This window comes from Pteronotus mesoamericanus, unplaced genomic scaffold (assembly GCF_021234165.1).
Source record: "Pteronotus mesoamericanus isolate MK-2021 breed Mesoamerican mustached bat unplaced genomic scaffold, CSHL_Meso_final contig_192, whole genome shotgun sequence".
Lineage (NCBI taxonomy): Eukaryota > Metazoa > Chordata > Mammalia > Chiroptera > Mormoopidae > Pteronotus > Pteronotus mesoamericanus.
In genome coordinates, this window is record NW_026555082.1 from 3,290,930 (window position 1) to 3,357,817 (window position 66,888).

Below are 66,888 nucleotides of genomic sequence, written 5' to 3' on the forward strand. Positions count from 1 at the left end.
GATGGCGTGCCCACCTCAGCCTACTTCTCGGTGAGAGGCCTGGCCAGGCCCGCGGGCGCCCTGCTCCACCCGGGCCTGCCCTGCAGCCCTCGCAGCGCCCGCTGGGTCCTCGGGAGCACAGCCTGGCGGGCCAGCGCCCTGGGCGGCCGGGTCTCAGGGGGAGCGGCAGGCCCAGCCCCAGGACAGGGCGCCGCCGTCACCGCCCGCAGCGGAGACAGGTGGCCCGGGCGGTGCCTGGCGATCTCCAGACGCAGTGCCAGGTGCAGGCAAGGGGCTCCCGCTGGCGCCGGGGCGGCGGGGCAAGGGCCAGTTTGCCCTGCGAGCTTGTCACTCGCTGCGGGGAAGGGAGGGGCCCCAGCAGGTGCCCTTCCCTCGGGGTGCAGCCCTCCAGCCGCGGGGCTGGCCCATGGCAGAGACCCGGTGTCCGGGCAGGGACGAGTCCCCCGGCACGGGGCGGCCCCGAGGGGCGGGCAGCCTTGCCGGCGCAGGGGACCGCCTTTCTCGGGGTGGTCAGGGCCAGCCCCGCCCCTCCCGCCTCCAGGCAGCGCCTCGGTCGTCCTCCTGGATCCCAAAAGCTGGGGGGCAGGCCCACGAGGGTCCCCAGGTCAGGAAGCCGAGAGGCTCAGCGCAGGCACCTCTCTGTGCCCTCAGGCATCGCCGCCTGAGCTCTGCCCCCGTGGCCGCACCCGCGACCTGGATGCGCTGCTGGACGTGATGCGGGAGGCCCGGCAGTTCATCTACGCCTCGGTGATGGACTATTTTCCCACCACGCGCTTCGCCCACCCCGCCAGGTAGGGCTGGGCAGCGGGGGCCCTGGCGGGGGGAGCGGGGCCCCGGGCGACCCCGAGGCCTTGACCCCCCCTCCATGCCGCCAGGTACTGGCCAGTGCTGGACAACGCGCTGCGGCAGGCGGCCTTCAGCTGGGGTGTGCGCGTGCGCCTGCTGGTCAGCTGCTGGCTCCACACGGACCCCAGGATGTTCCCTTACCTGCGGTCCCTGCAGGCCTTCAGCGACCCCGCAGCCGGCATCTCTGTGGACGTGGTGAGCAGCCCCCCGCCCCGGGGCCCAGCTGGGGGGAGGCACTGTCCTCTCCTCCGTGACACGCTCCCTCCTTTCTGTCCCCAAAGAAAGTCTTCATCGTGCCCGTGGGGAATCACTCCAACATCCCGTTCAGCAGGGTGAACCACAGCAAGTTCATGGTCACCGAGAAGGCAGCCTACATCGGTGAGCGGCCGCGGGAGCTCGGCGGCAGGGGCGGGCGGGCGGCCTGCGGGCCCTGGAGCCTCAGAGCAGCACCTGGGGCGGGCAGCGCCGGCCACGCCGGCCCACAGGAGCGGACGAGCCCCGGGCCGTCGCCAGCCGGGCGCCGACGGGAGCGCCGCTCCTGGGCCAGAGGGCGGGGCGCTGCGGCCGGGGCCTCGGCGCTGCCCTGAGGACCGCGGGACCCCCCTGCCGTCGCCGGCACCCACAGGCCCAGGCCAGGCACCCAGCGTCTCTTTCCTGCCCCCCACAGGCACCTCCAACTGGTCGGAGGACTACTTCAGCAGCACCTCGGGCGTGGGCCTGGTGGTCAGCCAGAGGGCCTCTGCCGCCCAGCCTGCGCAGCGCACGGTGCAGGAGCAGCTGCGGCAGCTGTTTGAGCGGGACTGGGGCTCCCGCTACGCCATGGGCCTGGACGGACAAGCCCAGGGCCAGGACTGCGTGTGGCGGGGCTAGGCCCCCGCCCCCGGCCTTCCCAGCCCTTGGTGGGCGCTGCTCCCCACCCGGCCCGCCCCTCCCCGTCGGTCCCCCAGCCTGGGCTCCAAGCAGCTCTGCTCGCGCAAGCCGTGGTCAGGGTCAAGGCTGCGCAAGGCCCAGTGCAGCACTAGAAGCTGTTTGCTGCCCCTGCTCTGTAAATACAGCCCCTTAACGGCCACCACCTCCTCCTGGGAGCCCCCCCGGGGCACCTCTGCATGATTCCCACGGAACTGCAATCCTGGCCTCAAGGGGGGCCTTCGGAGCACGTCTGCCTCCCTGTGTCTCTGTGTGCGTCCGGCCGGGGCTGGAGTCCAAAGCCTGACCCTGCGGGGGCTGTGTCCACAAGGCAGCCGGGCGCGGCGGTGCGCACACGTCCTGGGGGCCTGGGGGCGCCCACGCGTGCCACAGCCATGGGCGGGTGGGGAGCGGGAGCAACGGACTGGCCCCCGTGCCCGTGGGGTGGGTGCTGGGCCGCTGCCGGTGCCGCAGGCAGGCCCAGGACTGTGGGGCAGAGCGGACAGGCCCTGGGGCTGGGCGGGGGCACCCCCCGGGCACCGCCGCAGAGCTGGCCCCAAGCGCTGCCCCTGCCCTTCGGTACGGGCGCTGGCCCTGGCTCAGGCCACGAGCTGACTGGAGCTGGGGGCGGGCCCAGGGGTCCGGGGGGCACGGGCGGCGGGGGGAGCCGAGCGAGTGGGCGGCAGAGCCCTGCTCTCCCGCATCCGGGCGGCCCTTCCCGGCCCCGCCGAGGTTCTCTCTGCACCTGCCAGGGCTGGGGGTTGGTGCTGGGCGCCCCCAGCGTCCTCGTCTGGGACGAAGCTCCCTCAGAGCCAGTCTGCCTCCCCGCCCTAATCCGCAAGGACCCGAGGGGGTGCTGGAGGCCCACGCAGCCCCCCGAGGCATCTGGGACGTCGGAGGCCAGTCTGCGTGTGAGCTGCTCTGGCCCAGCCAGGCTGGTGCCGCCCAGCCCTGCCCTGGACCACACACCCCGCGCCCCGCAGCTTCCTCGGCGGCCCGCAGGCAGGGTGCTCTGAGCGCCTGGCGGCAGCCCCCGGCCCCGCCCACGGCCGACGCCAGGCCCGTGCACGTGGGCTCTGGTGGCCACGCCTCCGCGGCAGCCTCAGGCCTGCCCCAGAGCAGACCCGCCCCCAGGAGGCCCGCAGGAGTGCGCGGGGAGGGACCCCGCGGGCCGTGGTGAGGCCCCTTCGGGGTGTGGTGCCCCCCGGAACCTGCCCTGAGCGAGCCCCGCCCCTCGGGGATGGTGAGGGCGGTCCCTGCCTGTGACGGACAGGGTGCACAGGGAGGGAGGGGACACGAGATGGTGACAGCGAGGAGTGTGCCCCGCTGGCTGCCTGAGGGGCACTGAGTGCTGCCCGGGTGGGACGCGGAGGCCACGTCACCCGGTGTCGCCCACCCTGGGAGCTCGGACCCTGGGAGCTCGGACGCGGCCCCTTCCCTAGTCAGGTCCGGAGAGGGGTCCGCGGTCCTGCGGGCGTCACCTGGGCCCCAGCCCGTGGGACCCCGCGGGGGGCCGGCTGAGCCGTGCTGGGACTCCTCCTGACCCACAGCAACAGGGAGAGCACAAAGGGGTGTCGTTTCAAACCTTAACGTGCGGTGATTTCTTACACGGGGCAGACAACTCGCACCAGGGAGCACAGGCGTGCCGGCCACAGCCCCCCGCGGCCCCTGTGGCGCCGAACCAAGGCCCCAGCGTCGCAGGCCTTCACTCGAGGTTCCCAGGGAGACGGAATCCGAGGCCAGGCAGCCCCCCGACCGGCGTGCTCAGGGGACGCCCAGGTCAGGCAGGGAGACGGGGAACCGTGGCGCTCGCTTGACAGCCGAGGCCCCGCCGACTTCCCCTTCACGCACCAGCCACTCAGGAACCTGGCGTCAGCTCGCTTTCTGGAAGGTTCCATGCCCCCTAACGCGGATGGCCTTCGCAGCCCACAGCGGTGCAGGGAGGGACCCAGCCTTGCTCCGCCCGAGCTCTGGCTCCCGGTGGACTGCGCCCTCCGGCCGACGCAGGGCCCCACCGCTCCCCGCTGCTGGGCCGGGCTCCTCGGAACACATCTGCCCGTGAGCCCAGGGGAGACGTGGCCACTGTAGGAACCCCTTGCGCCCCCCGTGGGCCGCCTGGAGGAGGCCGTGTCCCTGCCACACTGCTGCTGGTCTCCCGCGCGCTGGCTGACAGGGTTCTGGACAGACAAGTGGGCCCAGTGGACAGCCCCCCGAGCCCGCCCTGAGCCCGCCTGCTCCCCAGGGGGCCTGGGACCGGGACTGCGTGTGTGTGTGGGGGGGCGGGGGCGGGGCCAAGCGACGGCGCTTCCCAGAACAAAAGCCCTCGCAGCCTTGCTGTGGGTGCACCGCATCCTTTATTGCCTGTCGGGGACAGTGGGGCGGGGGGAGCACCCAGGGCTGCGTGTGCACTGGGGGGCTGGGGGTGCGCGGGCACGGCGACCCCGGACACAGCCGCCCTGGCCGCCGCCGGCTGCCCCGCCTCCGTGCCTGCCACAGGAAGCCCCCGAAGCTTGGCCTCATGGGCCGGTCAACAGCAGAGCGAGCTGCTCGTGAGCACACAGGCAACGGGGTTCCCAGGAACATGCCGGACTCCGCCTGGAACAGGGAAGCCCCGTCGGCCGGGCAGCAGCAGCAGGGCGGGGACCGCCCCCCACCCTTGCGCCCCATCCTCCAAACAGCAGTCTGTCCGGGCGCGTGAGGGCAGGTCCCCGGAAGCTTATTGGCGAAGCCGCCCCCAGCAGCCCTTGGGGAGCAGGCTGCCCGCGCGGCCCCGGCATCCCTGCCTGCCAGAGGGATGCCTGCGCGGGGGACACCCTCGCTCGCTGGCTTCGTGCCTCTGTCCCCCCTGGAGAGCCACAGCTGCGGCCTCACTTGGTAGCGGGCTCAGCGCTGGCTTTTCGGCCCGGCTTCAGCCTGGCTAAGTTGCTCTCGCCGCGGACCTCCCGGCGCTGGGGGCGGGCCCGGCGCCTGCAGCCTCAGTGGACTCCCCATCCTCCTGCTCCTCCACGGAGAAGCTTTCTCGGGCATCAAAAAAGGTGACCGCTTCTTCCTGGAGCTTCGGCTCCTCCAGACCTGCCTCGTCGTCCCCAGCACTTCCCCCCTTCTTGCTGGGAGAGGAGGAGAACCCTAACTTGGGAAATCGGAACCAGCCGGCCTTCTCGGGCTTCTTCGGAGGCTCCGCGCCGGGGCGGGCCTCGGGCTGCGTCTGGATGGGCGCAGGCGGAGCTGGGGTTGGCGCGGCTTCTGCGGGGCCAGCGCTCGCGTCACCCACAGAGGAAGAAAACCCAATGCTCGGGAGCCAAAACCTGAACCGGCCGGAGGGCCGTTGGCTCCCAGCCTTCTCTGCGGGGGCCCCATCGTCATCTGGGCCGACGTCAGGGGTGAGTTCGAGGATTTCCGCAGGCTCCTCGTCCGAACAGCTGTCTGCAAGCTGGGGGCCCGAGCGCACTTCACACGCCGACGTCGGTGGGCCCGGCACGTGGGCGCTGGAAGAGAGGATCTCAAACGGTTCTCCAGCGTCAGGCGGGAGTGCTCTGCAAATGGGCTCAGCTCCTGGGGCCGCCTGCCTGGCAGCTGCTGGCAAGCCCGCAGGGGCCTGAGCGTCCAGAGAGACCAGGTGCACCTGCGCCTGCAGCGGTACCTCCAGGATCTTGCCCTTCAGCAAAGAGAACCCGTAGGAAGGTGTCTGGATGTGGGAGGCTGGCACCTGCGCCTCACGCACGATCTGAGTGGAAAAAGCCTCCGGGCCCGGCAGGTCGGCGAGATCTGCTGCAACCCCACTGTGTCCGGTGACCTCTTGGCCCTCGACCCCAGCGCCTTGAATGTGCACCCTGACCTTGGAAACGGGGGAAGCATCTGAGGGGAGGTCAAGGGCCACGGGCTGCTGCCCGGGGGCCCCAGCGCTTGCCTTCAGGAAGCTGGTGCTCCCGACGCCGGGGCTGTCCTCACGCAGGGCCAGGCCCCGGCCCCAGCTGCTGTCCCTGCACCACACCTCGCTCGTGGCTGGGACACAGACACCGGCCTCAGGGCCGGGGGCCGGGAAGGTGAACCTGGGCACCTTTAACACGGGGAACTTGACAGTGTGCACAGAGCCCGCCCAGACCTGCCGCACGTCGATGATGGAGACCTGGGCCGGCAGGTCGGTCCTGGAAGCCTTCAGCGTAAGAGGGCCTTCGGGTGGGCAAGGCTGGCGCTCCGCTCTCCCGGCACCCCCGGCAGAGGTCTCGACTGCTTCGCCCGGAGGAGCGTGGGTTTTGGAAGGTCTCCCTCCAGCCACCTGCCGGGGCAGGGAGCCGTCGCGGGGGCCAGGCCTGGCGCGCTCAGCAGCAGGGAGCTCGTCCGAGGACACTGTGGCGGGGGGCAGGCACGGCTGCCAGCCTCTGCTGTCGAGGCTTGGCCTTAACGCCTCTCCCTCTGCCTCTGGGGGCGGTGGGGACGCAGGTGCAGCCACCTCTGACCCAGGGGCACAGACCCCGGGGCTTGTGACTGTAGCTGCTGCCTCTGTGTCGCGCTGAGTGCCGGGCCCGGCAGCGGCACCCCGCTCCTTGGAGGAGCGCCAGAAACTGGGCAGGCGGAGCGAGGGCATCCAGAACCAGCTGTCCTGTGAGCTGGCCGGCTCGGCTCCTGCTGCCGCATCCCTGTCCATGATTCCCACTGCGGGGGCTGCGGGGGCTGCGGGGCTACTGGCTGCCTGGAGGGGGGCTTCTGTGGAGGGGGCTGCCGCCGCCCCCAGAGGCTGGCTGGCTGAGCCAGCCCCAAGCCCATGCCCCTCGCTGCCCTCTCCAGGAGACAGGCCGTGTGCCGGCGGGGGAAGGCCACCTGCAGCCGGGCTCACCGCCACCGGGGCTGGCGGGGGAAGGTCAGGCTCGGCAAAGCCCCCACTGGGGCGGAGGGCCTGCGGCAGGGGGGCATCGGTGCCCGCTCTGTCCAGGGGGCCAGATGCGGGGCCCCTGCCACTGGCAGCGCCCTCGGCGCTGACCCCCGTGACGGCATGAGGGGCCAGCCCTGCGGCGGAGCCAGTGGCGCTGCCAAGGGGAGGCTCCGGGTCCCCGCCCTTGGAAGGCTTCATTTTGGGCAGTACCAGTTTGGGCGCGGCAAAGCCGGACGTCTTCACTCTCCCCTTCTCTCCGTCCATGTCAGGAGGTACATCCCCGGGGGCACTAGGCCCACCTGCTGCAACAGCTGGCCTCTGTCCAGGGTCCGCTTTGGGCACCGCCTCCTTCTTTGGAGACCGCCGGAGGGACGGGAGCCGGAGACGCGGCATTTTTAGGGAGCTGCTTTTCCCATCACGCTCAGTGTCTTCAGCTGGGCCCCTACCTGAGGCCACTGCTGATGGCTTAGCACAACCTGTGGGGTCTTCTGTCCCCTCGGACACAGAGACACTGGCGCATGGTGGCTGCGTGCCTGACCACCAGCTCACAGCGGCTTCCCCGGAGTCTGGTCCCCACACTGGACTAGTGGGAGACAGGGCCCACCCCCCGGCCTGTGGCTTGTCATCGGCCGATGAGGTCTCGGGGCCTGGGAACCTGAACTTGGGTCGATGGAATTTAGGAAAAGTCACCTGGCCACCAGACGTGCCCACCAGCGCATCCACCGGGCCTGGGTGACTGCCCGAGGACAAAGGGACACTCTCCCAGGACGGGGGTTCTTCAGAGCACCCTGTGCTGACGTGCTGAGCTGCCCCCTGGGTCTCAGAAGGGGCTTCCTCAGGAAGCTCCGCAGAGGCAGGGGCTGTGGGGGGGGTCACCTGGTATTTTGTAAGAATGACCCTCTCCCATGAATGGATGGCAGAGGGCTCGGCACGCTGACCACTGATATGGAAGCTGCCGGACGAAGCACTGGGCCAGCCCAGTCGAGACATGCGCACAGAGGGCTCCTGAGGACCCCCAGACGCCCCGACACACGTGCCAACAGCCAGGCGTGTAGTGGCCGCGGCAGACGCAGGGCCAGACTCGGGGCCGCCTTCAGCAGCACTGGGGATCTGAGGCGACTTTTCAGGAGCAGAAACCACCTTGGATTTTCTAAACTGAGGTTTCTTCATTTTGCTCTTTTCTAAAGTTTGGTGGCCTGAACAGGACCCATCAAGATCGACGATGGAAAGAGAATAATCAGCTGGACCCACGGGGTCAAGGGAGTCGACTGGAGCGGAGCCTGGTTCAGCAGGAATTGCGCCACCAGGAATTTCAGACTGCAACACAGCCTTACTAGATGAGGACCTAAAAAAAGGCATGCTGACCTTCGGCAACTTGAACTTGCTACCCTTGACGGCACCTTCCTTGCTGACGAAAATGATGTCCCCCTCCTGCGTGGTACTATGAGCCTGTAGATCCTCCTCAACGCCGGGAACCGACACCCGCACGTCGGGGCCGGTCAGCTCGCCCTTGGCGCCCCTCACGTCCAGCTTGGGCCCCTTGATGTCCACCTGGGGGCCCCTGAAGTCCACTTTCGGCATCTTGATGCTGGGCATCTGCACCTTGGGCAGGTGGCCCTTGAGTCCGGCTCCGGCGGCGGGGCCCTGGAGCTGGCCCTCGGGCAGCTGGCCCGCGGGCAGCCTCACGCCCAGCTCGCCGGCCTTGACGTCCACGTCGGCAGAGGGCAGCTGCACGCTGAGGTCACTGGTCTTCACGTCGGCCTGCAGCGAGGGCAGCGACACGTCCACCGAGGCCTCGAGGGGCTTGCCGGCCGCCGACACGCCGAAGGACGGCATCTTGAACTTGGGCATCTTGAACTTGCTGGCCCCCTCCTTGTCCCCGAGGCCGACGTCGCCCTCCAGCGTGGCGCCGGGCGCCTGGATGTCCAGCTCCACGCCGGGCAGCGACGCCTCCACGTCGGGGCCGGTCACCTCGCCCTTGGCGCCCCTCACGTCCAGCTTGGGCCCCTTGATGTCCACCTGGGGGCCCTTGAAGTCCACATTCGGCATCTTGATGCTGGGCATCTGCCCCTTGGGCAGGTGGCCCTTGAGTCCGGCTCCGGCGGCGGGGCCCTGGAGCTGGCCCTCGGGCAGCTGGCCCGCGGGCAGCCTCACGCCCAGCTCGCCGGCCTTGACGTCCACGTCGGCAGAGGGCAGCTGCACGCTGAGGTCACTGGTCTTCACGTCGGCCTGCAGCGAGGGCAGCGACACGTCCACCGAGGCCTCGAGGGGCTTGCCGGCCGCCGACACGCCGAAGGACGGCATCTTGAACTTGGGCATCTTGAACTTGCTGGCCCCCTCCTTGTCCCCGAGGCCGACGTCGCCCTCCAGCGTGGCGCCGGGCGCCTGGATGTCCAGCTCCACGCCGGGCAGCGACGCCTCCACGTCGGGGCCGGTCAGCTCGCCCTTGGCGCCCCTCACGTCCAGCTTCGGCCCCTTGATGTCCACCTGGGGGCCCTTGATGTCCACCTTGGGCATCTTGATGCTGGGCATCTGCACCTTGGGCAGGTGGCCCTTGAACCGGGCCCCGTCGGCCCTGCCCTTCAGCTCGCCCAGCGCCACCTCTCCCTCGGGCAGGGCCACCTCCAGCTCGGCCCCCGGCAGCTCCAAGTCCGCGGACGGCAGCTGGACGCCGCCCTCCGGGGCGCGCACCTCGCCCGCCACGGCGGGCAGGCTCACCTCCGCCGTGGCCTTGGGCGCCGGCACGTCCACGGACGTCCCCAGCTCCTTGCCGGCCGCCGACACGCCGAAGGACGGCATCTTGAACTTGGGCATCTTGAACTTGCTGGCCCCCTCCTTGTCCCCGAGGCCGACGTCGCCCTCCAGCGTGGCGCCGGGCGCCTGGATGTCCAGCTCCACGCCGGGCAGCGACGCCTCCACGTCGGGGCCGGTCAGCTCGCCCTTGGCGCCCCTCACGTCCAGCTTCGGCCCCTTGATGTCCACCTGGGGGCCCTTGATGTCCACCTTCGGCATCTTGATGCTGGGCATCTGCACCTTGGGCAGGTGGCCCTTGAGTCCGGCTCCGGCGGCGGGGCCCTGCAGCTGGCCCTCGGCGCCAGCTCGCCCGCGGGCAGCCTCACCCCAGCTCGGCCCCGGCCTTGACGTCCAAGTCGGCAGACGGCAGCTGCACGGCTGAGGTCACTGGTCTTCACGTCGGCCTGCAGCGAGGGCAGCGACACGTCCACCGAGGCCTCGAGGGGCTTGCCGGCCGCCGACACGCCGAAGGACGGCATCTTGAACTTGGGCATCTTGAACTTGCTGGCCCCCTCCTTGTCCCCGAGGCCGACGTCGCCCTCCAGCGTGGCGCCGGGCGCCTGGATGTCCAGCTCCACGCCGGGCAGCGACGCCTCCACGTCGGGGCCGGTCACCTCGCCCTTGGCGCCCCTCACGTCCAGCTTGGGCCCCTTGATGTCCACCTGGGGGCCCTTGAAGTCCACTTTCGGCATCTTGATGCTGGGCATCTGCACCTTGGGCAGGTGGCCCTTGAGTCCGGCTCCGGCGGCGGGGCCCTGGAGCTGGCCCTCGGGCAGCTGGCCCGCGGGCAGCCTCACGCCCAGCTCGCCGGCCTTGACGTCCACGTCGGCAGAGGGCAGCTGCACGCTGAGGTCACTGGTCTTCACGTCGGCCTGCAGCGAGGGCAGCGACACGTCCACCGAGGCCTCGAGGGGCTTGCCGGCCGCCGACACGCCGAAGGACGGCATCTTGAACTTGGGCATCTTGAACTTGCTGGCCCCCTCCTTGTCCCCGAGGCCGACGTCGCCCTCCAGCGTGGCGCCGGGCGCCTGGATGTCCAGCTCCACGCCGGGCAGCGACGCCTCCACGTCGGGGCCGGTCAGCTCGCCCTTGGCGCCCCTCACGTCCAGCTTCGGCCCCTTGATGTCCACCTGGGGGCCCTTGATGTCCACCTTCGGCATCTTGATGCTGGGCATCTGCACCTTGGGCAGGTGGCCCTTGAGTCCGGCTCCGTCGGCCGGGCCCTGCAGCTCGCCCAGCGCCACCTCTCCCTCGGGCAGGGCCACCTCCAGCTCGGCCCCCGGCAGCTCCAAGTCCGCGGACGGCAGCTGGACGCCGCGCTCCGGGGCGCGCACTCGGCCGCCACGGCGGGCAGGCTCACCTCCGCCGTGGCCGTGGGCACCGACACGTCCACGGACGTCCCCAGCGCCTTGCCGGCCGCCGACACGCCGAAGGACGGCATCTTGAACTTGGGCATCTTGAACTTGCTGGCCCCCTCCTTGTCCCCGAGGCCGACGTCGCCCTCCAGCGTGGCGCCGGGCGCCTGGATGTCCAGCTCCACGCCGGGCAGCGACGCCTCCACGTCGGGGCCGGTCAGCTCGCCCTTGGCGCCCCTCACGTCCAGCTTGGGCCCCTTGATGTCCACCTGGGGGCCCTTGAAGTCCACTTTCGGCATCTTGATGCTGGGCATCTGCACCTTGGGCAGGTGGCCCTTGAGTCCGGCTCCGGCGGCGGGGCCCTGGAGCTGGCCCTCGGGCAGCTGGCCCGCGGGCAGCCTCACGCCCAGCTCGCCGGCCTTGACGTCCACGTCGGCAGAGGGCAGCTGCACGCTGAGGTCACTGGTCTTCACGTCGGCCTGCAGCGAGGGCAGCGACACGTCCACCGAGGCCTCGAGGGGCTTGCCGGCCGCCGACACGCCGAAGGACGGCATCTTGAACTTGGGCATCTTGAACTTGCTGGCCCCCTCCTTGTCCCCGAGGCCGACGTCGCCCTCCAGCGTGGCGCCGGGCGCCTGGATGTCCAGCTCCACGCCGGGCAGCGACGCCTCCACGTCGGGGCCGGTCAGCTCGCCCTTGGCGCCCCTCACGTCCAGCTTCGGCCCCTTGATGTCCACCTGGGGGCCCTTGATGTCCACCTTGGGCATCTTGATGCTGGGCATCTGCACCTTGGGCAGGTGGCCCTTGAACCGGGCCCCGTCGGCCCTGCCCTTCAGCTCGCCCAGCGCCACCTCTCCCTCGGGCAGGGCCACCTCCAGCTCGGCCCCCGGCAGCTCCAAGTCCGCGGACGGCAGCTGGACGCCGCCCTCCGGGGCGCGCACCTCGCCCGCCACGGCGGGCAGGCTCACCTCCGCCGTGGCCTTGGGCGCCGGCACGTCCACGGACGTCCCCAGCTCCTTGCCGGCCGCCGACACGCCGAAGGACGGCATCTTGAACTTGGGCATCTTGAACTTGCTGGCCCCCTCCTTGTCCCCGAGGCCGACGTCGCCCTCCAGCGTGGCGCCGGGCGCCTGGATGTCCAGCTCCACGCCGGGCAGCGACGCCTCCACGTCGGGGCCGGTCAGCTCGCCCTTGGCGCCCCTCACGTCCAGCTTGGGCCCCTTGATGTCCACCTGGGGGCCCTTGAAGTCCACCTTCGGCATCTTGATGCTGGGCATCTGCACCTTGGGCAGGTGGCCCTTGAGTCCGGCTCCGGCGGCGGGGCCCTGGAGCTGGCCCTCGCGCAGCTGGCCCGCGGGCAGCCTCACGCCCAGCTCGGCCCGGCCTTGACGTCCACGTCGGCAGAGGGCAGCCTCGCACGCCTCGAGGTCACTGGTCTCACGTCGGCCTGCAGCGAGGGCAGCGACACGTCCACCGAGGCCTCGAGGGGCTTGCCGGCCGCCGACACGCCGAAGGACGGCATCTTGAACTTGGGCATCTTGAACTTGCTGGCCCCCTCCTTGTCCCCGAGGCCGACGTCGCCCTCCAGCGTGGCGCCGGGCGCCTGGATGTCCAGCTCCACGCCGGGCAGCGACGCCTCCACGTCGGGGCCGGTCAGCTCGCCCTTGGCGCCCCTCACGTCCAGCTTGGGCCCCTTGATGTCCACCTGGGGGCCCTTGATGTCCACCTTGGGCATCTTGATGCTGGGCATCTGCACCTTGGGCAGGTGGCCCTTGAGTCCGGCTCCGGCGGCGGGGCCCTGGAGCTGGCCCTCGGGCAGCTGGCCCGCGGGCAGCCTCACGCCCAGCTCGCCGGCCTTGACGTCCACGTCGGCAGAGGGCAGCTGCACGCTGAGGTCACTGGTCTTCACGTCGGCCTGCAGCGAGGGCAGCGACACGTCCACCGAGGCCTCGAGGGGCTTGCCGGCCGCCGACACGCCGAAGGACGGCATCTTGAACTTGGGCATCTTGAACTTGCTGGCCCCCTCCTTGTCCCCGTGGCCGACGTCGCCCTCCAGCGTGGCGCCGGGCGCCTGGATGTCCAGCTCCACGCCGGGCAGCGACGCCTCCACGTCGGGGCCGGTCAGCTCGCCCTTGGCGCCCCTCACGTCCAGCTTCGGCCCCTTGATGTCCACCTGGGGGCCCTTGATGTCCACCTTGGGCATCTTGATGCTGGGCATCTGCACCTTGGGCAGGTGGCCCTTGAACCGGGCCCCGTCGGCCCTGCCCTTCAGCTCGCCCAGCGCCACCTCTCCCTCGGGCAGGGCCACCTCCAGCTCGGCCCCCGGCAGCTCCAAGTCCGCGGACGGCAGCTGGACGCCGCCCTCCGGGGCGCGCACCTCGCCCGCCACGGCGGGCAGGCTCACCTCCGCCGTGGCCTTGGGCGCCGGCACGTCCACGGACGTCCCCAGCTCCTTGCCGGCCGCCGACACGCCGAAGGACGGCATCTTGAACTTGGGCATCTTGAACTTGCTGGCCCCCTCCTTGTCCCCGAGGCCGACGTCGCCCTCCAGCGTGGCGCCGGGCGCCTGGATGTCCAGCTCCACGCCGGGCAGCGACGCCTCCACGTCGGGGCCGGTCAGCTCGCCCTTGGCGCCCCTCACGTCCAGCTTGGGCCCCTTGATGTCCACCTGGGGGCCCTTGAAGTCCACTTTCGGCATCTTGATGCTGGGCATCTGCACCTTGGGCAGGTGGCCCTTGAGTCCGGCTCCGGCGGCGGGGCCCTGGAGCTGGCCCTCGGGCAGCTGGCCCGCGGGCAGCCTCACGCCCAGCTCGCCGGCCTTGACGTCCACGTCGGCAGAGGGCAGCTGCACGCTGAGGTCACTGGTCTTCACGTCGGCCTGCAGCGAGGGCAGCGACACGTCCACCGAGGCCTCGAGGGGCTTGCCGGCCGCCGACACGCCGAAGGACGGCATCTTGAACTTGGGCATCTTGAACTTGCTGGCCCCCTCCTTGTCCCCGAGGCCGACGTCGCCCTCCAGCGTGGCGCCGGGCGCCTGGATGTCCAGCTCCACGCCGGGCAGCGACGCCTCCACGTCGGGGCCGGTCAGCTCGCCCTTGGCGCCCCTCACGTCCAGCTTCGGCCCCTTGATGTCCACCTGGGGGCCCTTGATGTCCACTTTGGGCATCTTGATGCTGGGCATCTGCACCTTGGGCAGGTGGCCCTTGAACCGGGCCCCGTCGGCCCTGCCCTTCAGCTCGCCCAGCGCCACCTCTCCCTCGGGCAGGGCCACCTCCAGCTCGGCCCCCGGCAGCTCCAAGTCCGCGGACGGCAGCTGGACGCCGCCCTCCGGGGCGCGCACCTCGCCCGCCACGGCGGGCAGGCTCACCTCCGCCGTGGCCTTGGGCGCCGGCACGTCCACGGACGTCCCCAGCTCCTTGCCGGCCGCCGACACGCCGAAGGACGGCATCTTGAACTTGGGCATCTTGAACTTGCTGGCCCCCTCCTTGTCCCCGAGGCCGACGTCGCCCTCCAGCGTGGCGCCGGGCGCCTGGATGTCCAGCTCCACGCCGGGCAGCGACGCCTCCACGTCGGGGCCGGTCACCTCGCCCTTGGCGCCCCTCACGTCCAGCTTGGGCCCCTTGATGTCCACCTGGGGGCCCTTGAAGTCCACTTTCGGCATCTTGATGCTGGGCATCTGCACCTTGGGCAGGTGGCCCTTGAGTCCGGCTCCGGCGGCGGGGCCCTGGAGCTGGCCCTCGGGCAGCTGGCCCGCGGGCAGCCTCACGCCCAGCTCGCCGGCCTTGACGTCCACGTCGGCAGAGGGCAGCTGCACGCTGAGGTCACTGGTCTTCACGTCGGCCTGCAGCGAGGGCAGCGACACGTCCACCGAGGCCTCGAGGGGCTTGCCGGCCGCCGACACGCCGAAGGACGGCATCTTGAACTTGGGCATCTTGAACTTGCTGGCCCCCTCCTTGTCCCCGAGGCCGACGTCGCCCTCCAGCGTGGCGCCGGGCGCCTGGATGTCCAGCTCCACGCCGGGCAGCGACGCCTCCACGTCGGGGCCGGTCACCTCGCCCTTGGCGCCCCTCACGTCCAGCTTGGGCCCCTTGATGTCCACCTGGGGGCCCTTGAAGTCCACCTTCGGCATCTTGATGCTGGGCATCTGCACCTTGGGCAGGTGGCCCTTGAGTCCGGCCCCGGCGGCCGGGCCCTGCAGCTCGCCCTCGGGCAGCTGGCCCGCGGGCAGGCCTCACGCCCAGCTCGGCCGGCCTTGACGTCCACGTCGGCAGAGGGCAGCTGCACGCTGAGGTCACTGGTCTTCACGTCGGCCTGCAGCGAGGGCAGCGACACGTCCACCGAGGCCTCGAGGGGCTTGCCGGCCGCCGACACGCCGAAGGACGGCATCTTGAACTTGGGCATCTTGAACTTGCTGGCCCCCTCCTTGTCCCCGAGGCCGACGTCGCCCTCCAGCGTGGCGCCGGGCGCCTGGATGTCCAGCTCCACGCCGGGCAGCGACGCCTCCACGTCGGGGCCGGTCAGCTCGCCCTTGGCGCCCCTCACGTCCAGCTTGGGCCCCTTGATGTCCACCTGGGGGCCCTTGAAGTCCACTTTCGGCATCTTGATGCTGGGCATCTGCACCTTGGGCAGGTGGCCCTTGAGTCCGGCTCCGGCGGCGGGGCCCTGGAGCTGGCCCTCGGGCAGCTGGCCCGCGGGCAGCCTCACGCCCAGCTCGCCGGCCTTGACGTCCACGTCGGCAGAGGGCAGCTGCACGCTGAGGTCACTGGTCTTCACGTCGGCCTGCAGCGAGGGCAGCGACACGTCCACCGAGGCCTCGAGGGGCTTGCCGGCCGCCGACACGCCGAAGGACGGCATCTTGAACTTGGGCATCTTGAACTTGCTGGCCCCCTCCTTGTCCCCGAGGCCGACGTCGCCCTCCAGCGTGGCGCCGGGCGCCTGGATGTCCAGCTCCACGCCGGGCAGCGACGCCTCCACGTCGGGGCCGGTCAGCTCGCCCTTGGCGCCCCTCACGTCCAGCTTCGGCCCCTTGATGTCCACCTGGGGGCCCTTGATGTCCACCTTGGGCATCTTGATGCTGGGCATCTGCACCTTGGGCAGGTGGCCCTTGAACCGGGCCCCGTCGGCCCTGCCCTTCAGCTCGCCCAGCGCCACCTCTCCCTCGGGCAGGGCCACCTCCAGCTCGGCCCCCGGCAGCTCCAAGTCCGCGGACGGCAGCTGGACGCCGCCCTCCGGGGCGCGCACCTCGCCCGCCACGGCGGGCAGGCTCACCTCCGCCGTGGCCTTGGGCGCCGGCACGTCCACGGACGTCCCCAGCTCCTTGCCGGCCGCCGACACGCCGAAGGACGGCATCTTGAACTTGGGCATCTTGAACTTGCTGGCCCCCTCCTTGTCCCCGAGGCCGACGTCGCCCTCCAGCGTGGCGCCGGGCGCCTGGATGTCCAGCTCCACGCCGGGCAGCGACGCCTCCACGTCGGGGCCGGTCAGCTCGCCCTTGGCGCCCCTCACGTCCAGCTTGGGCCCCTTGATGTCCACCTGGGGGCCCTTGAAGTCCACTTTCGGCATCTTGATGCTGGGCATCTGCACCTTGGGCAGGTGGCCCTTGAGTCCGGCTCCGGCGGCGGGGCCCTGGAGCTGGCCCTCGGGCAGCTGGCCCGCGGGCAGGCCTCACGCCCAGCTCGCCGGCCTTGACGTCCACGTCGGCAGAGGGCAGCTGCACGCTGAGGTCACTGGTCTTCACGTCGGCCTGCAGCGAGGGCAGCGACACGTCCACCGAGGCCTCGAGGGGCTTGCCGGCCGCCGACACGCCGAAGGACGGCATCTTGAACTTGGGCATCTTGAACTTGCTGGCCCCCTCCTTGTCCCCGAGGCCGACGTCGCCCTCCAGCGTGGCGCCGGGCGCCTGGATGTCCAGCTCCACGCCGGGCAGCGACGCCTCCACGTCGGGGCCGGTCAGCTCGCCCTTGGCGCCCCTCACGTCCAGCTTCGGCCCCTTGATGTCCACCTGGGGGCCCTTGATGTCCACCTTGGGCATCTTGATGCTGGGCATCTGCACCTTGGGCAGGTGGCCCTTGAGTCCGGCTCCGGCGGCGGGGCCCTGGAGCTGGCCCTCGGGCAGCTGGCCCGCGGGCAGCCTCACGCCCAGCTCGCCGGCCTTGACGTCCACGTCGGCAGAGGGCAGCTGCACGCTGAGGTCACTGGTCTTCACGTCGGCCTGCAGCGAGGGCAGCGACACGTCCACCGAGGCCTCGAGGGGCTTGCCGGCCGCCGACACGCCGAAGGACGGCATCTTGAACTTGGGCATCTTGAACTTGCTGGCCCCCTCCTTGTCCCCGAGGCCGACGTCGCCCTCCAGCGTGGCGCCGGGCGCCTGGATGTCCAGCTCCACGCCGGGCAGCGACGCCTCCACGTCGGGGCCGGTCAGCTCGCCCTTGGCGCCCCTCACGTCCAGCTTCGGCCCCTTGATGTCCACCTGGGGGCCCTTGATGTCCACCTTGGGCATCTTGATGCTGGGCATCTGCACCTTGGGCAGGTGGCCCTTGAACCGGGCCCCGTCGGCCCTGCCCTTCAGCTCGCCCAGCGCCACCTCTCCCTCGGGCAGGGCCACCTCCAGCTCGGCCCCCGGCAGCTCCAAGTCCGCGGACGGCAGCTGGACGCCGCCCTCCGGGGCGCGCACCTCGCCCGCCACGGCGGGCAGGCTCACCTCCGCCGTGGCCTTGGGCGCCGGCACGTCCACGGACGTCCCCAGCTCCTTGCCGGCCGCCGACACGCCGAAGGACGGCATCTTGAACTTGGGCATCTTGAACTTGCTGGCCCCCTCCTTGTCCCCGAGGCCGACGTCGCCCTCCAGCGTGGCGCCGGGCGCCTGGATGTCCAGCTCCACGCCGGGCAGCGACGCCTCCACGTCGGGGCCGGTCAGCTCGCCCTTGGCGCCCCTCACGTCCAGCTTGGGCCCCTTGATGTCCACCTGGGGGCCCTTGAAGTCCACTTTCGGCATCTTGATGCTGGGCATCTGCACCTTGGGCAGGTGGCCCTTGAGTCCGGCTCCGGCGGCGGGGCCCTGGAGCTGGCCCTCGGGCAGCTGGCCCGCGGGCAGCCTCACGCCCAGCTCGCCGGCCTTGACGTCCACGTCGGCAGAGGGCAGCTGCACGCTGAGGTCACTGGTCTTCACGTCGGCCTGCAGCGAGGGCAGCGACACGTCCACCGAGGCCTCGAGGGGCTTGCCGGCCGCCGACACGCCGAAGGACGGCATCTTGAACTTGGGCATCTTGAACTTGCTGGCCCCCTCCTTGTCCCCGAGGCCGACGTCGCCCTCCAGCGTGGCGCCGGGCGCCTGGATGTCCAGCTCCACGCCGGGCAGCGACGCCTCCACGTCGGGGCCGGTCACCTCGCCCTTGGCGCCCCTCACGTCCAGCTTGGGCCCCTTGATGTCCACCTGGGGGCCCTTGAAGTCCACTTTCGGCATCTTGATGCTGGGCATCTGCACCTTGGGCAGGTGGCCCTTGAGTCCGGCTCCGGCGGCGGGGCCCTGGAGCTGGCCCTCGGGCAGCTGGCCCGCGGGCAGCCTCACGCCCAGCTCGCCGGCCTTGACGTCCACGTCGGCAGAGGGCAGCTGCACGCTGAGGTCACTGGTCTTCACGTCGGCCTGCAGCGAGGGCAGCGACACGTCCACCGAGGCCTCGAGGGGCTTGCCGGCCGCCGACACGCCGAAGGACGGCATCTTGAACTTGGGCATCTTGAACTTGCTGGCCCCCTCCTTGTCCCCGAGGCCGACGTCGCCCTCCAGCGTGGCGCCGGGCGCCTGGATGTCCAGCTCCACGCCGGGCAGCGACGCCTCCACGTCGGGGCCGGTCACCTCGCCCTTGGCGCCCCTCACGTCCAGCTTGGGCCCCTTGATGTCCACCTGGGGGCCCTTGATGTCCACTTTCGGCATCTTGATGCTGGGCATCTGCACCTTGGGCAGGTGGCCCTTGAGTCCGGCTCCGGCGGCGGGGCCCTGGAGCTGGCCCTCGGGCAGCGGGCCCGCGGGCAGCCTCACGCCCAGCTCGCCGGCCTTGACGTCCACGTCGGCAGAGGGCAGCTGCACGCTGAGGTCACTGGTCTTCACGTCGGCCTGCAGCGAGGGCAGCGACACGTCCACCGAGGCCTCGAGGGGCTTGCCGGCCGCCGACACGCCGAAGGACGGCATCTTGAACTTGGGCATCTTGAACTTGCTGGCCCCCTCCTTGTCCCCGAGGCCGACGTCGCCCTCCAGCGTGGCGCCGGGCGCCTGGATGTCCAGCTCCACGCCGGGCAGCGACGCCTCCACGTCGGGGCCGGTCACCTCGCCCTTGGCGCCCCTCACGTCCAGCTTGGGCCCCTTGATGTCCACCTGGGGGCCCTTGAAGTCCACTTTCGGCATCTTGATGCTGGGCATCTGCACCTTGGGCAGGTGGCCCTTGAGTCCGGCTCCGGCGGCGGGGCCCTGGAGCTGGCCCTCGGGCAGCTGGCCCGCGGGCAGCCTCACGCCCAGCTCGCCGGCCTTGACGTCCACGTCGGCAGAGGGCAGCTGCACGCTGAGGTCACTGGTCTTCACGTCGGCCTGCAGCGAGGGCAGCGACACGTCCACCGAGGCCTCGAGGGGCTTGCCGGCCGCCGACACGCCGAAGGACGGCATCTTGAACTTGGGCATCTTGAACTTGCTGGCCCCCTCCTTGTCCCCGTGGCCAACGTCGCCCTCCAGCGTGGCGCCGGGCGCCTGGATGTCCAGCTCCACGCCGGGCAGCGACGCCTCCACGTCGGGGCCGGTCAGCTCGCCCTTGGCGCCCCTCACGTCCAGCTTCGGCCCCTTGATGTCCACCTGGGGGCCCTTGATGTCCACCTTGGGCATCTTGATGCTGGGCATCTGCACCTTGGGCAGGTGGCCCTTGAACCGGGCCCCGTCGGCCCTGCCCTTCAGCTCGCCCAGCGCCACCTCTCCCTCGGGCAGGGCCACCTCCAGCTCGGCCCCCGGCAGCTCCAAGTCCGCGGACGGCAGCTGGACGCCGCCCTCCGGGGCGCGCACCTCGCCCGCCACGGCGGGCAGGCTCACCTCCGCCGTGGCCTTGGGCGCCGGCACGTCCACGGACGTCCCCAGCTCCTTGCCGGCCGCCGACACGCCGAAGGACGGCATCTTGAACTTGGGCATCTTGAACTTGCTGGCCCCCTCCTTGTCCCCGAGGCCGACGTCGCCCTCCAGCGTGGCGCCGGGCGCCTGGATGTCCAGCTCCACGCCGGGCAGCGACGCCTCCACGTCGGGGCCGGTCAGCTCGCCCTTGGCGCCCCTCACGTCCAGCTTGGGCCCCTTGATGTCCACCTGGGGGCCCTTGAAGTCCACTTTCGGCATCTTGATGCTGGGCATCTGCACCTTGGGCAGGTGGCCCTTGAGTCCGGCTCCGGCGGCGGGGCCCTGGAGCTGGCCCTCGGGCAGCTGGCCCGCGGGCAGCCTCACGCCCAGCTCGCCGGCCTTGACGTCCACGTCGGCAGAGGGCAGCTGCACGCTGAGGTCACTGGTCTTCACGTCGGCCTGCAGCGAGGGCAGCGACACGTCCACCGAGGCCTCGAGGGGCTTGCCGGCCGCCGACACGCCGAAGGACGGCATCTTGAACTTGGGCATCTTGAACTTGCTGGCCCCCTCCTTGTCCCCGAGGCCGACGTCGCCCTCCAGCGTGGCGCCGGGCGCCTGGATGTCCAGCTCCACGCCGGGCAGCGACGCCTCCACGTCGGGGCCGGTCACCTCGCCCTTGGCGCCCCTCACGTCCAGCTTGGGCCCCTTGATGTCCACCTGGGGGCCCTTGAAGTCCACTTTCGGCATCTTGATGCTGGGCATCTGCACCTTGGGCAGGTGGCCCTTGAGTCCGGCTCCGGCGGCGGGGCCCTGGAGCTGGCCCTCGGGCAGCTGGCCCGCGGGCAGCCTCACGCCCAGCTCGCCGGCCTTGACGTCCACGTCGGCAGAGGGCAGCTGCACGCTGAGGTCACTGGTCTTCACGTCGGCCTGCAGCGAGGGCAGCGACACGTCCACCGAGGCCTCGAGGGGCTTGCCGGCCGCCGACACGCCGAAGGACGGCATCTTGAACTTGGGCATCTTGAACTTGCTGGCCCCCTCCTTGTCCCCGAGGCCGACGTCGCCCTCCAGCGTGGCGCCGGGCGCCTGGATGTCCAGCTCCACGCCGGGCAGCGACGCCTCCACGTCGGGGCCGGTCAGCTCGCCCTTGGCGCCCCTCACGTCCAGCTTCGGCCCCTTGATGTCCACCTGGGGGCCCTTGATGTCCACCTTGGGCATCTTGATGCTGGGCATCTGCACCTTGGGCAGGTGGCCCTTGAACCGGGCCCCGTCGGCCCTGCCCTTCAGCTCGCCCAGCGCCACCTCTCCCTCGGGCAGGGCCACCTCCAGCTCGGCCCCCGGCAGCTCCAAGTCCGCGGACGGCAGCTGGACGCCGCCCTCCGGGGCGCGCACCTCGCCCGCCACGGCGGGCAGGCTCACCTCCGCCGTGGCCTTGGGCGCCGGCACGTCCACGGACGTCCCCAGCTCCTTGCCGGCCGCCGACACGCCGAAGGACGGCATCTTGAACTTGGGCATCTTGAACTTGCTGGCCCCCTCCTTGTCCCCGAGGCCGACGTCGCCCTCCAGCGTGGCGCCGGGCGCCTGGATGTCCAGCTCCACGCCGGGCAGCGACGCCTCCACGTCGGGGCCGGTCACCTCGCCCTTGGCGCCCCTCACGTCCAGCTTGGGCCCCTTGATGTCCACCTGGGGGCCCTTGAAGTCCACTTTCGGCATCTTGATGCTGGGCATCTGCACCTTGGGCAGGTGGCCCTTGAGTCCGGCTCCGGCGGCGGGGCCCTGGAGCTGGCCCTCGGGCAGCTGGCCCGCGGGCAGCCTCACGCCCAGCTCGCCGGCCTTGACGTCCACGTCGGCAGAGGGCAGCTGCACGCTGAGGTCACTGGTCTTCACGTCGGCCTGCAGCGAGGGCAGCGACACGTCCACCGAGGCCTCGAGGGGCTTGCCGGCCGCCGACACGCCGAAGGACGGCATCTTGAACTTGGGCATCTTGAACTTGCTGGCCCCCTCCTTGTCCCCGAGGCCGACGTCGCCCTCCAGCGTGGCGCCGGGCGCCTGGATGTCCAGCTCCACGCCGGGCAGCGACGCCTCCACGTCGGGGCCGGTCACCTCGCCCTTGGCGCCCCTCACGTCCAGCTTGGGCCCCTTGATGTCCACCTGGGGGCCCTTGAAGTCCACTTTCGGCATCTTGATGCTGGGCATCTGCACCTTGGGCAGGTGGCCCTTGAGTCCGGCCCCGGCGGCCGGGCCCTGGAGCTGGCCCTCGGGCAGCGGGCCCGCGGGCAGCCTCACGCCCAGCTCGCCGGCCTTGACGTCCACGTCGGCAGAGGGCAGCTGCACGCTGAGGTCACTGGTCTTCACGTCGGCCTGCAGCGAGGGCAGCGACACGTCCACCGAGGCCTCGAGGGGCTTGCCGGCCGCCGACACGCCGAAGGACGGCATCTTGAACTTGGGCATCTTGAACTTGCCGTCCCGGACGCCCACCTCCTTGACCCCCAGGCCTATATCCACCTCCATTTTTTCTTCCTTCTGTCTTCCATTTGGCTTCCTCCGGGTTTGTCTGAATGCTTTCCCGTCGTCTTCATCACTGCCCTCTCCGTCCTTCTGTTTTGACAACAATAAGACATTTTTCCTGTTTTCTCTGAGTCCTCTCCTTTGTCTCCCCCCCCCATCCCCCGTGAGGGAGCGACCCGCTCAGCCTTGGCCTTGGGTCGTCGGACGTTTCCCGTTCCCGTCCCTTCGTCAGGAGCTGTGCCCGCGCTTTTGCTGTCTCCTCTCTCAGTCCTGCCTTCCCGCCTCCTCTCTTGCTTCCTCCCCACGAGTGCACCTTCTGTGGCCCCTGTCCCTCCATGTCCGTGGCCCATGTCCCGTCTCAATGGCTCTGTTGCCTGTCCTTTTTGGCATGTCCCCTGCTCGCCTGCTCTCCTTCATCCTTACACACTAGCAGTTTTTCTTGAGAAAACCTGCATGGGTGTCGGTCTGGTGGGTGCTCAGGCCGGGTCCGACAGCCATGGCCCCATGCGCGGCAGCCTCTGCGGGGGTCGCAGACGCCACCGACAGTCCCGGCCTGGCCCCTCGCTCCCTCCCTGGGGCCCCCCTTGCCCTGCCTGGGATCTGTGCCTTTTTGGGTTTCCCTTGTGGCTTCATCTCCTCTGGACCTTCTCCTCCTTCCCTTTGTTTTGGCGTCTGGGCAGCTGCCTGCCCCACACGCCGGTCTCCATGGCGGGTCGCCGCACTCTGTGGTGGTGCTCATGCAGAGCGGGTGTCCCCTCCCGTGTGTCTGCCCCCGTCCTCTCTCCTGCCGCGTGCTCAGCCATCCTGCCCTGTTGGATGTCATCCCAGGACCCTGCCTCCTCCGGGTCCCTGGCCTGGACAGCCCCGCCTGGGTTCCTCTGCCCAGCGCCCAGCCAGCGACGGCCCGGCCCCTGAGCCCACCTTGAACCGCAGGTTCAGGAACCTCCTCCTCCGCTGGCTGCCGGGCCCTGCCCTCTGCTCCCGCTCCTCTGCCGGGAGCCGGGCCTCTGTGTCTGAGCTCGTGGGGGACACGTCCAGGACTGTGCCCCTCTCGTAGGCCTCCGAGGAGCTGTGTGACCTCCGCGGCCCTCGCTTGCTTCTTATGGCTTGGAACTTGGGCCAGGAGAGCCTCTCCCCCTGCGGCCGCCGGCTCCGGCCCTCCCTGGGTTTGGAGATGAGTCTCTCCTGGTCTCCGTCTCCCTCCACCGTCCTCACTGGGGTGTCTGTGCTCCCGTCAGCAACATCTGCGCCCTGGAACACATGGAGGGGTCTCCTGTGGGGGCAGCTCAAGAGGCCCGAGGCCCGGGCTCAGGGGACACCCAGGCCTGGGTCCGGGGGCCACGGCAGCCGCACCTGCTTCCCCTCGCGCTTTGAGGCGTGCTGAGCTGTGCTGCAGGCCCACTCTTCATCCCCGCCGGGCGGAAGTTTCCGTTTGATCCTGAACTGGACCTTGTACGGCTCTGAGTACTGAAGGATTTTGAGAGCATCCTCATAGCTGATGTTGTCGAAGAAAATGGTGGCGCTAAGCAGCTGGTCCCCTGGAGATAGACAGAGTAGGCCGGCCTCAGCCCTCCCCGGCCCGCCCTTGCACAGGGGAGGGCCCTGAAGGGGGCGTGCGCCTGGCTGCCCGGGGCTTCCCTCCAGGGAGCCGCCCCGCGACAGCGGGCGCACCCAGCAGGGCGGCGCTCATCCTGACCGCCAGGCACGGCCCTGCCGACGGGACCCTGAGGACACGGGGTGGGGTGGCCACGGCACCTTCTCTCAGGCTGAAGAGCCTGGCGGCCGAGGAGCCCTGCAGCACTTGCTTGACAAAGATGCCCTGGTCTCCGCCACCCGTGACGCTATAGCCACTGGCACCAGCCTCTGCCTCGGTCTTCAGCGTCACCTCTGTTGCCTCCTGCAGGGCAGGGCAGAAGCACAGCAGGGCCTTGGTAAGCACAGGCCCGCCCCACTGTGGGCGGCAGCGCTGGGGGCTGCCCCCCGAAGACAGAGACCCCAGATCCCGCCCGTCGTTCGGCGACAGAGAGTGAGGGGAGGGCCCCCGCCAGGCGGGCCTGGGCTGCCGTGTCCGAGCCGTGCAGGGAGCCAGCCGCAGCCGCCTCACGGGTGGATGACCTTTCCCTGTCTCCCCCACCCCTGGCCAGGACTCAGGGGCAGCCTCTCCACAGCCGTCCAGGCCCGGGAGGCTTGGCCAGCAAAGGGGAAAGGCTCCCGCACCATCGCCCCTGCTCGTCCTCCACACTGGAGCTCAGGTCGCCCCCAAGGCAGCTGGCGCTCGAGCCCCGCAGGGTCAGAGATGCTGAGAGAAATACAGGCAGTCGCGCGGCCAGCCTGACCTGGGCGGGGCGGGGGCCTTGGGGTAGCTTGAGAACTGCCAGGGCTGCCGGCGACAGAACAGGCCACCCCGGGGGGCAGTGCCCCCACCTCGCCGGGAGCCCACAGACTCAAGCATCGTCTGGGCCTGTGTGGCAGCCGCGGCCTAGCCTGCGTGCGGCTGAGGTCTGCGCGCCGAGGTCCGCTGGCCAGGAGTCTGGCCCCTCCCCCGCAGGAACCCAGGGCTGTGGGGAGGCCAGGACTGGCCTTCGGGAGCCCGTGCCCAGGCCTGACGAGGGGCGGGGCACGCTGCCAGCCTCCCTGCCCCGCTTCCCCCAGCTCTGGCCGCAGCCCCGAGTCCCCGCCTTACCCACCTCTGTACGACTCATCCTGGAAAACGTCCGGGAGTCCCCAGAATCCCGCTTCCACCAGGACCTCCGTCGCCCTGCGGAGGCTCGTCTGCTCGGCGTGTCTTCCTGCAGCCACAGAGGTCGAGGCTCACCCTCCTGCCCCAGCCCCGGGAATGGGGGTCCCGTCGGAGGCCAGGACCCTGACCTCAAAGGCCCAGGAACCCCCGCACGGGGCTGCGCGCAGAGGACTGAGCTCCTTAGCTGTGGGGACACTGCATGTCTCCTCTCGGGAGATGGCACACACACCCATCTCCTGCGGCCTGCCCCCCACACGCGCGCGCGCGCGCACACACACAAGCTGAGGGTGGGCGGAGGAGGGGAGGAGCCAGAGAGGGCGCCTGATCGCCAGGGCTGTGGCCAACGTGGCCGCACAGACACGCGTGTGAGAGTCGCCCGTTCAGGGCGACGCGGAAGGGGAGGCAGCCCCTCAGGGCCCCGCACCCGAGCCTTCCCCCGCCGGTGGGTGTCTGTCCCATGGGCTCACCGGGATCCCGAAGCCCTCAGTCACGCATTCGTAGACAGGCGAGGACCCCTGTGGCCGCGGCCGGATGATCTCGTCCGCGGGCCCCTCGGTGACCTGGCAGGAGGAGAGAATCGGTTTACCCTTGGCCACGCGGGTCCTGCCCGGCCCAGGGGAGGGGGTTGAGGAGGCAGGCATCTCCCGAGCCTCACGTACAGCGTGGCCCTCGGCGTCTGCGTCTGGCACCCCGGGCTGCAGCTGCCGGCCGGGCCCTGCAGAGAGAAGGGCCGAGTCAGGGCCACCCTGCCGGTCGGGGGGCCTGCGGGTGGGGGCCCAGGGGGGCACTGGGCCGTGGAGGCACAGCCTGGTCCTGGTGCCCAGAGGCTGTGACGTCAGGTCAGAGGGCTGTGAGCCAGGATGGCGGAGCCAGACAAAGTGACAGCCTCCACGGACTTAGTGCAAGACAGTGACCAAACACGCACGTGAACACGGCGCTGCTCACAGCCCGGGGCAGACTCCGCGTCCGGGGTGGCCGCAACGTGTGACCCATAATGTCCAGCACTTGACAAGAGCCCCACGATGTGCAACGGAGCACGAAAGCAGGGCCCGTGCCAAGGAGCAGAGCTGGGGACGGGGCTGTCTCTGAGGGCCCGCGGAGGCGGTGTTCAGCACGGACTGCACCGCAATTACCATAAACTTGTTCAAAAGCTAAAGGAAACCATGGCTCAAGAATCACTGGAAAATATATGGCATCAATGAAGGGTGACAGTCACGGAGAAATAGAAACCGCAGGCATTAAAACCAAGCGACGGCCTGGGAGTTGAGACTTTTCCGCAGGGTTCACGGCAGGACTGAGGCGGGGACAGACGGCATGAGAGGCCTTTCACACGTCTCTGTGGCTGCGCAGCAGCTGAAGTCGCACTCGGTGTCTCCCTGGCACCCAGTGGGACTGGCACGCGTGATGTAAACCGGAAGATGAGGACAGAAAGCCCGGAGCAGGCCCACACTGCGCCAGCCCACTTGGCTCTCACAAAGCAGCCGAGTAATTTAGAAAGAAAACACATTTTTCTGCAACGGTGCCAGGTAGACGAGATATTTCTTTGTGGGCCATGGGGGGGCAGGGGGACCAGAAACTTGCCTCGCATCACAAAGAAAAACAAACTCCAAGGGAATCAGAGCTAAATATGAAACCTAAAGCTATTAAACGAGAAGAAAACATGGGAGAAAGTCTTTGCCACTTGGAGGAGGCAAAGCTTTCTCAGGCAGGATAAAAAGGTGTAACTCATAGAAGAAAATGTGATCAATTATATTTCATCAAAATTAAAAACCTCTGGTCTGGAAAAGCATTCTTTTAAAAACACTTTTGTTTAATTTATCGACCGAATTTAGGGAGGGGTGGGGAGAAGGTGGCTTTGTTGTTCCATTACTGATGCGTCCTTGGTTGGTTTTCGTCTCTGCCCTGACTGGGGTTGAACCTGCAGCCTTGGCGTGTTGGGACGAGACTCCAACCTGCCGAGCCACCCGGCCAGGGCGGAGAGGCGTTATCAAGGAAGTGAAAATGTAACCCCTGTATCTGACGAAGGACTGGCACCCAGAACTACAGCTCAATAGAAAAAGACAGCTGAATAGAAAAAGACAAAACAATTAAAAACAGGGGAAAGATTTGGACAAACACATCCCAAAAGATGGACCCATAAGCAGAAGAAAAGACGTCATCATCTTTAGTCAGAAGGGGAATGCAAACTAAAGCTCAGGGGACAGATCAGAGACCCCAGAAGCACTCAGACAGACGTCAGCTGCAGGAGACGGAGGTCCTTTAGGGAACCGCTGCTGGGACCCCAGTCTCCAACTGAAAATCATTCACGTCGACCCCCGCTCTGCTACAGAGAGGGCGCATTTCCTGTGGGTTGGGCAGCCGAAGTTGATGGCGTAACAATCAAGCTCCCAGAAGGTTCACTTCGTAACACTTCGTAACCAGGACATGAAAAGCCTCCACAAGAAGCTGGCGGAGGGCCTAAAGTGGAGAGGCTGCGCCCACCACGGTCACCCTGAGGGCTGCACCGCCACGCCACCGGCCTGGTGAGGAGACACGAGGCTGTTACCACACGACACCCTATATGAATGCGGAAGAATCCTGCCCACCGAAAGGGAAAGACAAGCAACCCAACAGAAAAACAGGCAAGAAAACATCGGAAAAGCAATGGATCCACAGCGAAGACACCCAGCCAGCCAGCCGACACGGAGAGGTGCGCGGCACCCTCAGTCCGTCCCAGCGCCAGCGGTGCCGCCCCGCTCGGCGCGCTGCAGGCTGGGCGGAACCGGCCCCTGCGCCCTGGAAGGGCCTGGCAGCGTCTCCTGTCACCTCCCGGAGCCCGCCTGAGGCCCCGCAGCTCCACGCCCGGCTCTCCAGAGAGGCAAGCGTACGATCGCCAAGAGACGGGCACAAAAATGTCCTCCTGGAACTATTTCAGTGCCCAGAACCCAGAAAGGCTCAAATGCCCATCGACAGTGGAATGAGGACAACGTGAGTACTTGTCCTGGGGAATCGCACAGGGTGAAGCAAATGGATACAAAGTGCCCACGGGCAGCGCGGGCGGACGGGCAGGCAGCCCCAGCCGGCGTCCAGGGCCTGGCCGTCCGGGTCTGCTTGTCCGTCCGGGTGTTGGTTCCACCAGTGTGCAAGCTTTGGGAAAATGTGGCACAGTGAGGATTTGTACCCTTTTTCAAGGAAAAACTTCAATCCTGCATAAAATTGAAAGAAGGAAATTATAAACACTGAGCCAATGAATCTGAACATCTAGACAGATTGGACACATTCCTAGGGAGACACCCTGTCAGCCCCGCAGGAAAAACAATCAGAGTAGTTCTGTGCGATCCAACAATCAAATCCTTTATCTAAAATCTTCCACACGCCATGCCCAGCCCCGTCCCGCCCCAAAGTGCACCAAACGCTAGAGGCAGCAACACAGCTCTCTCCAGCCCTGCGACCCCCAGTGCTGGCGGTTTCTGGGGTCGGGCATGGGGCCTGCGCACGCCCTGTCCCCGTCCTGGAGGGAGCCCAGGGTTGGCTGCCGCTCTGCAGCCCATTCGCTCTGTGACCCTGGGCAAGCCTGCCCCTCTCTGAGCCTCGATCTCCCCAGATGCCTGAGGGCCACCCTGCCCACCCAGGGAACCAGAGGGGGCCGTGCGAGGGAGCGGGTGGTGCGGGGAAAGGGACAGGGCCGGGGGCGTGGGACGCTGCGCGCTGCACGGGGCAGCTCAGGGGCGCAGAGCGAACCGGGCCCCAGCTCTGGCCGGGGGGGGCGGGGAGGGGTGGAGACCGGAGCCTACTCCTGTGAAGCCCGCCCCACCCTGGCGGCGGACCCCGCTCTCTCCGGCCTTGGTTTCCCTTCCCGTTCCGCCCAGACCCTCACCCTTTCCCCAAAGTGCGTGTGCTGTGGGTAGGCAACGAGGCAACCGAGGCTGGCAGAGGGGAAGCCGCTTGCCCAGAGCGGCCTGGCCAGCAGGCGCGGACCGCGGCCAGGCTGGGCCAGGGCAGTGGAGGGTGCAGGCAGCCCCCGCAGGGGGGTGGGCGGTCTGGAAGCTCCTGGCTATCCAGAAACCCGCCTCCCCTCCCTCAGCCTCCACAGCGAGGCTCTGAGTCAGAGAGCAAAACAAGGGCCAGTGGCCGCCCTCCTGGGCAGACAAGCAGGCAGGCTCCGTTCTGAGGGGGCGGCCGCAGCAGAGCCCAGAGAGGCTCTGCTCCCTGGGAAGGGAGAGGCCGGGCCAACAGGCGAGGTTTCAGGCCAGGTGCTGGGGACGCTGCGTTCCGGGGGCAACGTGGTGGAAGGGCCCCCGAGCCGCGCGCGGCCCCCGGCCCCTGGGAAGCTCGACCTGGGCCTGCTCCTGGGAGTCTCGTGGGCGACAGGGCGGGAGAGAAAGCTGGGGGCACGCCCTGCTGGGAACCTGAGGTGGGGGCAGCTGGCCTGCCCCACGCAGGGCTGGTCCACTGTCACAGCCACCCCCTCGGCTGGCAGCGAGCCTGCCACCGCGGGGGCGAAGGGCGGGCTTGGGGAGGCCATGGTGCTGGGAAGTTGCCCGGCTGTTGTCGTAAGCTCTGGGTCCTTCGGTGCCCCTGGAGGAGAGCCCTGGCCTGGCCCAGGGGCACACAAACAGGAAGGAGGAAATCCCGCCTGCCAGGACCGGGCTGCTGGGCCAGCGGCAACCTGGCCGCTGGAGGGACAAGGAGGCACCGGGGCCCCCGGAACATCACGCTGCCAGTCCCGTCCTCGGGGGCCACCGCAGTCCCAGCGCAGGGAGGCGTCCCGAAGGCCTGCCTGGCCCAGCCCCCGACCATGGCCTCACAGACAGGCTCTGGGGACAGCCTGGCCCACTGGTCACCTCAAACAATGACGGATAATGATAAGGTCCCCAAAGCCCCACTTAGAGGGGGACGTAGGGGTGATGCGCTGAGCCAGGTCCCAAAGGCCCTTTCCCGCTTCCCCAGGGCTCAGGGCCCAGCGTGGCTGGCCTGCGTGGGCCCCCCCGCCTCCCCGCCCCCCGCAGCCTCACACAGCAGCTGGCCAGGCCGGAAACGCTCGGGGAGGAGGACCTGGGGACCTGGGGTGAGAGGGGCTGAGCACCACTTCAGCCAGAACGCTGCACCCCCAGGAACTGGAGTCTCCTGGGGGCGGAGGAGCAGAGCCAAGAGTGCGGGGACCAGGGGACAGGGACACGGAGGGGGCTGTGCCCAGAATGAGTTGCCTATAAGGCTCCAGACCAAGCTGGGGACCCTTCCAGCAGTGCCAACCAAGTGGGCGTTCTGCGGGTGGGGCAGTTTTGCTTAAACAAAACCCAAGATTGCATTTAGCCACCCCTGGGGCCCAGCACCCTCCTCCAAGTGGGTCCAGGTGAGGGGAGCACGTTGCGGTCGAGTGCGTTTGCACGTTACCAGGGCAAAGGCGGGCCTGGGGAGCGGAGACGGTGGAGGAGAGCTGCCTGGAGGGCCCAGGAGGTGGCCTGAGAGGCCGGCGGGGTGTGCGGGGACAGGCGTGGCTGGGCCAGGAACCCGGGCCCCGTGGGCCGGGCGCAGCGCGGGGGGAGCCCCGAGGCAGGCTCACCCTTGGGGACACGGCTCTCAGGCTTGGGGTCCAGGACCCAAGCCTCACCTTGCCCTGGAGCTTGATGAGGAGAGGGCTGGGCCCGGCTGACTCGTCACAAGACCTTGCAGCTTCCAGAAGCGGCAGCCGCCAGCAGCCCGCGAGGGCCCGCCCCGCCCCCTGGATGTGGCTGATGTTTACGGGCAGGGGACTGCCAGGCCCCCGCTGAGCCTCCGGGGCTCCGGGAACCAGCCTGGGTCCCCTAGGCCTGGGGCGAGGGCTCCGCACCCACCTGCAGCCCTGCCACACACCCTCCCCGTGCGCCCCTGTAGAGCCGCTGCTGCTGCCGGCGGTCAGCATGGCTCGGAGCCTCTCCAAGCCTGGCCCGGCCATCGGCAGCCCTCACCCCTGCGGCGCTGCTCCGCCCAACTCTGCACCCCTCACTTGCAGGTTCCTCCGCCAACCCAGCCACCCGGCCCCCGCTTCTGGCCGCTGCCTGCTCCCTGGTCCCCGGAACACGTTGCTCACCCAGCACTCAGGTCTCAGCACACAGCGAGTGCAGAGTACATGGTAGCACGGGAGCAGAGGGGCAGAGGAAGGAAAAGAGCGGGCAGGTCCCCCGTGCAGGCTAGCCTGCCCAGCCTGGGGGGCAGTCCACTTCTGAGCATGGGGCGGGGCGGCACCGGGCCCAGCACCCCTCCTGTGGCAGCCGCGGCACTGAAGCGCAGGGCGCGCCAGCCCACCAACGCCAGGGGGCAGGGGGCGAGGAGTGGCCCCACACTCCCATCCAACCAGAAGGGATTAGCGTGACCCCTGAGGGGGTGGCTGACCACCGCAGGCCCCACGGCCCAGCTGGCACCTGCAGGTGAGCGGGCCTGGACTGCCTGGAATGGCCCTCCACACCCCAGGGTCCCCCCCGCACCAACCAAGGACAGCGGCACCGTCCGAGCAGCTCCGCTCCAGGACGCAGGGTCCAACCCTGAGGATGCCCGCGCCGAGCTGCTGACCTGATACTCCTGCCCCGCCAACATCAGCCCGGGGCTGGGGCTGGGGCAGCGCAGAGGGGCAGGGAGATGCCCAGCCCACCCCTGCCTTCTGGCCCCGAGGCCCCCTCCCAGCCCCCACAGGCCTGCCGGGGCCTAGGGCTGCGCCCGGAAAGGGGTCCGCAGGCAGGGCGCAGGGTGGGCCCAGGAGACAGCTGCAGCTGCTTACCAGGACCGGAGTCCTCCTGACTTGCCCAGAAGTGAAGGTCCCAGGCTCCTGGCTCGCCCAGCTGCCCTCCCGGGTCCCGCCCTCCCTCCACTGCCCCACCCGCCAGCCTCCTCCCAGGCTGGCCCAGGCCCACTGGAGGGAGTGGGCTGCGAGCGGAGCCAGGCCCCTCCCGCTCTGCTTCTAAGAGCTGGGGCCGCCCCTCCCCCAGAGTCCCCCGGCCCGAGCAGCTGACTGCGGGGAGGAAACACCGCCCGGCACGGGGTTGTCTGAGTCACCACCACCCACTGGGCCCCGCCCAGCCCGGTCCTGCCCAGTGCAGTCCGGTCCCGTCCGGTCCCGTCCGGTCCTGCCGTACAGACTGAGAGGTGGGACAGGACCCCCCAGGCAGGCTGCACACAGGCCCCCTGCCTCCGTCCCCCTGTAGCTGCCCTTCCTGCAGGGACCTCACCCACGCACAGACCCCTGCCCAGACTCTGTCTGGGGACTTGGGGCCTGTGCCGAGACCCCTGCCCGGGGCACCGCCAGCCCCTCCCGCAACCGGGGCCACCGAGGCCGGAGCCGGGCGGGGCCGGGCCCACGCACGTGGCCCTGGGGCAGTGGCCTGGGCCACCACCTACTTGCCTGACCCCTGCAGCTCTCTCAGCCCCAACTCAGCCGCCCCAGCCACTTGCAGTGCGGTACCAGCGGAGCCCCAGAACCCACGTGTTAAACAGCGTCGGCTGTGCGTAAGTGGAGGTTGAGGAACACGCCCTTGAGTCTAAAGACCCCACGTCCTGAACCCCCCAAGAGTTCAGCCTGCCTGACCTGCTGCCTCCTGCCGCCCTCCTCTGCCGCCCTCCGGGACTCAACCCCGACCCCAGGCACACAGGCCCCTCCCAGGTCCGGGAGCGCTGGCAGGCCCGGCAGGCCCCGGCAAGACGGCGCAAGCTGCACACTGCACACATCTGCGGGAAACCAGGGTTGCCGCACCCTGCGCCCCACGGCCTTGTGGGCGGGGGCCCCTGGCTGTGGCACTTGCACCCCACGAGCAGGTCGAGGGGCAAGCCGGCACCGCTGAGGGTCCCAGCCAGTGTCAGAGAGCGGTGTGGGGGTGGCCTGGACCACACCTCTGCCCGCCACACCCGGCCAGGGTCAGCACGGTGGCTGCAGGCTGGGGGCTGCTGGGCAGCTGGGGTCAGCAGGTGCCAAAAGGAGTCCCGGGCCAGACGCAAGAAGCCAGGAGCAGAGGGAGGTGGGGGAGGGGCGGGGAAGGACCCCTCGCCACTCAGAGGACTCCCAGCCCGGGGCAGGGAGCACGGGTGGGTGGATGGCATCAGAGGCCCTGCAGCGTGCCAGGGGCCTGGAAGGGGAACTGGCCCAGGCCCCTCCTGGCCGCCTCCACCCCTAAAAACCTAACGGTCACCCACCACTTTACTCACAGTGACACAGGAAAGCCTGCGACGCCTGCTGGCCAGCAGCCTCACCCGCTCCCACGGCCCAGACAGCTCTCACCGGGAAGCCTCGTTCACAGCCTGACACCCCACGGGACCAGCACCTCCCCAGGGCGGGCCCGCAGCTGACTCAGGGAGGAGGGCAGCAGGCAGGGAGCCGTGCCGCCAGGCCTCCCCCTGGGCCCAGGGGCCCCACGCCCCCCTGAGCTGCCCCGTCTCCTGGGCCCCGCGCCCCTGTGGCCGCGGGCCCTGCTCCAGCAGGACAGCCTGGCCAGGCCCCCGCCCCGCGAAGCCAGAGGCAGGCACGTCACCAGCCCCGCAGAGCCCGGTGCTCCAATCCCGCGCGACAGGCCCTCTCCTCACTCGGGTGGCACCCGCGCCCTCGACCTGCCCCACGTGCCCTCCAGCTCCAACCCTGGGCCCGCCTCGGCCCCGGGGGCCGGCACCAGCAGCCCCGGGCAGGCGCTGCGCCCTGCGGCTCCCAGGCTGACGGGAGGTGGGGGGCAGCGCAGTGGGGACGCGCAGACTGGCCAGGAACACTGGGCAGGAAGAGACGGTCAGGCTGGAAGCACAGGGCCCAGGGCCAGGACCACTGGGACCCTGTAAGGGTACCAGCCAGGGGCGCCCTGCCCATCTGGAACCTGAGCTGGTCCCAGTCCTGCAGGCGCACGCCTGGCTCCCCAGCGCAGAAGGGCTGAGAGCAAGGCCCCGCCCACCGGCCTCCGCTCCCAGGGCCTCCATCGCCTGACCCTTGGCTCCACGTGGCCAGGCCTGGGAGGCAGGCAGGTCCTGAGATGCCGGCTGTCCAGCCCGTGCCCACTGTGCTCAGCGCCATACTCCCCTGGGCTCCTGAGCAGAGTCATGGGGCCTCGGCTGCAGGCAAGAGAGGGCAGGGCCCGGGCAGCTGATAGTGAATCAGCTGGCAAGAGGGCCAGACCCAAGCCTGGCATTCTCAGGGGATGTGTCACGCAGGGCCCTCGGGTGCTGGCGCCACCTGGGAGCAAGGCCTGCTGGGAAGGGGGCCGCCGTGAGGGTCCCACAGCCAGGCCCCCGGGGAGGCCGGCCTTCTCCCGCCCTCGAGGGCACCGGCAGGGGCACTGCGCGGGGCGGGCAGAGCACCGGAGCCCACAGTCAGGCCCCGCCACACAGCTCCCCAGCAGACAGTGCGGGGGAGCCAGCCCGTCCGCCCACGGTGCCTGCAGGGAGGCGAGGCCCAGGTGTGGGTTCCGTCCCCAGCCTGCTCCTTCCTGCGCTCGGCGGCAACACCAACATATGGCACTTTGTCCAGGCAGGGGCGAGGCTGGTGGGCCCTCCCCAGGACTGGGCAGCCCTGCCGGGGGCTGTCGTCGTCCCGGGCGATGTGCCTGCCCAGGGTCACCCTTCACAGACACCTGGGGTCAGCCCCCTCTAGCTCTCCCAGGGCAAGAACCAGCCGCAAGGGGGAGGCGGGCGCAGGGGAGGCCCCACCTTCCAGCTCCGGGGCCCAGATCCATTTTTCCGTTTTAAAAAGTGCTTCAGACTATTAAATATTCATCCCAGCCGAGCAGACCTTTGGCTCCCAGCCCTTGTGGCTTCCAAAAACAGAAAAACAAAAGGAAGCCTGGAGGTACAGGCAGGGGCGGGCAGGGCCTGGCAGAGGTGCCCTGAGGCTCTGACTTGACCCCTGGCCAAAATGGGCAGTGGCCTTGGAGTGGGGAGCGGGGTGGGGGTTGGGGAGCAGCCGCTCTCACCGCGCCCACACCCGGTCCCCTCTAGGCCCGCCCCAGCTCCCCATCCTCAGCCCTCTCTTCTCGCCCAGCCTCAGCCCTTCCCACAGGACCTGCCCTGAGACCCTTTGGAGCTTCCTCATGCCCCCAAAACAGCCCTCCCTCCTGAGGGCCTGGCCCCTGCCCTCTCCACTCTCAACCCCCGCGCCGCCCCCAGCCCCAGCTGGTTGAGCCACTTGCTGCCGCCTCCCTCCGGGGGCCTCTCCGGGCCTCTCGGAGCAGACACCCTGTCAGACAGCCCTTCCTCCAGGGAGCCCTCCCTGACGCCTCCACGCGGGCAGCTAAAGCTGACTGAAGCTGATGGGCAGTGGAGAACCCCTGCTCCCTGGGGCACGACGTCCTGAGTCCCGGGCCCTGGGAACGCAGCGGGCGTGTGCGCACGGCCCCCGCGTCAGCAGAGCATGGCGCTTGCCCCTCCCTGGCAGAGGGCCAGGCGGGGAGCTGGGACTTTCACCCCTGGGGCAGTGGCAGGGCCCCTGGCCAGCGCCGCCCGGGCCCCTCCCCGGCACCCCCCACCCCAGGCTGAGCCTGCAGCCCAGAGGCCTTTGGCAGAAGGCCGGCCTGGCGAAGACGGGGAAACGGAGCCCGAGGAGGAGCCGGGGCGGGCCCAGCCCTCAGGGGGCTTCCTGGAAGAGGCTGCCCCCGCCGGGCGGGACAGAAGCGCAGGGGCAGAGGGGGGGAAGGCCGTGAGGGCATTCCTGCCGCCGGCCGCCCCGCAGTCGTCCTGAGTGGAGTGGGCGCACACTGCTCCCGGGCCTGGGGGCAGGGCCTTCGGGCACTGGGCCCACCCATCCACTCTGGGGCCCCGCCCCACCCCTGTTCCCCAGGGCTTGGGGCAGGAGCTAGGCTGTCCAGTCTCCATTTCCCCACCAGGAAAAGACCTGGGGGTGCTGTCAGGAACACAGGTGCCCTCCCAGTGGTGGCTTTGAGAACCAACCTCATTGAAGTGTGGGAAGGGCTGGCACCGGGGCCAGGATGACCTCTGCGGCCGCCCCCTCCCCTCCTCCCCCTGCCAGGGACACTCCCAGGCTGAAGAGGGGCACTCGAGGGAGGGCGTCCCTGCCTGGTGGGCTGGGGCAGAGCTGGCCCTTGTCAGACACCAGGGCTCAAAGCATAGGGCGTGCCACGGGGGACCCCGCGGAGGCCAGGGCCCCCACGCTGCCCCAGGGCCCGGCCTCACTGCGGCTACGCCCAGCAGCCCTGCCTGCAAAGCAGGGGCACAGCCCTGCGTGGCGTGGCCCGGCCGGCACGGAGCCCGCAGGGCCCTGCCCCTCTGCCCGACCTCGGCGGCGGGCAGCGGTGGGCACCCCTATTCAGACGCGCGCTCCGGCCCACGGCCCCTGGCGACCTGGGCCCAGGCTGTGCAGAGGCCACCAGCCCGGTTCAGAGGGCCGGGCCGCCCCGGGGGAGCAGAATATCGCACTGCCCTTGGGAGGGGCCCCCGCCCTCTGACGCCACCCAGACCCCCTCGGCCGCAGCAGCGCTGCCCCTGGAGCCTCCCTGCCCTCGTGGGCATTTCTCAGGGGGGCCAGTGGTCTCGGGTCAAGCCAGGGGCCTGAGTGTAAGACAGGTGTCCGGCCAGAGGTCAGGGGGCTTCCTGTCAGTCTAGTTGTCCAGGCCCCAGCTATGCCTCTGGAAGGAAACAGTGGCCCCTGGGATAGGAAGGGATGTGACAGCTGGGGCCCACCACGGGGTGAAGTAGCTGGTGCCGGCATGGGGGCAGTGCGCCCGGGCAGAGCTCCCTTCCCCCACTGGAGCAGGGGAGGGTCACCCGAGGGGCGGCGGGGGTGGGGGAGGGGTGTGGCGCTGGCACGGGCACTGAGGCTGGGCGGATCCCTGCGCGGCGCGTTCCCTGCACGGCCACCAGGGGGCAGCCTCTGCACGCGGGCCAGACGGACACGGCTGCCTCCCCCGGGCCTTGCGCAAGGCTCTCCATGGGACTTGGAGGCTGTGCAGGGCTGGCGCAGGGGTCAGGCTTGGACTGGGTGGAAAGATAAGGGCCTGCGGTCCCTGCTGGCCTGCTAGGGAAGAGCTTAGGCTGCAGAAGGCCGGGGCCGAACCCCCAGGGGCCCTTATCAGGAACGCATGTTTCGCCTCCTGTGAAGGGGTCAGGAATCCGCAGGCTGGATGAGCCCCTGCTCTTTGCAGCCAGTGTCCTACCACTGCCCCAGGAGAGTCATGGCTGTGGTCCCTGAGAGCTCGTGGTGCTGTAGGCTGGACACAAGAGCCCAGGGGGCCACCGGAGCCCAGCAGAGAATAAGGGCCTCTCATGGGGTGGGGGCCCAGCACAGGCCTCTGGGAGGCCGCACAGGGGGCAAGGTGTACTCTGGAGCCTGCAGCCGGGGGAGCCTCAGGCCCTGCCCCCTCCCTGGGACGTGATGGATCCCAGTGACGTGGGCCAGGGCCGGCCCCCGTCAGGAGGAGGGGCCGGAGGCCCACCGACCCGCAGTGGCCACCATCCTCCCGCCGCTGTCCAGGGAAAGTCAGGGCGCCTTGGCTCCCATGGGGTGAGGGAGGCCCACCCAGGAGGTCGGCGGGGCCTCAGGGCTCCCGGGCAAACGGGGCCAGGAGGGGCGTGTCCAGCTGCGGGGACCCACCCTCTGCATCCGCAGCGCCATTGTCGTCACCGATCTGCTTTCCCCAAGGAGTGGGGTCCGGCCTGTGCCAATGCGGCTTGGCCTCCGCCCCTCGTCGGCAGCTGGCCAGGTGTCCTGGGTGTGGCCAGGCTGCTGCGTTGCTGACCGGCATCACTGGCCCGTGTCGCCGACCCCGTAGGGCCGGGGCCGCCCCTGCCCCACCCTGCCCTCCGAGATGCCGAGACACCGGCCCTGGGACCAGCGGGAGGCACACTGCCCGTGGGCAACACCCACTGTCCGCTGCCCAGCGCTGTGGTCTGAGCTCCGACCTCTCTCCCAGGTCCTCTCCAAGCCTCAGACCTCAGGTCCAGTCCTGCCACCACACACGGTGACCCAGCCACACAGTAGCCACACCGTGGACCCAGGCCAGCCCAGCCTGGCCGTCCCGGACCCAGAGCAACAGCTCTAACTCTGCTCCTCCCCACATGTCAGAGGCCAGGCCGGGCGACCCGCGGCCTTCACACTCCACTCACACACGTGCAGCCCTCCCCAGGCAGCCACCTCGACGGACAAGACAACTTCCCAGCGGCTTAGAGCAGAGGGGCAGTGACAGACAGAGAGGGACAGCCACGGACAGTGAGTGACAGAGAAAGAGGCAGCGAGCGACAGAGTGAGTGGTAGAGATGAATCAGCGACCTGAAGGGACGAAGTGAGGGATGGGAGGCCGAGGGACAGGGACAGGTAGAAGGAGAGACGGAAGAGGAGGGAGGCGGAGACCCAAGCAGCCCTGGAGGCAGACGGACGCGCGCGCGACGCTGCGGGCCGGTGCCCCCACCCAGGCGGGCCCCGCAGCCCGGCGCGCGCCTCTGCGCGAAGCCCACCCGCCCCAGGGGAGCGGGCTGCAGGCGGGAAGGACGCGCACCACTGCCGGGGGCTCCGGGCCAGGTGGGCAGCACCATGTGGAAGCAGTCGCACATCGCGGCGGCCGGGCGGTGCGGGCCGGCAGCGGCCCGTCGCGTCCAGTCGCTGGTCCGGCTCCGGCGCGCGAGCGGCCGGGGGCAGGCGGGCGCCGCGCCCGGCCTCTGGTGTCCTCCGCTGCCGCTGACGGCCGGCCGCGGACTGCGGACAGAGCCCGCGCGCAGAGACCCAGCCACCGCCCGGGCCCCGCCCCGGCCCGCCCAGCCCGCGCCCGGCCACTGCGGTGAGAGCGTGGGCGGTGCCGCCGACCTCAGCCAGCCTATTGGCTGCCGCGTCGCAGGCCCCGCCCCAGCTGGCCCCGCCCAGCGCCACCCTCGCCCCCACCCCCCCGCCCGGCCCTTTCCGGATCCAGAGAGCGGACTCTGGACCCCTGCCAAGGAAGGGTCTGAGGGCGCCGTGCCGGGGCTTTAGGACGCGACCCGCGCCCGAAGTCTGGCCTCCCACTCCGAGGCGGACGTTTTCGTCACCAGGGGGTGCGGGCGCCTTGGGGGGCGGCAGGGAAGGAGGATGTGACCCGTGATGTGACCTCTGACCCCGGCCCTGAGGCTCCGCTCTGCAGGCGCGGTCCCGGGTAGCACGGTACCGCCCCGGGCCGGGGTGGTCCGGGACGGCTCGGGGCCTCAGACCAAGCCCCCGCCGCCGGGGAGCGGGAACGGCGTTCCGGACCGAACCGGGCCGCGGCGACGGAGTAGGGGCCCGAGGCCGGTTCAGCCGCCGCAAAGCCCGTGGGGCCGGAACAGTGGGGGCTGAGGAAGGACCATCGCGCGGCGGGGCAGCCGCCGACAGCCGGGGTCCTCCGGGGCGCGGGGGCCGGGCCCTCACACGCTGGCGGCCGCTGCGGCCCGCCTGCTGGGCCTCACGCACAGGACAGGGACGCGCACGTGCACGCACAGGCGCGCGCCGTCCTGAGCCCCCGGGGCGCACGCGGCCGGCGGCCCAGGTGAGCCTGCGGCTGGATGACTCAGGCTCGGCGCTTCCCGGTAGCCGGGCCGCAGCCAGGCAGCCTTCCAGCCGCCGGCCAGACAGGCGCGCGCACCGCTGCCGGGAAGCGGCGCTGGCCGCCGGCTGCGTCGCAGGCCCGCGGCAGGGGGGCATAGTCCTGGCCTTCAGGTGGGACGCGGCGTGGGCCTCCCGCGTCCTGCCCCGGCGTCTTCTCTTGCGCGGGGCGGCAGGCCCTGGATCCGGAGACCGGTTCCGGCTTCGGCCCCCTCCCCCCCGCCCGGAGACGCGCCCCGGAGGCCTGCGTGCCCTGCCCATCTGAGAGTCGGGTCCAGCGCCCACGGGCCACTCAGGGGTCTCGGCCTGCCCCCCAGCTGTGGGGCCTGGGAACACGGGGCAGTCTTCTGCGGCCTTAGGCACAGCTCTGCGTCCGCTGCCCCATGAGACATGGGACCTTGGAGAAGTCGTGGGGACCCTGGGCCCCCATCCAAGTGAAGGGGCCTCACTCCATGTGACAAAGAGACACCTCCTGACTCTTGAGCATCATGACAGGGGCCGTGATGACCGCCATCGGCTCAGAAGGGAGGGGACGGTGGAGCCCTGGCCGCGGAGAGGCTGAGGCTGCCCCGCTGAGGGGACGGGCCTCACAGGGCCACTGAGGGAGGGCCTAGCCCTGCACTGCTGCCCCTGTGCAGGCAGCCCCTGTGCCCGTGGCCTTGGCGAGGGCTGGGCGGGCTCGCTTGCAGCTGCGGGGCTGACTCAGCACTGGCTCGGGCCCCAGGTTCCGGACAGGGGTGGGCAGGGGCCCCCACCCCCGGGGTTGTCCGTTCCCCTCTCCTGCCGGCTCAGAGGCGGAGGCTCGCATCGGCTGCTCGGCTCACCCCCAATCCCCCATGTACCCCCTGGCGCCTGGGGGCCCGTTTTACCCCTGGGGGGCTCTGGTCCCACAGGCCTGCACCCCAGCATGTGGAGGGAGACTGCCCACAGGTCCACTCTTGCCCCCAGGCCAGCCAGACAGGGCGGCCTCAGCCGCCGCCTGCGGACCCCTCCTACCTCCCGGCTTCTGCCTGCAGGGCCCTGGAAGCCGCAGCCTGGCCCCAGAATCACAGGCCTTGCGGGAGAAAGCAGCCGGGTGGGACCTAGGGAGCCCATCTGTGCCCCCAGCCTGTCCCGACCCCCAGCCGAAGCCTGGCCCTGTGCCTGCCACCAAGCCCTGAGCTGCCAGGAGCTACTGCTGTCACACCCAGCTGCAGCCCCGTCCTGATGCCCCCCCTCTGGGGACAGAAGCCCTGCTTCAGAAGGTCACCGCATCTGGGCACAGGAGCTGCTGTCCCCCCGGGGCACAGAGACAAGGACCGAGTCTCAGCCAGCCCTGCACTTGTGAGGCCCTTGCGGCCTCTGGGCACCGCTCACAGGGTCGGGGACCGCGGCGGTTGTGCAGCGCTCTCCGCCTGCAGAGAGGCTCAGCCTCCTCCCCAGGACCATCACGCCAGGGACTCGGGGACCACACCCGGCACTGGCCCTGGCCGCCGGCCCGAGCCCCAGTCTTGCCTGCAGCCTCCCGAGGCTGGGATGCAGGGCAGTGCTGGAGCCAGGGCGAGGGGAGGAGCCGGGGCTGCCCGCCATGTTTCTGCAGGCCTGGCTTCTGGGCAGAGCCGTCGCCCCTCCCCCACCTGCCTGGACGGGGCTCACTACCTCCCCTCCCCCGCCCTCCCCGCAGCGTGGATGCCCAGAGCATCAATGATTGATGTTTCTTTGCGGCAGCCGCAGCAGCATAAGCAAAAATAGCTCTTACCATTGTCCCTGCTGAGCCTCGCCCAGCCGGAGGGGCACGGGGGGGGGCGGGCACCTGGGTCTCCTCAGCTACCGTGTGCCCTCGCACCCAGTCCTCCGCATGCCAGCGTTGGGGAGGGCTCCAGGGCTGCAGCCCCTGGGCTCTGCCTCACTCATCCCTGAGCTGAGTGCCCACCCTCCGCCTGGAGACAGGCACCCTCCTCCACCCACCCCAAGGCCTGGGGTCTGAGACCCCAGAGGGGCAGGGCGCCCAGTGCTTCCTGGGGCAGGGACCCCTCCCCACGACGCATCAAGGATGCCGGGAGGCTCCAGGGTGCTGTGGGGCCCCTTCCCCCTGAGGCTGGGACACCGAAGGCTCAACTCCGCAGCTGCCCCCACCCCATTCAGCAGGCCTGGGGCTCAGGGATGGACCGAGGTGTCCCTCCCACGAAGGGCCTGGGAGGGCCACACGGGCTTTCTCCTGAGCACACTGCCCCCACCCCCTCCACAGCGGCTTGTGTCTCTGTACGCCAGCTTTAATGGGGCTGCCCCTCTGCCCAGTCTCCCCCAGCCGGCGAAGCCTTTTAACCTTGAACAGCCGCCTGCGCTGCCCCGCGCATGGAGGCCAGGCCTTCAGCTGGTGCCCCGTGTCATGCCCGGTCTGTCTGTCCAGATGCTGACCTGAGGGGCCAGGGCCCCCTAGCAGCTACCTGGGCAGCAGCTGGGGCTGGGCACCCAGCGTCAGGGTCACCTCTGCCACTTCCTCTCAGAGCACCTCTTCAGTGGGGTTGCCCCACGTATGAGTGTCCTGTGGCCGCTGCGACAAATAACCACACAGGCAGTGGCTTAACCCAACACACATCCATCTCTTACAGTTCCAGGTGGGCGGGGGGGCGGGGGGCTGTGTTCCTTCTGGGGGCTTCAGGGGAGTCCGCTTCCTCACCTTTTTCGGCTTCTTGGGGCCACCTGCAGCCCTTGGCCCCTGGCCCGCGTTGCCCCAACCTCTGCTCCCCTCTCCCCACCCTCTCAGACCCTGACCCTCCTGCCTCCCTCCTCCTTTTCAGTTACATTTGCTGGGATGGCACTGGTTAATGAAATTATACAGGGTTCAGGCGTACCGTCCTTTAACGCCTTCTCCGCATGTTGTACCGTGTGTTCACCACCCCAAGTCAAGTCTCCTTCCATCACCACTCCCCCACCCCCCCGCCTCCCTCTCGTAAGGGTGCTTGTGATTACACTGGGCTCAAAAGCATAACCTGGGACCATCGTCCTGCCTCAGGAGCCTTAACTTGATCCCGTCTGTGAAGTCTCTTTTACCTTGCAGGGTGCTGTACTCACAGGGGTCTGGGGGTCGGGACGGGGACTTGCCTGGGACACCAGGGAATGGTGTGTGCCTAGTCACGCCACCCTGCACCCGAGGGTCACAGTGCTGTGCTCTCTCCAGTGGGGCCCAGGCAGGGCGTGGGGAGCTTCAGAAGAGCTGGGTCCAGCCCCAGCGACACTTCCCAGGCAGGCCTTTGGGCCTGGGCCTCAGCTTCCCCGCCTGCACGTGAGGACACCCTTCCTCCAACCCGTTCCAGCTCCCTGGACTGTGAGGACAGCAAGGACAGTGGACGAAGGGTCCCAGCAGCGGGTGGCAGCAGGGTCACCTGGGGCTGGTCCTGTCCCCAGGTGACTCCCTGCGGCAGGGTCACGCCGCTGTCTGCCCGGTGCTCGCGCGGTCTGACGGCATCGCTCGCACACCGCAGTGCTGGCTGCTGTGCCCTCGGGAAGCAGGCGCCGGGGCAGGAGGCCGCGGTCCAGGGTTCTGAGAATGATCTCATCTGGCCATTTTTTTAATTAATACTTTCAGTAGCTTGGCTGAGAAGGACCAGGGAGAGTGCGGGTGACTCATGCGGACAGGACAGGGCCCAGGAAGAGCTCAAGGAGGTCTGGGGCAGGGGGTAGCAGCCCGAGCACGCAGGTAGACTCGGGGCCAGCTCCCTCCCCAAGGCCGATTTCGGGGGAACTGCGCGTGGGGGCTGATGAGAAGCTTGGATGGCCTGGGAGAGGGCAGACAGGAGGGCGAGGCTGCCCCGCTGGTGCCTTGTGCCCGGGGGTGGTGATAGCAGCAGGTGCTGGTGACCTGGTAGAATCGGGACGCTACGGGCGGGGGCGGGCCCGAGCTCGGGCGGCGCCCCTTCTCCGCCCTCAGGCAGCAGACACTTACCGCCTTCCCTTTGGGAAGGACTAGGTTGGGGAGTTGGCAAGGCAGACGGCTGCCGCTCCCCGCCCCCCGCGCCTGCGGAGAACACATCACACAGCTACACCGACAGCACGGTGGGCCGCGTGGGCTGCGGGGCCGGGGCTCGCACAGCGGAACACGAGCCTCCTTCTCCGCCGGACCTGGGCGCGGGTCGCGGTGCTCCGCAGGTGCAGGGGGCGGGGCCTGGGGCTGTCACGCCCCGCGCAACGCCAGAGCTTGACGTCTCTTGGAGACGCCGGAAGAGGGGCTGGTGCGCTCCGTTGCCGGGCAACTGGCCGGAGCCGTTCGCGGGTACTGTGAACTGCGGGCGGCGCTCGTGTGCGGAGGGGCGACGCAGCCAAGGCGGGTGCCAGCCGGAGCCCGGCCTCGGCAGCCGCAGACCGGACCCACCGGGGGCCTCAGTGGCCGACCGCGACCTCCGGCTGCCTTCCGCTCCGCCAGGGGACCACCCAAGCCCCGACTCCACTCTCTGGGACTCAGCGCGCCGCCCTCCCTGGGCGCCTGGCCTGCGGGCCTCACCGACCCCCGCCCACCCGGCCCAGGCCGTCCCCACAGTGCCTCGTTGCCCCTGGGGCACGCCCCTGTGCCGGGTGCGTGGAGGAGGAAGCAGCAGCGCCCCAGTCCCTTTCCCGGGTGGCCAGGCTGTGTACGTGGTTTACGTCCGTTCCGCAGCAACACTGGAACCACACCAGGCCATCCGCACTCCCGAGGAAGCCACCAGCGGCTCCCGGGTAGTGGGCGAGCAGACAGCCCCCAGGCCCAGTCCAGTCCTGGGCCATCCCAGCAGAGCTGTGCTTGTGTCTCCTGAGCATCCTCCCATCCGGGGCACGGCGGTGGGGTGGGGGGGGGGCGCGGGCTGGCGACACCAACATGCAGGGCCCGTGGGAGCTGGGGCGAGAGCCTGGCCAGAGAGTCTCTCTGAGCGAGTCTCCGGTGACCTCACAGGGGAAACAGGCCAGGGCTCCCTCCACCAGGCCCCTGAAGACAGCTGTGGAAGCCAGGCACCTGCGGGACAGGGGTGCCGGTGCACAGCGGGTGAGGACCTGCTGCCACCTTCCCCACCGGGTGGAGAAGCCTGGATCTCCGAGCCCAGTGTGGGTTTTCCTCCTGCCCCACTGGTGGTCTGGACTTGGGGAACACAGGGTACCTGGGGGCAGCTTGAAGGCCCTTGGAAATCTTCAGCCAAGTCTGAGCAGTTCTCCCCGCCCTTTGAACTCCCAGAGGGGCCCCGCGCACTTCAGCGGCCGGGAACAGCTTCTGCCCAGGAGCGCGGCTCCCACCAGCCTCGGGAGGGTGGACCCTGGGTGATGGGACCCGCCATCGCCTCCCCTTCCGAGGTTTTGCTCAAGTGCACAGAAGTGTTTTGTGCACTGGGAGGCTGCAGGCTGCAGGCTGTTGTGGGCTGGCCGGGGAGCGGGTCTGCTTCTGTCTGGCCTCTGGCCCCACCCTGAGGCTGCCTGCCCCACCTTCTGGGGCCAGGGAAGAAGTTAGTGCTCCTCCTGGCTCTGGCCACACCTACCAGGCTGTGCCTTCCTGGCCCCAGTTCAGGGCAAAGCCTCAGCGAGAGTCCCACTTCAGTCTGTGTGTCGTGACAGGCGCTGGCGCTGTCCCCGAGGGCCCAGGCCTCACACCGACGCCTGGCTCTGCCGTCCTGACGTGACCATCGTGGTTGCCTGTTTTGTGACTTCCTGGGGCCCTTTCTCTGCCATCTCTTCCCAGATGGTTTACCCCAAGCATCATGAGGACAAAACAAGGGAAAGGAAGAAGGGAGCAGAGAAGAGGTTGGGCTGGTTCTAGGGATGGACTGTCTGTGCTCCAAACCAGCCGGCGCTTCCCTGGGCCTCCGCCGACCTCCGTTCTCCGCACGGCAGCTCTGCTCTCACTCCAGCTTTGAAAACAGGACTTGCCTTCCGGCTCCACTGATGCACCGAAGGACTTGAGCGCAACACGGACTCGGCGAGAAGTGCCGGGCGGAGCCTGGGCGCCGCGCCCCGCGGCACCGAGGCGCGTGGGACCCGCCGCCCTCCGGCAGCCTTCCCCATTTCCCACACCCGCCGCCGCCGGGCACGGCCACAGCGGGCACCGCGGGTCCTCTGCAGAGGGGCGCCCCGCTTGTGGTACGGATGGACCTCACAGCCAGCCGACATGGGGGACACGGCGGCGATTCCGCGGCCCAGTGATGTTTGGCGACGGACGCGTCAGGTGACAGTGGGGACTGCGTTTCGTTTGCACGGAATTGTTTGGAAAGGACGACGTTCCACGTGTATCCCTCCTGAGTTAGGTGTGCCTTGCTTTTCTTTCTCAGCCCATTCTCAGCTATGGGGACGTTTCTAGGTTTGCTTTTCGGGAAGTACCGGTCCAGCAGGCGACCGAAGACGCCTCCGCCTCAGACCTCTTCTCAGAGACCAGCGGCGAGGAGCAGCTGGGCCTCGGACCTTTGCGTGAACGCTGCTGAGGAGCCGAGGTTGGGACGGATATTCTTACAGTGACTCCCCATTTCCATACTCTTGTTTGACAAAAGGGACACGTGTGGCATTTCGGTTTTACCCTGAACAAGTTTTGTCTCTCCTGAGCCCCCGCAGAAGACCAGGTGGCGCGGGTCGGGTTCCGCCCAAGGCCCCTCCCCTGGAGCTGTGTTCAGTCCCCGGGGCCCTGCTCGAGCTCCCCTGGAGCGAAGCGCGCTGGGGGCCCCAGCCTCTTGGGTCTCCGTGGAGGTGCGGGGGGTGCGGAGGGATGGGGGGGGCCTGGGCGGCGGTCCTGGGGCGGGGAGAACACCCCCGTGCCCTGGAGGGACAGTCTCAGCCCGCAGGGTCAGCCCGCCTGTGCCCCCCGGGGCCGCCACCTGGGGGACGGCACAAACCCGGCCGAGGGCAGGGGGCTGTTTTCTGAGCAGGCCTTGCACGGCGCGCTGGGAGTGTGACGGGCATGGGGTCGGGGGCCGGTCTGCGTGACCGGGCTTCCTGGTCCCTCCACGCTCTGCGGAGCAGGCTGGGGCTTGGTCAGGGAGCTCTGCGGGCGGGCCCCTCGGGGCCGTCCAGCTGCTGCCGTGGCCTGAGCCAGCACCCAGCCTCGGGCGCCCCTGGCGGAGGCCTGGAGCCGCAGGGGCCGCGAGGGGTGCCTCTCGCTCCTGTGGGGGGGCGCAGGGACCGGCAGCGTGGGCTGTGGCCGCCGGGAGCAGGCCCCCGCCCTGCAGGTGCCGGGGGGCCGGGGAGAGGAGCGAGGACCCTTCCTTCCCCTCCTGCTCTGCGTCCCCAGAGCCCTTCTGGGGCCGGGGCCCGTTGGGGAAGGTTCTGAGCTCAAAGGGCCTGCAGGAGCCCGGTGCGCGGTTCCGCCAGCCCGGCTGCAGAGCCCTGAGCCAGACGAGGGGGAGCCGCCCGGGGCCCTGCTGGCCGCCTTGGTCCCCATGTTCAGGTCGCTTACCTTTTCCTGCGGCAAAATGCACGTTCCCACTGTCCAGGGCTGAGGGCCCCTGGGGACAGACGTATCACAGGCCCGGTCCCGGCCCAGGCCTGCGGGGAAGGGAGGGGCAGCTCCCTGGCCTGCCTGCCAGCTGTTCTCCGTGGTCCGAAGGTCCCGCCCCAGCTGCATTGGCCTGTCCCGTCTTAGAGGCTCAGAGCAGGAGAGGGCTTCTCAGAGAGGCCCTCTTATTAGGGGTGCCCCACGCCCCGAGCGCAGGGATGAGCAGGCCGGAGGGGGCCCTCTGCAGGGCGCCCAGCAGGTGGCAGCCCTCGCTCTGGGAAACCGCCCAGGGCAGGAGGCAGGGCAGAAGCCACCTCAGAGCAATGAGGCACATGTCCCCAGCGCCACCAGGGGGGCGCGGGCGCGGGAGCCTGAGGCGGGGGTGTCCTCCACAGAGGCCAGACACAGCCCGAGCCCAGAGGCCTGGTTGCAGTCTGCTCTGGGAGACGCCCAGGCTGCCCACTGGGCCCTGGGCGCCGCTCTGGGCACGCGGCAGGGCAGGTCTCAGGCACAGGGGAGCAACGCCAGCCCCCTCCGCCCCTGAGGGCGCACCCGGGCGGGCGAGGCAGTGGACGGGCCGCGGCCTTTCCTGTCGCGTGTGCTCGAACCTGACTGTGTCCGTCAGCTCTTGGGGACGCCAGGCGGCAGGCAGGGCACCTGGCCACACGCAGCCTGTCCCGGCAGAGCCCCCCCAGGGACGGGCAGGACACCCCAGCGCCGCAGAGGAAGAACGTTCTCCATCCCCGTGACCCGAAAATGACACTGGTTCCCAGGCACGCTTGCTGAGGCAGGAGGGCTGCGTGTCCCTGCGAGGAGCTTTATGTTTCCCCACGGGCTGGTTGGTGGCGGCGGCCAGGGCTGTTCTGCGCGGGGTCTCCCAAATCCCAGGTGTTCTGGGGACCCCCTGGGCAGACCTGCTCTGCACCCACTGGCTCTGACCAGATGGAAGGTCCTTCAGCAGAGCCAGTCCTCGCCAAGGGGCACTGGGGACCCCAGGAGCTGCCCCCAGCCGGACACGGACAAGGTGAGGCAGCACCAGGAGCCCTTTGCCCCAGCAGGTGCTGCCAGCTGCTGGGGGTGCCCTCTGAGGCACCCCAGGCCTGGCGGCCCGCCCCGCACTGCCCCGGGCACCGCGGGGCCTCGCTTCCCCCGATTCCCGGCCCAGGAAGCCCCCTTCCGGCAGGGCCGGCACGGCCGGCAGTCGGCAGGGACCTCCGTGGAGTCCACGGAAGGGAGCTGCCTGGAGGGGCCTGCTTCTTGCTGCTTCGCCCGCTGGGGGGGCTGGGGCCAGACATCCCGCCGCAGCCCCTGCCCGTCCCTTGGGGGGCCTGGGGGTCTCGGCCTGGCAGGGCCCCCAGCCACCGGGGCCACAACGGGGGCCCGCGTCGGACGCCAGGCCCTTCGACCCAGGCGTCAGACCCGCAGGGCGGCACCGCAGGCACCGCAGGGACCGGCAGTTGCCACCTGTCACGCGGCGCCCTGGGCCGCCCCGCCAGGCTGCATGTGGCTTGGGGGCCTCTGTTAAGGGGTGACTCACATGTTTTGGTGCCATATGTTCGGGAAATGTGTGCACCTTTCCATCTTCAGCCAGAAAGAGGCGGAGTTTGGGAGCTGCTTCCCCACCGCACTGCTGCCCACCCCCTTGGGGGCTCCTGGGGCTGCGCCGCGTCCCGCTGCCTCCACAGCGCCGCCCTCGCCCCTGGCAGTAAGACGCCTCCCGACCCCCGTTCGGCCCAGCGCCCAGCTCGGAGGTCTGCCGCCACCCACCCAGCGCCCGGCGCGGAGCCACGGCGTCCCCCTCCCAGCCAGGCGGAGCCAAGCCCGAGGCCTGGCCAGTCTGCCTGCGGAGGCGTCTGACCTGGGAGACCTGCACACAAGTGCCCAGTGGTCACCTCTGATTCAGACGCACGAGTCGCGACAAGCGGTCTTTCTCCCTGACCACACAGGCCCGATCAGCCACAAAATCAGTTTAAAATAATTGAGAGCTGAAGGAACAAAGAAACCTAAGTAACTGAATTAAGCAACACAGGAGGCCCACGGCCACTCACCCCACGACGGAGTGGAAGAGCCCGGGGCGGCAGAGCGTGGCGACACGGTCAGACTGAGCGTCGGGGCCCCCCTGCAGCCTGCGTAGAAGGCCGGGGTCAGGAGGGGCAGCTGCGGGAGCCCCCCGGGGTGTACGGACCCCCAGGTAGGAGGCGATGGGGAGCACGCGGCTCTCGGTCCTGGGCCGGGCCTCCCCTCGCCCGCGCCCCTACGCCCCAGCCTGAGGCAGCAGCGGTGTCCCTGCCCGGCCTCGCTGCCCGCTGGGAGCTGCTGCTGGAGGGGGCGGGGGGGCGGGGGAGCACAGCTGCAGAGGATACATTTGGGGGCTTCTCCTCCCAAAAGAATCCAAACCTCAGGCACAACCTCACACAAAGAGAAGGCTGCGTTAGAAGAGAGACAACAGAGAATGACAGAACGTCAACACCAGGGAACTTCCGACGTCCGTGAGAAACACCTGCGTTCCTTCCTGACACCTGCACGCTGTTCCTGTTTCTTGACCGAGGACGTTTGCGTGAGCCTGCCTGCGTGAGTCCTTGCGGTCTCACCCACTGTCCGGGAAGCTCGCTCCGTGTGTGTCGCCGGTGGTGCGGCGTTGGCAGCCGCCCCCAGCCAGGCACCGTCCTCTGGCAGGGCCCCCGGAACGTCCTTTCCCAGCTGTGGGCTCCACCCACCCCAGCCCCACGACCCTCTCTCCTCGCTCCCGGCCCGGGGGGCAGGCCAACCCCGAGTTCCTCCGGGCCAAGAACAGGCAGCAGCCAGGTCAGCTGGGCAGCGAACCGAAAGGCAACGTGCTGTGCTGACCCCGCGGCCCTGCCCCCGAGCCCAGCAGCGCAGGCAGCTCCGCTGGAGACGGGACCAGGGGACGAGGCGGGGCGGGGGGTGGGCGGCAGCTTTCCCCGGGCCAGGACCAGGCGCTCGCGGCCTCGGGCCTAGTAGTACTACCCCCACTCAGCAACTGGCCGCAGGCCTGCCGCTCCCTGGAGGCCCGTCGGCCTGCACCCCAGATGCCCGGGACCGAGGGGCCAGCTGGGAAAGGAGCAGAGGAGCAGAGGGCGGGACAGGTTCCCGCCAGGGCAGGACGGTGTCGGGGCTCCGCTGTGTCAGTGGAGCGGGGGCCCCAGAGCGCCAGCGAGAGCCCCCGCCCTGCCTGCCCGTTCCCGGTGTCTGCTGCACTGAGGGCTGGCGAGGTGGGCCCCACAGCTACTCCAAGACTGAACGCCTGTTTTTAAAAGACGAAATGCGTAAAAGACACAAACGACCAATTTAAGTTTATTGCTTCTAAGACACATACCCTTTAAACTATTTTCCACCAGAAAGGGCTATTTCAACCCCCCCCCGGGGGGCAGTCACAGTCGCTGAGGGCCACGCCCCGCCCCGCACCCCTGCGGCCACTTCCAGGCGAGTGGGGCCCCACCACCCAGCCTCCCGCGGCCCCTCCCGGCGGCCCCCCCACGCGGTCCCACTGCCCGCTTCGCCGGCTGCACGAGGGCCCTGACCTGAGCCAGGAGGAAGGGCCACGCAAGAACAACGTGGGGGGTAGTACCACTCTTGCCCGTTGCACTGAGTGACTTGTGATAAAGCGAGGAGCGTGCCACTTCCACTGCAGGGCAGCCGCAGGCCCCAGAGAAAAGGGGCTGCGTCTGGCTAAGGGCAGGCAGGAGGGGCGTGAGAAATGGGAGCGGGCGGGGGGCCACCTCCCTCGCGAGCTGGGGAGAGAGGTGCTGGCGGCCGGCATCCGCGCAGGGCGCCGGGACCGGCCCAGCCCGCGACCCCGCCAGCCACCCTCCCCATCGAGGGGCTGCCAGCGACGCGTGCCCACACCCCTTCAACCCTAGCGCCGGTTCCCCGGAGCGGGCACGGGCGCCGGCCCAGGGCCGGGCCCTCAGGGGATCCCGGAGACCGCTCAGGTGTCTGAAGACCCCCGGGGGCCGGGCCGGCGTGCGCCCTTCGCCTCGTGACGCTTGTATGTGAACAGCCACAAATTAAACGCTGACAGTCCACACGTCACTCCAACAAACATGGAAGACAAGGCCAGCGCGGCCCCCACAGCAGGTCCGGTCGTGGCTGCGGAACAGACGGCGCCGCCCTCCGGCCTGCCACGGGCAGTCCCTTGGGTCCACAGCCGGACGCCGACCCGAGTGCCCTGCGGCTTCGGGAGTGACAACTGTGCGGAAGAACGAGCCCTTAACAAGTAAACACACCAACTGCCAGTTTTCGGGTTATAAACGTTTCTAATTAGCAGCAGAGGATGTTTATAGAAAAAATATACTTTTAAGAAAATAGCTGAAAAAGTCTAAAGAGATAAAAGTATAAAAAGTTTAAAAAATATATCTTAAGCCAAAATATTGCCCAGAACATATAAAACTTAATTTAAAAAAATTTGCCTATCTAACGTCGAACAGCCCAGGCCTCCGCGGCACTGGGGCACTCGCGTGGAGGAGACCCGGCTGGTGGCACCGGGGCGGCGGGGACCCGCCTGCAGGAAACCGCCCAGCCCCGGGGCGGGGGGGGCAGTGGGGAGACTGGGCACGGTTCCGGGAGGGTCTTGGAATCGCTGGGGAGCAGGGCTGACCCGGTGGGTGGACCGAGGGCGCTCTGGGGTGTCTGTGGCCGCGTGGCCTGGCAGCCCACACCACGGGCTCAGGTCTCCACCAGGATCCCCACCACGTGGCCCCGCTCGCCCAGACCCCGCTTGCAGCCGGCGCCGGGCGGTGGGGCGCCCGCGGGGCCCAAGGCCTCCAGCCCGTCAGCGGGGCCCGACTTGCCGCCCACCATGCCCGTCAGCACGGCGTCCAGGTCGTAGTAGGGGCCGTCCACGTCCGCAAACAGCCCTTCCACGGGGCTGGGGGCTCGGCTCTCCAGTGTTTCGAATATGTGATCCAGCGACTTCTGAAAGCCCCCTCTGTGCTCTCGGGGGCTGTCCGCGTCCCAGACGCAGCTCGGCGCGCTCCTGGGCACCGGCGCACAGGGCCCCGCGGGCAGCTCCGGGGGCAGGCTGGCTGCCGGGCACGCCCCTTGCTGCTCCCACGCCGCACGGCACAGGATCTCCGTGGACACCAGGCGGCCCCGCGGCCCCCGCCCGGCAGGCTGAGGCGCCGGCGCCAGCCAGGCCCCGTCCTGGGTCATCTCCTCTTGGATCTGCCGGACCGTGTTGGCGATGAGGACCGAGCGGCAGAGGTCAGGCTCGACCAGCGTGTGGCACAGCTGCAGCTTGACCAGGGACATGTCCAGGAGCGACTGCCGCTGCAGGCTGTAGCACGGCGTGGCCAGGGCGCCCTCCGCGTCCTCCTCGCTGTCCGAGCACTTTCTCTTCAACCCGCGGGCAAACATCGTGTCCTGCGGAAACAGAGGAAGACGCCCTTTACCCCGGCCCGAGCCCCTCGCAGACCCACCCCAGGGCCCTGGGGAGACGGGCCGAGTGCGCGCGGGCGGGCGGGCAGGTGCCTTCCATTCCCGCACAGCCCCTCGGCAGCTGGGGGTGGGCACGAGCCACGCACACCTGTAACCCAGCACAGCTACCTCCCCAGGCGAGGACAAGTGGACTCAACACGGAGGACACATTTAAAGGGGGCGGGCGCGTAACACCTTCCTCACAACCCAGGGCTGGGCCCTGGGCTGCCCGACTGCGCTGCCAGGACCCGAGGCGCTGCGGGCAGGGCCCCTCGACGGCCGGGCTGCGGCGCCGCGCTCGCTCCCCCGGGCAGCCCTCAGCTGGGACACGGGCTACACAGCAGAGCCCCCGGGCGGGGCCTCCCAGCTGCGCTGTCTCCCTTCTCCAGTTTGTAAAATAGCTGAACATTTTTATTTCAAATAAATCACTCAAGCTATTCATAAAGAGGGTTAGAATCTTTAATGTGCACATTTTCATATATTTTCTATTTCCTTTTTAAAAACACCGGCCCTTTGGCTCCCATTGATGAAGCAGGAGTGGGCGGGCAGCCGCGGGGGCGGGGGCGGGTCCCTGCCGAGGAGGTGGCCGCGCTGGGGCCGTCCCTCTCCCCAGGCTCCAGCCCGCCTGCCCCGCCCGTACACAGGAAAAGGCTGACCCCCCAGGTATCTGACATCTGACTTTAAGTGGCCTTGGGCATTTACCCCCAGGAATGAAAGCCAGTGTCCACGCAAAGCCCTGTACCAGCACGGTCACAGCAGCTGCGCTCGGCCTCCGGCGGAAACGAGCGGGCGCAGGCCTGGCCAGGTCCTCGGGGCTCCCCCGCCCCCGCAGCGGGAGACGTGCACCCGGCCCCCAGGGCCCGAGTGCCCCGCCCGTGAGCAAGCCAGCCTCGGGGGCTGCGGGCTGGGCGTGGCCAGCCCCCGGGGACGCAGCCCCCGTGCACAGAACCTCACGCCGCACACAGTGCACCCGCCACCTGATTCAGCTCCACGGCCACCGGGGAAGGGTGGCTGGGGGATATTTCTTTGCGACTTCCTGCGGATCGATAATTATTTGGAAATTAGAAACTGACCCCAGTTTATTCCCCTAGGAGACTACCTTCTGCAGAAGAGCAGACGGGTCTAACCCGTTGACACAGCCCAGCACCGCCCGCGACTCCTGCCCGGGCACCTCGCCGGCCAGCGCGCAGACTGCCCAGGAACGGACGCTAACCCCGGACACAGGAAAGCGTCCGGCTGCTTCTGCTAATAAAGGTTCGAGCTTCCTGTCTTCGTAGCAAATTCAACTTTCACAGCACTGGTTTAAAAGTCAGTAGCTTAAAACTGATTAGGAACAGGGTGGGCAAAAGTAGGTTTACAGTTGTGAGTACATGAAACAGTTTATTCTTGTATCATTACTGACTTGTTGCATTATTTCCCACAAGAACAACTGTAGACCTACTTCTGCCCCTCCCCCCCGCCCGGTGTTCTGAGAACAGATTATGTCAAACGGTAAAAACACATCCTGTATTGAGGGAAAAATGGAAGTTTCAAGGGTTCTTCTCCGGCAAGTCACTGCCCCTCGTTTGCTCCGAGTAGCATTTTCAACAAACCCCAAAACTCGAGCTCTGCCTGACAACTGATTTAATGCCAGGCCCAAACCAACTCACCGGCACAGCATCAGCCCCTCGTGCCCCCCAGATTCTAGGGTCTCCGGGGGTCAGGGTGCCACGAGGGCTGCTGGGGTGGCGGGGGGTGCACCGAGCACCCGGAGGCCTCGGAGGGGCCCTGGGGAAGCCGGGGCAGGCAGGCACCTGCAGGGAGCCGGCCTCTGTCCCAAGGAGCAGCCCTGGAAGCCAGCAGCTCTCTGCAACAGCAACCACGTGTCCCCACTTCCAGCCTAGGCCCCCCAAGCAGTCCCCGGGGCCACCCGCTTCCCCAGGCCCCCCAGTGTCCCAAGCCCCTCTTCCCACCAGGAAGCGCTCCCCCCGCCCCCAGACCTGTGCCAAGCAGGCAGTGGGGACCACTGGGAGCTGCTTGGCGCTCTTTGCCGCCTGCCCTCCCTCCCGGCCTCGCTGGGACTCCCGGGAAGAGGACCAGAGAGTGCAGGGTGAGCCCCTCGTCGCCCAGCTCGGTCCTGCGCTGTCTCCAAGCACCTCTGCTCCGAGGCGACCGACCCATCAGTGGTTCTGCTCTCTTGCAGACCACACTGTCTGTGTCGGGGGAGGGTCCACAGCTTCTGCCAACAGTCGCTCACTTACCCCAACAAACATACCCGCTGCCCAGGGACCCTCGGACAGGGTGCCCCACCACCCACCGCCTCCCCGTTTCAGTGACGCTGGCTCTGACTCGGGCTCACCAGGGGTCCCGGTGCTGGACCCTTGGAGCAACCCCGCCCGCCCTGCCCCGCCCCAGCCGACCGAGAGCGGAGCAGCATCAGGCCGGGGGCACCCACCCCTGCTGCCGGGGAGGCGCTCACCGCCCGCAGCCCCGGGCTCTCCTGCACCGACTGCCCTTTCGGGCAGTCCCAGCACCACAGGCACCTCAGCCACGCTCCCGCCGCCCCTTCCCACGAGCCCCCCTGCTCCACGGCCTCTCCCATCGGCCCGCTTCCCACCAGACGTCATGGGTGAACAGTGCTCTGCTCGTCCATGCAGCACGAGTCAGCAGTCACTACACAGACCAGACAGTGATCTCAAAACGCACACAGTAAAAAAGCAAGAGCAAACGTAGGCGCCACTGGACTATAGGACCTGCAGAACAGGCAAGCTGACCCAAGGGCGCACAGCGGAGTAAGTCAGGGAGCTGCCCACAGGCCACTGGCCTCGGCTCTACTCAGGGCACTACAAGGCGCCTGGTGAACAGGGACTTGGGCAGAGCCTGCTGTCCCCCAAGCCCCTCAGGTGGGCGGCCCGCTGCGCACACCAGAGCCGTTCCCGGTCGTTCCTCTCAAACGCTCCATACCCTCGGCAGCTGCCCGGCTGTCACTCAGCAAGGGAGGGCCACAACTGAGGACACAGCGCAGCCTGTCCAACCCCAGGGGGGCCTGGGGAGAGCCAGCTGAGCAGGGTCCTGAGGGCCCGAGAGGTGCCGGCGCAGAGGTTGGCCTGGCCCCGCACAGCCTTCCGCAAAGCCCTCCCCGCAGGGGCGCCCAGGCCCTGGCTCCGAGGGCGCCTCCCCTGCAGAGCCCGACCCCATGGCAAGTCACTAACAGACACCGTGAGGCACCCCCACCTCCATTATCTCCCGGAGCAGCCAGATCGTCCTGCAGCGCGTCTAGCGAATGCCAGATTCCTACCTGACACCCTCCCAGGTCCACCCGCTCTGCCCTTAGGCCTCCTCCAGACCAGCTGACCAGTCAGAGACACGGGAGGAGGAGCTGAGTTTCCACAGAGGGTGGAGCCAGAAGGGCGCCCTGAGGGGCCACCCAGAGCCCCCCAAGGCAGAGGGGACCCAGGCCCACTGCACGAATCCTCCGCAGGCGAGGTGGGTAGAGGCGCAGAGCCCCAGATTCTGAGCAGCAGGGTGGGGGCAGGCTCGGCTCCGACCCAACGCGCCCCCAAGACCTTCGGCCCCCGCCAGGCACGCAGCAGCCCTGGGTTTTTAAGGCAACTCCACACTCTCGGTTTGTCACTCGATCAGATCTGCAGGGATACCTCCATCAGAGAGCAGCGGGGTGGCAGGGCCACCCGGCCCGCAACAGCAGCGGCCGCCGCTGTGGGGCTGACGCTTCTCCTAAGCTATTGCTACAAAGAGAACGTCAGGTCCTCTGTGATCTGGAGTGAAATACACAAACTTTCTTTGCCCAGAAACGTGTCCCGGTAGCGTGGCGAGGGGAACTCCCTGCCCTCTGTCCAAGCTAAAATCTGCAGAGGTTGTCACAGCCATTTTATTCTGAACCTCAAATTTCACGTGAAAACGTGACAAAACTTGAACACAAAGCAGTTGTACGTAGGAAGTGGATAAGAAGTGAGTTCAGTATTTTTCTTGGCTTGTTTTAAAAGACCAATATGCCCGTCTGGTGTGGGTCAGTGGACTGACCATCAACCTGTGAACCAAAGGGTCGCTGCTTTGCTTCCCAGTGAAGGTTACAGGCCAGGGTTGCAGGCCAGGTCCCCAGTGGGGGGTGCACAAGAGGCAACCACACATGCATGTTTCTCTCCCTCTTTCTCCCTCCCTTCCCCTTGCTCTAAAAAAATTAAATACATAAAATCTTTAGAAGAACAGTGACCTCGGTCCTGCATCCTGAGCGAGCAGCACACAGGCCGCCACCAGCCGAGGAAATGCAGCCGGGAAGCCGGCTGCCTGGACCGCAGCCCCCCGGCCGGCCGTCACCCGGGGCACTCTCCTGCCGGTAACCCTATTTTGGGTACAACGAGCCTTTGAAGAAGTGGAGCTGAGCTGGCCTCTGGGTTGTGGAAGTGAGTTCCTGGTACTTTTTCAGGCCACAGCCGGGCGCCCCCCAGGCCGACGGTGCGGGGCGGCAGGGCAGCCCCAGGAGCCCGGCGCAGACAGCTCTCCTGCAGGTCCAGTCCAGTCCAGGGCTGTCCTGTCCGCCCCACCGGCCTTGGTCAGTCTCCGCGGGGCTGGGAGGCTTCAGCAAGATGCACAGGAAGCCGGCGGACTGCCCACCTTAGACCACGAGTCCAGCATCCTCTGCTCAGGCCTTCCCTGACCAGCTCGGAGGGAAATCGGAGGAGGTGCAGTTTGGCACAGGGGAGCCATTGCAAAATATCCTTAGTGCTCCTTTACAAAGTAATTAGAACCAAGAAACAAAGGGGAAGAACGCGGCCCCGGAGAGAGGTGGTTCCAGCTGGGTTGTCAGGGAAGGCTTTGTAAGGCCAGCAAACCCGATTTTTGTCAAAGGGACCTAAGATGACATTCAAGTGCTCCATTGCTGACATCCAGCACCCACTCTGCATTCTGCACGGACTGCCGACTCGGAAGGGAGCGTAAATCACGGCCACGGTGGATCGCCGCGGGTGTGGGGCAGGGCAGGTGGACGGGTAAGCGGATGGTGGGTGCCTGAACGGGTGGGAGGGAGGCGGAGGGGGGTAGGTGGATGAAGGAATGGATGGGTGGGTGGGTGGACGAGCAAGAGACGAGGAGCAGCAGCCACGGGGCCCTCTACTCAGGGCTATACGTTTAAGTAAGCGCGACGAGGGTCAGCCCCAGGGTCCCCGCCGCGCTTCCCGGAGCGTCTCCCGGGGACCAGGAGGAGGAGCCGGAACTGCCCTTTCCCCAGTCCCGCGGAGGAGAGTGGGGGCTCCGCTGCGGAGGCCGGCACAGCACAGCAGCGCCCCCGCCCATCTGAAGTCCTCCAGCGATCAACGGGAGCCCCCGCTGGGTTACGGACACGAAGGAGCCGTAGCTCGGGGTAGAGAGAGCGCGGGACGGTGAAGGTCGAGGCTGTGGCTGCACCGGCGGGAATCCAGGCGGCAGACGACACGACGGGGAGGCGGGGCCACGCGGTCGTGCCCTCCTCCGAGCGCCCGCCGCCCGCCTGCCGGGCTCTGGGCCCCAGGCCCCCGGCCCCCGGCCCCCAGGCCTATCGGGTCGCCCCCGTGTTGCCTCCCCGCCGCCCCAGACCCCGGGCCGCCGCGCCGCCCCCGGGCCCCGCAGCCTCCACGGCGACGAGGGCCGCCAGAGCGTGCCAGTGTGCCCTCGGGGACCGCCGAGGCGGCGGAACCGGCAGCCGGGCCCCAACGCTCACCTGGCCGCCCGCCGTCCACGCCGCCGCCCGCCGCCCGCCGCCGCCGAGGGAGGGGCGGGGCCTGGGCGGGGCCGCTCAGGGCCCACAAAGAGTCGCGGGGCACCGCCCGTCCCGCCCGCGGATTGGCCGGGCTCGGAGGCGGGGCCCCCGTTTCAAACCAGGGGCGGGGCCTGCCGCTCCAGTTCCCGCGCGGCCGCGTTGGCCGTTGGGCCCGCGCCCTCCGCGGGCCCGCCCCCGCCGGCTCCCAAGTCTCCGCGCGCGGCTAGAGTGCGCCTGCGCAGGCCACCTTCGGGGCGGGGCGAGGATGTGAATGAGGGAGGACCAGGCTGGGGCAGGGGAAGGGGGAGGAGCGGAAGGAAGCTAGGGGCGGGGCGTAGAGAAGGGGCGGGGCCGGAGGAGGTGGCGGGCCGGGGGACAGGGGACAGACGCGGGGGCCGACAGGGCCGCAGCCCCTTGGGCAGCCCGGGTCACTAAGGGGCCTCCGAGCTCACATGGAACCACTGAAACCGTAAAAGTGAAAAGCGGGGGAAGTGGTTTTCTTTTTTTTTTAATAGTGGAAAAGGCCTTACGTAGGATAGAAAATCCTGAACTCACTAGTGCAGGTGAGGACTCGGGTGGTCCTGTGTCCTGTGCTGGGGGCTGAGGACATGACCGTGCAGGTCACACAGGCCTTAGGGTGAGGGGGCATCGAGGAGACACCCCAGGGAGGGGAGGACGGGAACTGGGGGCGAAGTGGGGACAGACGAGGCGGGACCGCGCCTGGCGCAGCCTAAGCAGGGCGGGAGCCTGGGCTCCCCTGGGCCGACCCCTGCAGGGCCGCTGCTCGGCAGAGGCGCGGGTCCTGAGCTGGGCTTGAAAAGGGTCCCCGTTGAGAAGCCGGGGGGGGGGGGGAGGGGTGCGCTGGATGGAAGGTCGCTGTCCTGGGGTGAAAGACTAGGACTGCAACAAATGTGAGGACATACAGGTGTAAAAGATGCGTATGTTCTAAGCATATGCCACACAAAAGATTAAATTCCTTAATACACACATACTATTCGGTAAATGAAAGCATGATCAACAAACCGGGAGCGACTGGGCAAAGGGTGTTGACACAGCAGAGCAAAGGAGAAAACGCTGTTGAGCTGGTGGGAAGGGGCTCAGCGGCCGCACAAGAGGCGGAGGCGGGCTCAGACGGTCAGGGCGGCAGCACCAGCAAGGAAGTGCCCTCCCGGGCTGCCGTTGTTTTTCACCCACAATGTCCAGCATAAGATTAAAAAATTAACAGGCATACCAGGACACAAGAACAAAAAATGTCCCAAAAAAACCAAACCCAAAAAACAAACAAAAAAAGAAAAACAAGGGGAAAAAAAACCCAGATAATAGAAACAGATTCATGGGTGGCCCTGATATTGGAGTAATCAGTTTTTAGAAATAGTAACTGTTCAAGTTACTAATAGTGATCAAAAAAGTTAATGACAAGGAGAACTGGAATCTGTTAAAAAGACTCAAACAGGAGCAACAGCACCCACTTCACCCAGAGGCTCTGGAGGGTGAGGAAGGGACTCTCCCCTGCTAGTCCCCGGGGGCCCGCAGAACCCTCGGATGGTGACAGGAGAGGAAAACCACAGGCTCCCCTCTCGCATGGCCAGCCTCTAAAATTCCATGCCAAACCCCAGCAAATCAAACCCAGGGATATAAAGAAAGAGAACACCTCACCCCAAGCTGGGTTTATCCCGGGGATGGGCGGTCAGTTCCCCATTTCAACCAACCAGTGGACTTTATCGTAATAAAATGAGGGAGCAAAAAATGACAAGTGTCAGTAGGTGGAGAAGACTCACCTGATAAAATTCGACACACATTTGTGATACAAGTAGGGAAACCGAACACACGGGTGCCAAGTGAGGACCGGTCCACAAAGGCATCCTCACTTCAGGTGCTTGTTGCACGCGGAGGGGCCATCGAAACCAGGCAGCTTCGAAAATTCACGGGAAGGGCTCAGAACGCTCACTGAAAATGGACACACGCGGTCGCGGCTCATTTCCGTCCAAGGGCCAGACTGAAGTCCGCTGGGGCAGAGGCACGTGGGGCAGGTCCAAGCAGGCTCCAGGCACGGGGCTTCCACCGTGCACGGCCCAGGCCCCCCCCAAAACACACCTCAGACTGTGTGGTGTGGCCCCTGTGCCCTGGCAAAGAGGCGCTATTAGCAGGCAGGGTGCCCCAAGGGTTTCCAGATTGCCCCTCGGGACCCCAAGTGCCAGTACCAGACTTGTCCTTGGGCGGGGATCACGTCTACTGCACAGCAAGGGAACTCCCTCCACTTCAATAAAGTGTACTTACAAAACACCTGTAGGAAATGCTAGAGCGTGTGGATGAAAAGGGGCCCACATACCACATACGACAAGCCCAGGGAGGCCCGCATGAGCAGGTCTCGCAGACTCAGAGCCAAAGCGGCCACCCAGGATGGTCACTGACGTGAAAACCTCCAACTGCAAGCGGGTCAGGGCAGGCGGTTGCGTCACAAAGGCCAGTAGCTTCCTTCACAAAGGTCAGTCTTTGCCTTAACTGAGCCTGACTATTGCCTTTTGCATCTAAGATAACATGCCTTTGAAATGTCAGCCTGATCTCCTTTTCCAGCCCCCCAGGGCTCACCGGCCTGCAGCAGAGCCCAGAGACCCCCCATCCTAGCCTGCCCCCCCATCTGCATGGGCTGTGTTAACTAGCCTGTCCCCACCAATATAAAAGAAGTCTATGTCTCTTCATTTTGCTTTTTATCTAATCCCAGAGATTCTCCCACTTTGCTTTCTCCCTCCCCCCATCTCCCACCCATGGGTTCATGTGACCCCCCCCCCTTTTATGGCTCCTCCTTTGATGCTAATGTATAAAATAGGGCGCGAAACTGCCGTTCTCAGGAGCATTTTCCCAATCTGTTGAGATTTTGCTTCTCAACAACTGTCATCGCTTTGGCTCAAATAAAAACTGCCCGTTCGGACATCCCGCACCTGGGCAAGTGTACGGGGAAACGGTGTGAACGCAAGGGCTCGGTCCCGAGAGTAGAAAGAGAGCCAGGTGCGTCTGCGCCCCCGCTCCCTCCAGGCCTTGCGGGGCACAGCCTGGCGCAGGCCAGGAGACGAGAAAAGGGAGTAACAGGCGCAGGACTTGAACTAAAGCGATCTTTCCTGGAGAGAAGGCTTGGAATGCAGAAATCCAAGGAATCTTGTCCCAACCAGCTCAGGACAGAACAGCACGGAGGGCCCCTCAGGCCACGGACGTTTCTTCCTCGCAGCCCCAGGATCAAGGCTGGGCTGCCGCTGAGCGCAGGGCCCCGCCCCTGCTCCTAAGGGCGCCAGGCCCGTCAGATCTGCACCCCACCCCTCCTTCACCTCATTCACCCCTAACCCCCTCCAAGCCCTCGCCTCAGGGAGGGCACCCTGGGGTCCCGGGCTTCGGCTTGTGAACTTGAAGGGCGCCCAGTTCGGTACACAGCAAATCTCCAGAGAGATGCATGAAAGTAACAAAGAATTAAGCACGGCCGTCAGATAAACGACTAATACAGAACAATCAATTGTATTTCTATATGCAAGTAACACACCGTTTTCATATTTTAAAAAGCTTGTAGTGATCCCGTTTGCAGAGCCTCACACACATCCGCCAGCACCCGCGGAGAGAGCGAACAGCACACGTGCACGACCTGAAGGTGGAGGAGCTCGAATGGGGCCGAGAGAAACGACCGACTCTCCGCGGTCCTTTCCCAGGCCCTCAGGCCGGAAGGCGCCCATCACGAAGGCAGCCGTCCTCTGCAGACTCCAGGAGCGCAGGCCCTGCCCTCCCCTCCCCTCCCCATCAAACCCCAGCCTGCGCTCCTGGAAACGGAGGATGCTTCTGAAACGTATGTGCAAATACAAAGAGCCGAGAAGAGCCCAGACGGCCTTGGAGAAGGTCGGCGACGCCAGGCTCTGGGACGAGCTCCGGAGGCCGGCGGGCCGCGCGCACAGCCTGTGACTCAGCTGTTCTGCTCCCGGGGCCGGGCCGGGGCTGCGCCTGCGCACGTTCCCGAGGGAGCGGCCCCAGGGGGCTTGCGGCAGGGCCGCGCTTCAGAGCCCCAACGCCAGAGCCGCCGCAGGGCAATGGGCTGGCTGTGCCCGGGCTTTGGGTCTGAGGGGCCTATTTTATTAAAACGGCCTCATTGAGATGTAATCACAGGCCGGACACTCACCCTTTTGAAGTGCACGAGCCCTGTGTTCAGGGTTTCAGTGTGTTCAGGGTTTCAGAGGCCGGCAGCCACCGCCCCAGCGCTTCCAGGACCTTTCATCACCCCCGGGAAGAACACTGTGCCCCGTCCAGGCCAAGCCCCTGGCAACCCTGATGGCTTTCGGTCTCCCTGCGCCGACACCTCGCAGACGGGGCGGCCTAGTGGCGGGGCTTTCTGCGCCGGGATCTCGCTCGTAGCGCGGCGCCTTCATGGCTCCTGCGCGCCCTGGGTGTCCGCGCCGTGGATGCGTTCACGGTCGGGTGGGCATCCGGGTGGCCCCTCCGGGATGCTGTGAGCGGGCGCGGGCGCTTCCCCTCGCCTGGGCGGGTCCTGGGAGTGGGACCGCCGGGTTCTGGGGCGCCTTCACACGGGGTCACCTGGGGAGCCCTGGCCTGTTTTCCGCAGCAGCGGCCGCACCTTACGTCCCCCCAGCGTCGCGGCACACTTACCATAGTGTCTAGATTTACGGTCCTGCCGCCCGGGTGGGACACGCAAGGGCACCTGCATGGCAGGGGGGTGACAGGCGGCAGGAGTGAGCTCCACACCGTGTCCCCTGCGCCGCGGGGCCCACCGTGCCCAGGAGCGGGCTCCGGTCTCCCTGCCGCGCGGTCCTGCGAGTTGGCAGTGAGGCTAGGCCCTGGCCGGTGTCACTGTCACCGGTGGCGTGGCCGGCTGTATCACCGGGCTCAGGGTGTTTCTCCTTCTCCGGCCAGCCCGGGCGGGGGCTCACAGGTGGGTCGTCGCGAGGTGGGCCCCGAGGTGTAAGCCCTGAAGGCGGCGGCGGGTTGCGCGCTCCGGCGGCAATGCTGCCCCCTGGCGGCCGCAACCAGCACTCGGGGCGCTGGGGCCGCCGTGGAGACTCACGGCCTCTGCGTGGGGACCTGCGACCCCGGGAAAGACGCCCCTCACCCCCCGGAGCGGCCCTCGGTCCCGCTCTGCTTGGGCGCAGGACGCGCATGGCCTCCCTTAGCGCCCCCGCAGCCCTGCAGGCGGGAACGGCGGCCGTTCCCAAATCACAGAAGAAACCGAGACACGAAGGGCTGAGCTCTCCTGCCCACCAGCAGCTGTCCTGTGGCCGTGGGCCGCCCGGTGGGAACGAGGACCAGGCGCTCCCCGCGGCAGTCGCACCCGCGGCGCCGGGAGGAGGGGCTGAGCTGGGAAGGGGACCCCTGCCGGAGATGCGCTGGGGTGCTTGGCAGGCAGGAAGCTGGGGCGTGTCTGGTGGAGGCCCTTACTTTGGTGGACAGCTCATTAAATATGTGGGCGTGTGGGGGCTGCAAACGTCACAGGGGCCTGGGTGGGTCCCCGACTGGCACAGGGCTTGCCCATGTGCAGCCACCTGTCCACACATCGTGATTCAGGGAACCTCGAGGGTTCCCTGAGGGCCCTGCTCGGCACAGGTCTTGTCCTGGGAGCTGGTGGCCCCGAACAGACTGCAGGTGTCCTGGCCCCCCGGGATCCCGCCCCCCGCCCGCAGTGCGGGCACACTCGTGGGAAGAGCCAGGCGTGGAGGGCACGTGCTCCAGCCATGGCGCCCCCTGGGGGCGCTCAGGGCTCCCGCCTCCCCGCAGGGAGCACGGAGTCCAGGATGGAGCCCGTGGTGCCTGTCTGTGCCCCACGGCGGGGTCACCACCGGGAGGGGACAGATGTCAGAGGGAGGCGGGGGGGGGGGGGGGGGGGAACCAGCCAGTGAGTGTGGGAGGGAGGGAGCGCACTAAGGAGTGAGTGCGTGGGCCGGATGTGGGCGGGGATCTCCCGCGTGGGCCGCCCAGTTTTCATAAGCAGCGTGAGTCAGCTGGAAAGGTCAAAGGTTTATGGTCAGAGCCAGCAGGACAGTCACGAAAAGGTCAGCGCGAGCTGCAGCGGGAGGGGGTGGCCCGCGAGGTGTGCCCCATGGGGTACACAGATGACACCTCAGTCACCTGTACGCTTGAAAGTTATCGCAGTACCCGGTGTCACCCCAGGCAACTGACTTGGACTGAACAGGTACGTCAACGGAAGAGACAGAGGCCCGGAGGGGATGGCCTCGGAGGGCCAGGCGGCCGGGTGCAGCTCCTCCCTGCGCCTCCAGGGGGAACCCGCTCCCCAGCGAGACTGCGGCCTGGGGCTTCCTGCCCCCCAACAGCGAGAGAACAGCCCGCGGTAGAGCTGCCTGGTTGTGGGGGTCAGTTAGAGCAGCCCCAGGAAACACACCTCGCCCACCGCCGGCACCGCGCTGCCTTTACTGTCCCCGGAGGCTGTTCAAGAAGCCCCTGCTTGTCACTCTGAGAGCCCAGAGCATCCCCCGCCCGCCCCTGCCTGTCTGGCTTTCCAGAGAGCCCTTGAGGGAACTACTTACCCAAAAAGGTAAATTATTTCACTTAAAGAGGAAGCTGGCACTGACACATATTTGTTGCGTTTTTATTTCTAAACATATTTTCTAAAGGTCTTCTCGACGTCTCCCCCAATGAGGACCGACCGCCAGTGGCTGCCTTCCAGAAAGGACAGAGTAACTGAGCGCGCGGGCCCGCAGCTCCCCAGGGGACAGACCCCCGCAACGGGCCCGGGAGCCTGGACCCCGTCTCTGGCAGCTGTCCTGTCTCTGTGCCACCAGCGTGCGGCAGGGGGGGCCCCGGGCACAGGTCGTGCGTCAGCTCCGGATGCTGCCCCGGTGAGACGGTGTCACCGGGCCTGTTGCAGATGGGGAGACAGGCAGCGGTGTGTCCCAGGCCAGAAGAGGCTGATCAGGGGCAGAGCCTGCGCAGGCGCCAGGGAGCCCCCGGCAACACGACCTGAGGCAGACCCGGTCCCACGCTCCGTCTGGGACCCGGTGTCGGGGTGGGGCCGGCGGCCTTCTCCTGCGCACCCTGACCGCCCTGTCCCAGCCCTTGGCCGGCCCCATCCCCGACAATGAATCCAGGAAGCCTCGAAGCGGAAGCATGCCAACCATCCCCGAGCCCCGTGGGCAGCCGCCCCCTCCCGGAGTCCGCTGCCGCATCCAGCCAACATGAACACCAGGGCACCCCCCGAAGGTACGCGACCCTGCCCCCAGCTCCCCTGAGGGCTCACAGGAGCCCCCCGCCCAGCACCGACATGCTCAGCACAGAGCGCACCCAGCCGAGGGCGCCAGGGCTGGCTCCTGCCCCACAGGTCCCGGGCGCCCTGCCGCGACCAGGCACGGCGGGAAGGGGCTCGGCGGGCATGGCCTGCAGCGTTCCGTCGCAGGCAGCCGAGCAACACCCACAGGGCCGCACAGAACCAAAGCTGTCACTGTGGGTGCCGACCGGGCACCTGCCCTGTGCATGGCATGCGCCAGCTGCCACAGCACCAGGCAGGCGCATGGCCTCTGTTGTTTGCTGAGAGCCGAGCGAGCCAGCTAGAAAGAGCACGGGTGGAGAGGCCCTCCTGCCTGCCACCCACCACGGGGGCATCGGAGCCTGGGCCCGCGGCCACCTGCCCTGCGGGGACGCCTGGAGGCGGGGCCCGAGGGGCCAAGGCACCGGGTGTGGCTCCGGAACAAGAACTCAGGGGCGTGGCCCTGGCTGGTGTGGCTCTGGCCTGGGCTCTGCGGTCGAGGGGCCGCGCGGTCGAGGGGCCGCCTGTTCGATTCCTGCGTGGGGCACAGGCCTGGGCGGCCGGCCGGGTCTCCAGTTGGGGGCGCGCAAGGGGCCACCCGATCGGTGTTTCTCTCCCTCCCTCTCGCCCTCACTTTTGCGTTCTCTAAAAACAAATAAATAACCTTCTAAAAAATACACAAGAAATCAGGGGCGCCTTGCAGACGGAGCTTCACGGCCAGGCCACGGACGCCGTCTGCTGGGCTCTGTGGACAGGGCGGCCTCACGGCTGGCCCTGGGCTCCTGTGCCAGCGGGTGGCCCTGCGGGACCCTGGGCTCAGCAGGGCTCCTCGCTCAGCTGCTCCAGGGTGTCCTGCGAGGCCCACGCGCCCGGCCGTGACACCGGGGGCTGGGCGGGCCCGGGGAACTGGTCGCTGTGTACAAGCGACGTGGGTGACCACGCCTCCTCCGAGGTCTTTGGCCACGTGATTTTGGGGACCTCCATCCTGGCGGATGACTTCTTCCACCTCCTGCAGATCCTGGACGCCTCCTGCCGCAAGGGGTCCGTGGCCAGCACGTAGAGGACGGGGTCAGCCACGCTGTTCACGGTGGACAGGCACAGGAACACCATGGAGGCTGTGTACAGCCTGACTTCGAACGCGCACATGGAGTCCTCCGCGCCCCGGTAGTAGGAGAAGGCGGCAGCTTTGGCCAGCAGCACCAGGTGGTAGGGCGCGAAGCAGACCAGGAAGATGACCACGACGGCGATGACCGTGCGCCTCACCCTGGCCTTCTGGGCGGCGCCCAGGCCCGCGCTCCGCTTGATGCTCCTGAGGATGCGCTGGTTGGTGAAGACGAGGATGCCCAGCGGGAAGGCGAAGCCCACGGTGACCCGCCAGTAGAAGTAGCTGGCCACCCTGCCGTCCATGGGCAGGGCCTCGAAGCAGGTGCACTTGTCCTCCATCTTGAACACGGGGTAGTGAGCCAACCCGACCAGGAGGAA

The 66,888-nt window shown here is 68.2% G+C and overlaps 5 protein-coding genes across 5 annotated transcripts in view; 2 read left to right on the forward strand and 3 right to left on the reverse strand.

The window, feature by feature from the left end:
• PLD4 (phospholipase D family member 4) overlaps positions 1–1,957 on the forward strand; it is a 6,280-nt gene extending 4,323 nt beyond the window's left edge. The window contains exons 8-12 of the mRNA XM_054567703.1: positions 1–30; positions 652–791; positions 876–1,041; positions 1,128–1,224; positions 1,514–1,957. The exon at positions 1–30 is cut by the window's left edge and continues 171 nt beyond it. Coding sequence (XP_054423678.1) covers positions 1–30; positions 652–791; positions 876–1,041; positions 1,128–1,224; positions 1,514–1,716 — 636 coding nt within the window. The 3' untranslated portion in view covers positions 1,717–1,957. The remainder of the gene's footprint in view (positions 31–651; positions 792–875; positions 1,042–1,127; positions 1,225–1,513) is intronic.
• A 2,613-nt stretch (positions 1,958–4,570) lies between these two features.
• On the reverse strand, positions 4,571–38,579 carry AHNAK2 (AHNAK nucleoprotein 2). Its single transcript, XM_054567704.1, is given in 15 exon segments — positions 4,571–8,884; positions 9,814–10,329; positions 10,797–11,738; positions 12,212–14,998; positions 15,001–16,431; positions 16,433–19,381; positions 19,850–20,812; positions 21,281–22,447; positions 23,279–23,608; positions 23,711–23,895; positions 24,113–24,284; positions 25,045–25,146; positions 25,565–25,657; positions 25,757–25,812; positions 38,525–38,579. Coding segments are annotated over 15 exon segments (15,963 nt in total). The 3' UTR covers positions 4,571–4,669.
• Positions 38,580–44,407: 5,828 nt separating this feature from the next.
• On the forward strand, positions 44,408–45,992 carry CLBA1 (clathrin binding box of aftiphilin containing 1). Its single transcript, XM_054567705.1, has 3 exons — positions 44,408–44,572; positions 44,680–44,874; positions 45,843–45,992. Exons 1-3 carry the CDS (start codon positions 44,408–44,410, stop codon positions 45,990–45,992), a joined length of 510 nt encoding a protein of 169 aa, XP_054423680.1.
• Positions 45,993–51,138: 5,146 nt separating this feature from the next.
• On the reverse strand, positions 51,139–58,181 carry CDCA4 (cell division cycle associated 4). The gene is made up of 2 exons (XM_054567691.1): positions 58,125–58,181; positions 51,139–52,378 (listed from the first exon to the last, which is right to left on the reverse strand). The coding sequence occupies exon 2, from the start codon at positions 52,370–52,372 to the stop codon at positions 51,683–51,685; it is 690 nt and encodes a 229-aa protein (XP_054423666.1). The 5' UTR covers positions 52,373–52,378; positions 58,125–58,181; the 3' UTR covers positions 51,139–51,682.
• Positions 58,182–66,222: 8,041 nt separating this feature from the next.
• GPR132 (G protein-coupled receptor 132) overlaps positions 66,223–66,888 on the reverse strand; it is a 21,440-nt gene continuing 20,774 nt past the window's right edge. Inside the window, exon 8 of the mRNA XM_054567706.1 lies at positions 66,223–66,888. This exon is cut by the window's right edge and continues 470 nt beyond it. Within this exon, the coding sequence (XP_054423681.1) occupies positions 66,223–66,888 (666 nt within the window).

Excerpts from the sequence above, each read along its gene's own strand:
- CDCA4 (XM_054567691.1), bottom strand. The coding sequence starts at position 52,372 with ATGTTTGCCCGCGGGTTGAAGAGAAAGTGCTCGGACAGCGAGGAGGAC.
- CLBA1 (XM_054567705.1), top strand. The coding sequence starts at position 44,408 with ATGCAGGGCCCGTGGGAGCTGGGGCGAGAGCCTGGCCAGAGAGTCTCT. Across the intron at positions 44,573-44,679 it reads GGGGTGCCGGTGCACAGCGG|GGTACCTGGGGGCAGCTTGA; the intron begins GTGAGGACCTGC and ends TGGGGAACACAG. Across the intron at positions 44,875-45,842 it reads CCATCGCCTCCCCTTCCGAG|CCCATTCTCAGCTATGGGGA; the intron begins GTTTTGCTCAAG and ends TTTCTTTCTCAG.